The following is a 72089-nucleotide window of genomic DNA, read 5'->3' as shown; positions in this document are numbered from 1 at the left end:
GAAGAGACCCCATGGTTCCCAGAAGACCCGATCACTCCCCAGGAGACCCGATGGCTCCCCAGGAGACCCAATAACCTCCCAGGACACCCGATCACTCCCGCAGGAGAACGGATGGCTCCCCCAAGAGACCCGATGGCTCCCCAAGGAGACCCGATCACTCCCTAGGAGACCCGATGGCACACCAGGAGACCCGATGGCTCCCCACGGAGACCAGATCACTCCCCTAGGAGACCCGATCACTCCGCCAGGAGACCTGATATCTCCCCCAGGAGACCTGATCACTCACCAAGGAGACCCGATCACTCCCCCAGGAGACCAGATCACTCCCCAGAAGACTGATCGCTCCCCCAGGAGATACGATCAGTCCCCCAGGAGACACGATTTCTCCCCCAAGAGACCAGATGGAGACCCGATCATTCACGCAGGAGAGCCGATCACTCCCTGAGGAGACCCGATGTCTCCCCGAGGAGACCCGATCACTCCCCTGGAGACCCGATCACTCCCCCAGGAGACTGATCGCTCCCTCAGGAGCAATGATCACTCCAACAGGAGACCTGATCACTCCCTGAGGAGACCCGATGGCTCCCCAAGAAGACTGATCAATCCCCCAAGACTTCCGATGTCTCCCCCAGGAGACCGATCACTCCCGCAGGAGACCTAATCACTCCCCCAGGAGACCCGATGGCTCCCCCAGGACCTCTTATGGCTTCCCAAGGAGACCTGATCACTCCCGGAGGAGACCTGATGGCTCCCACAGTAGACGTGATGGCTCCCCTAGTAGAAGCTATGGCTCCCCCAGGAGACCAGATCACTCCCCGAGGAGACCTGATGGCTCCCCCAGGAGAGCTGATCACTCCCTGATGAGACCTGATGGCTTCCCCAGGAAACCTGATGGCTCCCCCAGGAACCCGATCCCTCCCCCAGGAGACCCGATCACTCCCCCAGGAGACCTGATCATTCGCCCAGGAGACTGATCACTCCCCCAGGAGACCTGATCATTCGCCCAGGAGACTGATCACTCCCCCAGGAGACCTGATGGCTGCCCCAGAAGACCTGATCACTCGCCCAGGAGACCCGATCACTCCCCTAGGAGACCCGACACTCCCCCAGAGGATCTGATGCCTCCCCCAGGAGATGTGATCACTCCCCAAGGAGACCTGATCACTCCCAGAGGAGACCTGATGCCTCCCCTGGAGACCTAATGGCTCACCCAGGAGAGCCATGGCTCCCCCAGGAGACTGTCACACCCCCAGGAGATCCGATGACTCTCCAGGACCTTCGATGGCTTCCCCAGCAAACCCAATCACTCCCTAAGAAGACGTGATGTCTCCCCCAGGACCTCCGATGGCTCACCCAGGAGACCTGATCACTCCCCAGGAGACCCGATGGCTCCCCAGGAGACCCGATCACTCTCCCAGGAGAACAGATCACTCCCCCAGGAGACCTGATGGCTCCTCCAGGAGACCCGATCACTCTCCCAGGAGACCAGATCACTCCCCCAGGAGACCAGATGGCTCCCCAAGTTCCTCTGATGGCTCCCCCAGGAGACCCGATCACTCCCCCAAGAGACCCGATGGCTTTCCAGGACTTACGATGGCTTCCCTAGCAGACCCGATCACTCCCTGCGATATCTGATGGCTCCCCCAGGACCTCCGATGGCTCACCGAGGAGACCCGATCACTGCCCGAGGAGACCTGATGGCTTCCCCAGGAGACCCGATGGATCGCCCAGGAGACCCGATCGCTCCCCCAGGAGAGCCAATGGCTCCCCAAGACCTCCAATGGCTTCCCCAGCAGACACGATCACTCCCTGAGGAGACCTGATGGCTCCCCCAGGACCTCCGATGGCTCCCCCAGGAGACTGATCACTCCCTCAGGAGACACAATCGCTTCCTCAGGAGACCCGATGACTCCCCCAGTACCTCTGATGGCTCCCCCAGGAGACCTGATCACTCTCTCAGGAGACCCAATGGCCTCCCCAGAGACCCAATGGCTCCCCGAGGAGACCCAATCACTCCCTGAGGAGATCTGATGGCTCCCCCGGACCTCCGATGCCTCACCCAGGAGAGTCGATCACTCCCCAGGAGACCCGATCACTCCCGAGGTGACATGATGGCTCCCCAAGAGACCCGATAACTCCCCAGGAGACCTGATCACTCTCCCAGGAGACAAGATAACTCCCCTAGGACACCTGATGGCTACCCAGGAGACCCGATGGCTCCCCCAGGAGACCCAATCACTCCCCCAAGAGACCCAATCACTCCCCTAGGAGACCTGATCACTCCTTGAGGAGACCTGATGGCTCCCTGAGGAGACCCAATGGCTCACCAGAGGACCCAATCACTCCCCAGGAGACCCGAGCACTCCCGCAGGACCTGATCACTCTCTGAGGAGAACCGATGGCTCCACAGGAGACCCGAACACTCCCCGAGAAAACCTGATGGCTCCCCAGAAGACCTGATCACTCCCCAGGAGACCCAATGGCTCCCCCAGGAGACACAATCACTCCCCAGGAGACCCAATGGCTCCCCAGGACCTCTGATGGCTCCCCCAGGAGACACGATCACTCTCTCAGGAGACCCAGTGGCTCCCCCAGGATACCCGATTGCTCCCCGAGGAGACCCGATCACTACCAGAGTAGACCCGATGGCTCCCCATGGATCTCCGATGGCTCCTTAGGGGACACGATCACTCCCCCAGAAGACCTGATCACTCCCCGAGGAGACCTGATCACTCCCTGTGGAGTCCCGATGGCTGGCCAGGAGACCCAATCACTCCCCCAGGAGACCCGATCACTCCCGCAGGAGACCGATAAACCACCTAGGAGACCCGATCACTCCCCCAGGAGACCTGATGGCTCCCCCAGGTGACACGATCACTCCCCCAGGAGACCCAATCACTCCCTGAGGAGACCTGATGGCTCCCCCAGGACCTCCGATGGTTCCCCCATGAGACCGATCACTCCACAGGAGACCCGAACACTCCGCAAGGAGATCTGATGGCTCCCACAGGTGACACAATCACTCCCCCTGGAAACCTGATCACCCCCTGAGGAGACCTGACAGCTCCCCCAGGACCTTTGTTGGCTCCCCCAGGACACCAATCACTCCCCTACGAGACCTAATCACTACTCCAGGAGACCCGATGGCTCCCCCAGGAGACCTGATCACTCCCCCAGGAGACCCAAACACTCCCTGAGGAGACCTAATTGCTCACCGAGGACCTCTGATGGCTCCCCCAGGAGACCTGATGACTCCCTGAGGAGACATGATGGCTCACCCAGGAGACCCGATGGCTCCCCAAGGAGACCTAATCACTCCCCCAGGAGACCCGATCACTCCCCAAGGAGACCCGATGGCTCCTCCAGGAGACCAATCACTCCCCCAGGAGACCTGATCACTCCCCGAGGAGACCCGAAGGCTCCACCAGGACCTCTGATGGCTGACCCCAGGAGACCCGATCACTCCCCAGGAGACCCAATGACTCCCCCAGGAGAACCGATGGCTCCCCAAGGAGACCCAAACACTACATGAGGAGAGCCGATGGCTCCCCCTGGAACTCCGATGGCTCCCCCAAGAGACCCGATCACTGCCCCAGGAGACCAGATCACTCCCTAGGAGACCCGATGGCATCCCAAGAGACCCGATGGCTCCCCAAGGAATCCCGATCACTCCCCTAGGAGACCCGATCACTCCCCCAGGAGACCAGATCACTCCCCCAGGAGACTGATCACTCCCCCAGGAGATACGAACACTCCCCCAGCAGACACGATGGCTCCCCCAGGAGTCCCGATCACTCCCCCAGGTGACCCGTTGGCTCCCTAGGTGACACGATCACTCCCTGTGGAGACCCATGGCTCCCTAGGAGACACAATGGCTCCCCAGGAGAGCCCATCACTCCCCCAGGAGACCAGATGGCTCCCCAGGAGACCCGATCACTTCCCCAGGACACCCGATCACTCCCCCAGGACACAATCACTCCCCCAGGAGACCGATGGCTCCCCAGGAGACCCAATCTCTCCCCCAGGAGACCCAATGGCTCCCCCACGAGGCCCGATCACTCCCGAGGAGACCCAATCACTCCCCTGGAAACGCGATGTCTTCCCCAGGAGACCCGATAACTTCCCAGGACACCCAATCACTCCAGTAGAAAAGATGGCTCCCCCAGGAGACCTGATCACTCCCCCAGGAGACCAGATCACACCCCTAGGAGACCCGATGGCTCCCCAATAAGGCCAATCAATCCCCCAGGAGACCCGATCATTCCCCGAGGAGACAAGATCACTCCCCCAGGGGACCCGATGGCTCCCCCAGGAGACCGATCACTCCCCCCCCCAGGAGACATGATCACTCCCCAAGGAGAAGCGATGGCTCCCCCTAGAGACCTGATGGCTCCCCAGGAGATCTGATCACACCCTGAGGAGAACTGATGGCTCCCCCAGGAGACCGATCACTCCACCAGGGACACGATCACTCCACCAGGGACACGATCACTCCCCGAGGAGACCCGATGGCCCCCCCAGGAGACCTGATTGCTCCCCCAGGAGACCTGGTCACTCTCTGAGGAGACCTGATGTCTCCCCCAGGAGACCCGATTGCTACCCCAGGAGACACGATTACGCCCCAGGAGAAGCGATTGCTCCCACAGGGGACCTGATCACTCTCCAGGAGACCCGATGGCTCCCACAGGAGACCCGATCACTCCCCGAGGAGACCTCATGGTTCCCCCAGGAGACCCGATCACTCCCCCAGGAGACCCAATCACTCCCCAGGAGACCCGATCAATACCACAGGAGACCTGATCACTCCCCAAGGAGAAGCAATGGCTCCCCAGGAGACTCGATCACTCCCCCAGGAGACCTGATGGCTCCCAGGAGATCCGATAACTCCCCAGGAGACCCGATCACTCCCCCAGGATACAGGATGGCACCCCCAGGATACCCGATCACTCTCCCAGGAGACCAGATCACTACCCCATGAGACCTGATGGCTCCCCCAGGAGACCAGACAGCTCCCCCAGGAGACCCAATCACTCCCCCAGGAGACCTGATCACTCCCCTGGGAGACCTGAACACTCCATGAGGAGACCTGATGGCTCCCCCAGGAGATCCGATGGCTCACCCAGGAGATCGATCACTCCCCCAGGAGACCCGATCTCTGTCCGAGGAGACCCGATGGATCACCCAGAACCTCTTATGGGTCCTCCAGGAGACCAGATGGCTCCCCCAGGAGACCCGATCACTCTCCAAGGAGAACCAATCACTCTGTCACGAGATCCAATGGATAACCAGGAGGCCCGATTACTCCCCAAGAGACCCAATGGCTCCCCATTAGACCCGATAACACCCCAGGAGTCCCGATCACTCCCGCAGGAGACCAGATGTCTCACCCAGGAGACCCGATCACTCCCAGGACCCAATCACTCCCCAAGGAGACCCGATGGCACCCCAGGAGACCTGATGGCTCCCGAGGAGACCCGATGGGTCCCCCAGGAGAACTGATCACTCCCCAGGAGACCCGATGGCTCCCCGGGAGACCCGATAACGCCCCAGGAGTCCCGATCACTCCCAGAGGAGACCAGATGGCTCACACAGGAGACCCGATCACTCCCCTAGGAACCCGATCACGCCCCAGGAGACCCGATAACTCCCGCAGGAGACCTGATAACTAACCTAGGAAACCACTTCACTACCCCAGGAGACACGATCACTTCTCCATGAGACCCGATCACTCCCTGAGGAGACCCGATGGCTTCCCCAGGAGACCAGATCATACCCTGAGAAGACCTGATGGCTCCCCTAGGAACCCTAATGTCTGCCCAAGGAGACCGATCACTTCCCCAGGAGACCCGATGGCTCCCTAGGACCTCCGATGGCTTCCCCAGCAGACCCGATCACTCCCTGAGAAGACCTGATTGCTCCCCCAGGACCTCTGATGGCTCCCCCAGGAGACCTGATCACTCCCTGAGGAGACCTGATGGCTCCCCCAGGAGACCCGATGGCTCCCACAGGAGACCCGATTGCTCCCCCAGGTGACCTGATGGCTCCCGAAGGACCTCTGATAGCTCCCCCAGGAGACCCGAAAACTCCCCCAGGAGAAATGATCACTCCCCCAGAAGAAACGATGGCTCCCCCAGGACCTCTGATGTCTCCCCCAGGAGAGCTTATCACTCCCTGATGAGACTTGATGGCTCGTCCAGGAGACCCGATGGCTCCCCAGGAGACCCGATCACTAACCCAGGAGACCCCATGGCTCCCCCAGGAGACCGATTACTCCCCGAGGAGACCTGATGGCTCCCCGAAGAAAATGATGGCTCACCCAGTAGACCTGATCACTCCCTGAGGAGACCCGAGGCTCCCCCAGGAGACCCGATCACTCCCCCAGGAGACCCGATGGCTCCCCAGGAGACCAGATGGAGACCCGATCATTCCCCCAGGAGACCTGATCACTCTCCAAGGAGACCCGATGGCTCCCCGAGAAACCCGATCACTCCCCCAGGAGACTGATCACTCCCCAGGAGACATAATCACTCCCCGAGGAGACATGATGGCTTCCCAAGGGGACCCGATGGCTCCCCTGGACCTCCGATCACTCAGCAAGTAGACACGATGGCTCCCCAGGACCACCAATGGCTCCCCCAGGAGACCCAGTCACTCCCCCAGGACCCGATCACTCCACGAGGAGACCCCATGGCTCCCCAGGAGACCCGATAACCTCCCATGACACCCGATCACTCCCGCAGGAGAACGGATGGCTGCCCCAAGAGACCTGATCACTCCCCCAGGAGACCAGATTTCTCCCTAGGAGACCCGATGGCACCCCAGGAGACCCGATGGCTCCCCAAGGAGACCCGATCACTCCGCCAGGAGACCTGATAGCTCCCCCAGGAGACCCTATCACTCCCCCAGGAGACCAGATCACTCCCCCAGGAGACTGATCGCTCCCCCAGGACATCCGATAGCTCCCCCAGGAGACCAGATGGAGACCCGATCATTCCCTAGGAGAGCTGATCACTCCCCAAGGAGACCCGATGGCTCCCCGAGGCGACCCGATCACTACCCTGGAGACCCGATCACTCCCCCAGGAGACTGATCACTCCCTCAGGAGACACGATCACTCCCCCAGGAGCCATGATCACTCCCTGAGGTGACCCGATGGCTCTCCAAGAAGACCTATCAATCCCCCAGGACTTCTGATGGCTCCCCAAGGAGAACGATCACTCCTGCAGGAGACCTAATCACTCACCCAGGAGACCTGATGGCTCACCCAGGACCTCTGATGGCTTCTCCAGGAGACCTGATCACTCCCGGAGGAGACCTGATGGCTCCCACAGGAGACCTGATGGCTCCCCAGGAGACCCAATCACTTCCCCCAGGAGACCAGATCACTCCCAGAGGAGACCCGATGGTTCCCCCAGGAGAGCTGAACACTCCCTGATGAGACATGATGGCTCCCCCAGGAGACCCGATGGCCCCCCAGGAGACCTAATCGCTCCCCCAGGAGAACCGATCACTCCCCCAGGAGAAATGATGGCTCCCCCAGGAGATCTGATGGAGACCCGATCACTCCCCCAGGAGACCCAATCACTCGCCCAGGAGACTGATGACTCCCCCAGGAGACCCGATCACTCCCCAGGAGACACGATGGCTCCCCCAGGAGAGCTGATCACTCCCTGATGAGACATGATGGCTCCCCCAGGAGACCTGATGGCTCCCCCAGGAGACCCGATCGCTCCCCCAGGAGACTCAATCACTCCCCCAGGAGAACCGATGGCTCCCCCAGTAGACCTGATGGAGACCCGATCACTCTCCCAGGAGACCCGATCACTCCCAGTGGAGACCCGATCACTTCCCCAGGAGACCCGTTCACTCGCCCAGGAGACTGATCGCTCCCCCAGGAGACCCAATCACTCCCCAGGAGACACAATGGCTCCCCCAGGAGACCCGATGGCTCCCCTGGACCTTCGATCACTCCCCCAGGAGACCCAATGGTTCGACCTGGACCTCTGATAACTCCCCCAGAAGACCCGATGGCTCCCCCTGGACCTCTGATGGCTCCCCCAGGAGACACAATGGCTCCCCCAGAACCTCCAATGGCTCCCCCAGGAGACCAGATCACTCTCCCATGAGACACGATCACTCCCCCAAGACAACCGATGGCTCCCCAGACCCTCCGATGGCTTCCCCAAGAGACCCGATCACTCCCTGAGGAGAACTGATGGCTCCTCCAGGACCTATGATGGCTCCCCCAGGAGAACTGACAACTCTCCCAGGAGACCCGATGGCTCCACCAGGACACCCAATCACTCCCCCAGGAAACCCAATTACTCTGCAGAAGACCAGATTACTACCACAGGAGACCCGATCACTCCCCAAGGAGAACTGATGGCTCCCCAGGAGACTCGATCACTCCCCCAGGAGACCCGATGGCTCCCCCGGAGACCCGATCACTCCCCACGGAGACCCGATGGCTGCCCAGGAGACAGGATAACTCCCCAGGAGACCCGATAACTTCCCCAGGAGACCGGATGGCACCACCAGGATAACTGACCACTCTCCCAGGAGACCAGATCACTACCCCAGAAGACCCGATGGCTCCCCAAAGAGACCCGACAGCTACACCAGGAGACCCAATCACTCCACCAGGAGACCCGATCACTCCCCGAGGAGACCGGATCACTCCATGAGGAGACCTGATGGCTCATCCAGGACCTCCCATGGCACCCTGAGGAGACCTGATGGCTCCCCCAGGTGACAGATCACTCCCCCAGGAGACCTGATCACAATCCGAGAAGACCCAATGGATCACCAAGGACCTCTGATGGCTCCCCCAGGAGACCTGATGGCTCCCACAGGAGATCCGATCGCTCCCCCAGGAGACCCGATGGCTCCCCCAGGAGACCCAATTACTCCCCACGAGACCTGATGGCTCCCCAGGAGACCCGATAACTTCCCAGGAGACCCGATCACTCCCGCAGGAGAGCGGATGGCTCACCCTGGAGACCCGATCACTCCCCCAGGAGACCCGATCACTCCCGAGTACCAGATCACTCTCCGAGGAGATGCGATGGCACCCCAGGAGACCTGATGACTACCCGAGGAGACCTGATCACTCCCCCAGGAGACCCAATCACTCCCCAGGAGACCCGATGGCTCCCCAGGAGACCTGATCACTCCCCAGGAGACCCTATGTCTTCCCCAGGAGACACAATCACTCCCTGAGGAGACCTGATGGCTCCACCAGGACCCCCGATGGCTCCCCCAGGAGACCCGATGGCTCCCCAAGGAGACCCATTCACTTTCCCAGGTGTCCTGATGGCTCCCCCAGGAGACCGATCACTCCCCCAGAAGACCCGATCACTCCCCGAGGAGACCAAATGGCTCCCCCAGGAGACCCGATCACTCTGCAGGAGACCCGATCACTACCACAGGAGACCTGATCACTCCACAAGGAGAACCAATGGCTCCCCAGGAGACCCTATCAGTCCCCCAGGAGACCCAATGGCTCCCCCAGGACACCCGATGGCTCCCCAGGAGACATGATCACTCACCTGGAGACCCGATGCCTCGTCAGGACCTCCAATGGCTTCCCACACAGACCCGATCACTCCCTGAGAAGACCTGATGGCTCCCCCAGGACCACTGATGGCTCTCCCAAGAGACCCGATCACTCTCAGGAGACCCAATGGCTCCCCCAGGAGACTCGATGTCTCCCAGAGGAGACAGGATCACTTCCTGAAAAGACCCGATGGGTACCACTGGACCTCCGATGGCTCAGCAAGGAGACCTGATCACTCCCTGAGGAGACCCGATCACTCCCCCAGGAGACCCAATCACTCCCGCAGGAGACCGGATGGCTCCCCCAGGAGACCCGATCACTCTCCCAGGAGAACAGATCACTCCCCGAGGAGACCTGATGGCTCCCCCAGGAGACACAATCACTCTCCCAGGAGACCAGATCACTCACCCAGGAGACCTGATGGCTCCCCCAGGAGACTGAATCACTCCACCAGTAGACCCGATCACTCCCACAGGAGACCAATCACTCCCCAAGGAGAACCAATGTCTCCGCAGGACCTCTGATGGCTTCCCCAGCAGACCCGATCACTCCCTGAGATACCTGATGGCTCCCCCAGGACCTCTGATGGCTCACCATGGAGACCCGATCACTGTCTGAGGAGACCTGATGGTTTCCCCAGGAGACCCGATGGCTCCCCCAGGAGACACGATCACTCCCCCAGGAGACCTGATGGCTCCCCAGGACCTCCGAAGACTTCCCCAGCAGACACGATCTCTCCCTGAGAAGACCTGATGGCTCCCCCAGGACCTCTGATGGCTCCACCAGGAGACCCAATCACTCCCCCAGGGGACACGATCGCTTCCTCAGGAGACCCGATGGCTCCCCCAGGACCTCCGATGGCTCACCCAGGATACTCGATCACTCCCCAGGAGACCCGATCACTCTGAGGTGACCTGATGGCTCCCAGGAGCCCCGATCACTCCTCAGGAGACCAGATGTCACCCCAAGAGACCCGATAACTCCCCAGGAGACCTGATCACTCTCCCAGGAGACAAGATAACTCCCCTAGGACACCTGATGGCTCCCCCAGGAGACCCAATCACTCCCCCAAGAGACCCGATCACTCCCCCAGGAGACCTGATCACTCCCTGAGGAGACCTGATGGCTCCCCCAGGAGACCCAGTGGCTCCCCAGGAGACCTGATTACTTCCCAGGAGACCCGATAACTCCCCTATTAGACCCGATTACTCCCCCAGGAGACCCAATGGCTCACCAGAGGACCCAATCACTCCCCAGGAGACCCGATCACTCCCTCAGGACCTGATCACTCCCTGAGGACACCCGATGGCTCCCCCAGGAGACCCGATGGCTCCCCCAGGACAGATCACTACCCCAGGAGACCTGATCACAGCCCAAGGCGATCCGATGGATCACCAAGGACCTCGGATGCATCCCCAAGAGACCTGATGGCTCCCCCAGGAGATCCGATCGCTCCCCCGGATACCCAATGGCTCCCCCAGGAGACCAGATGGCTCCCCTTGGAGACCCGATGCCCCCCCAGGATAATCAATTACTCCCCACGAGACCTGATGGCTCCCCAAGACCCGATAACTTCCCAGGAGACCCGATCACTCCCGCAGGAGAGCGGATGGCTCACCCTGGAGACCCGATCACTCCCCCAGGAGACACGATCACTCCCCAGGACCAGATCACTCCCCGAAGAGACCCGATGGCACCCAAGGAGACCCGATGACTCCCCGAGGAGACCCGATCACTCCCCCAGGATACCCAATCACTCCCCAGGGACCCGATGGCTCCCCAGGAGACCTGATCACTCCCCCAGGAGACCCAATCACTCCCCAGGAGACCCGATCACTCCCTGAGGAGACCTGATGTCTCCACCTGGACCACCGATGGCTCCCCCAGGAGACACAAAGGCTCCCTCAGGAGACCCGATCACTCCCCAAGGAGACCCGATGGCTCCCTCAGGAGACCCGATCACTCTCCCAGGAGACCCAATGGCTCTGCCATGAGACCCGATGGCTGCCTGAGGAGACCCGATCACTCCCATAGAAGACCCGATGGCTCCCCATAGACCTCTGAAAGCTCCCCCAGGAGACCTGATCACTCCCTGAGGAGAAATGATCACTCCCCTAGGAGACCCGATCACTCCCCCAGAGACCTGACCACTCCAGTAGGAGACCGGATGGCTCCCCCAGGAGACCCAATCACTCTCCCAGGAGAACAGATCACTCCCCCAGGAGATATGATGGCTCCCCCAGCAGACCTGATCACTCTCCCAGGAGACCAGATCACTCCCCCAGGAGACTTGATGGCTCCCCCAGAAGACCTGATCACTCACCCAGGAGACCCGATCACTCCCCTAGGAGACACATTCACTCCCCCAGAGGATCTGATGCCTCCCCCAGGACCTCCGATGGCTACCTAGGAGACCTGATCACTCCCCCTGGAGACCCGATGGCTCCCCCAGGAGACACGATCACTCCCCCAGGAGACCCGATCACTCCCCTAGGAGACACATTCACTCCCCCAGAGGATCTGATGCCTCCCCAGGACCTCCAATGGCTTCCCCAGCAGACCTAATCACTCCCTGAGAAGACCTGATGGCTCCCCCAGGACCTCTGATGGCTCCCCCAGGAGACCCGATCACTCTCAGGATACCCAATGGCTCCCCCAGGAGACTCAATGTCTCCCCGAGGAGACAGGATCACTCCCTGAGAAGACCTGATGGTTACCAGGAGACCCGATGGCTCCCCCAGGAGACTGATCACTTCCCCAGAAGACCCGATCACACCCCAAGGAGACCCAATGGCTCCCCCAGGAATCCCGATCACTTACCCAGGAGACCAGATCACTCTGTAGGAGACCTGATCACTACCACAGGAGACCCGATCACTCCACAAGGAGAACCAGTGGCTCCCCAGGTGACCCAATCACTCCCTGAGGAGACCCAATGGCTCACCGAGAGGACCCAATCACTCCCCTGGAGACCCAATCACTTCCCCAGGAGACTGATCGCTTCCTCAGGAGACACGATCACTCCCCCAGGAGCCCTGATCACTCCCTGAGGAGACCCGATGGCTCCTGAAGAAGACCAATCAATCCCCCAGGACCTCCGATGGCTCCCCCAGGAGACCGATCACTCCCACAGGAGACCTAATCACTCCCCCAGGAGACCCGATGGCTCACCCAGGACCTCTTATGGCTTCCCCAGGAGACCTGATCACTCCCGGAGGAGACCTGATGGCTCCCACAGGAGACCTGATGGCTCCCCAAGAGACTCGATCACTCCCCCAGGAGACCAGATCACTCCCCTTGGAGACCCGATGGCTCCTCCAGGAGAGCTGATCACTCCCTGATGAGACATGATGGCTCCCCCAGGAGACCTGATGGCTCCTCCAAGAGACCCGATCGCTCCCCTAGGAGACCCGATCACTACCCCAAGAAAACAGATGGCTCCCACAGGAGACCTGATGGAGACCTGATCTCTCCCCCAGGAGACCCGATCACTCCCCGAGGAGACCCGATCACTCGCCCAGGAGACTGATCGCTCCCCCAGGAGACCAGATCACTCCCCAGGACCAGATCACTCCCTGAGGAGACCCGATGGCACACCAGGAGACCCAATGATCCACGAGGAGACCCAATCACTCCCCAGGAGACCCGATGGCTCCCCAGGAGACCCGATCACTCCCCAGGAGACCTGTTCACTCCCGCAAGAGACCTGATGGCTCCCCCAGGAGACCCGATCACTCTCCTAGGAGACCAGATCACTCCCCCAGGAGACCTGATGGCTGCCCCAGAAGACCTGATCACTCACCCAGGAGACCCAATCACTCCACTAGGAGACCCGATCACTCCCCCAGAGGATCTGATGCTTCCCCCAGGAGACCTGATCACTCCCCAAGGAGACCTGATCATTCCCAGAGGAGACCTGATGCCTCCCCCAGGACCTCTGATGGTTCCCCTAGGAGACCTGATCACTCCCCCTGGAGACCTGATGGCTCACAAAGGAGACCCATGGCTCCCCCAGGAGACCGATCACTCCCCCAGGAGATCCGATGACTCTCCAGGACCTCAGATGGGTTCCCCAGCAGACCCGATCCCTCCCTAAGAAGACGTGATGTCTCCCTCAGGACCTCCGATGGCTCCCCCAGGAGACCCAATCACTCCCCAGGAGACACAATGGCTCCCCAGGAGACCCGATCACTCCACAGGAGACCTGATCACTCCTGCAGGAGACCGGATAGATCCCCCAGGAGACCCAATCATGTCCCAGAACAGATCACTCCCCCAGGAGAACTGATGGCTACCCCAGGAGACCCGATCACTCTCCCAAGAGACCAGATCACTCCAGCAGGAGTCCTGATGGCTCCCCCAGGACCTCTGATAGCTCCCCAGGAGACCTGATCACTCCCCCAGGAGACCTGATGGCTTTCTTAGACTTCTGATGTCTTCCCCAGCAGACCCGATCACTCCCTGAGATACCTGATGGCTCCCCCAGGACCTCCGATGGCTCACCGCAGAGACCTTATCACTGCCCCAGGAGACCTGATGGCTTTCTTAGACTTCTGATGTATTCCCCAGCAGACACGATCACTCCCTGACACCTGATGGCTCCCCCAGGACCTCCGATGGCTCACCGCAGAGACCCGATCACTGCCCGAGAAGACCTGATGGCTTCCCCAGGAGACCCAATCACTCCCCCAGGAGACCCAATCACTCCCCCAAGAGACACGATCACTCCCCTAGGAGACCTGATCACTCCCTGAGGAGACCTGATGGCTCCCCCAGGAGACCCAATGGCTCACAAGAGGACCCAATCACTCCCCAGGAGACCCGATCACTCCCGAGGAGACCCAATGGCTCCCCTAGGAGACACATTACTCCCCAGGAGACCCAATGGCTCCCCAGGACCTCTGATGGCTCCCCCAGGAGACACGATCACTCTCTCAAGAGACCCAATGGCTCCCCCAGGAGACCCAATGGCTCCCCAGGACCCGATCACTCCCTGAGGAGACCTGATGATTCCCCCAGGAGACCTGATAGCTCCCCAGGATACCCAATCACTCCCTGAGGAGACCCGATGGCTCCGCAGGAGAACCGATGGCTCCCCGAGGAGACCTGATGGCTCCGCAGGAAATCTGATACTCTCCAGGAGACCCAATAGCTCCTCAGGAGACCCGATCACTCCCCAGGAGACCCGATCACTCCCCAAGGAGACCCAATGGCTCACCTAGGAGACACAATCACTCCCCAGGAGACCCAATGGCTCCCCAGGACCTCTGATGGCTCCCCCAGGAGACACTATCACTCTCTCAGGAGACCCAATGGCTCCCCCAGGAGACCCGATGGCTCCCCGAGACCCGATCACTCCCTGAGGAGACCCGATGATTCCCCCAAGAGATCTGATGGCTCCCCCAGGAGACCGGTTCACTCCCCCAGGAGACCTGATGGCTCCCCAAGACCTCCAATGGCTTCCCCAGCAGACCTGATCACTCCCTGAGAAGACCTAATGGCTCCCCCAAGACCTCCGATGGCTCCCCCAGGAGACCCAGTCACTCCCTCAATTGACACGATCGCTTCCTCAGGAGACCCGATGGCTCCCCCAGTACCTCTGATGGCTCCCCAAGGAGACCCGATCACTCTCTCAGGAGACCCAATGGCCTCCCCAGAGACCCGATGGCTCCCTGAGGAGACCCAATCACTCCCTGAGGAGATCCGATGGCTCCCCCTGGACCTCCAATAGCTCACCCAGGAGACTCAATCACTCCCCAGGAGACCCGATGTCTCCCCAGGAGACCCGATCACTCCCGAGGTGACCTGATGGCTCCCCAGGAGCCCGATCACTCCACAGGAGAAAAGATAACTCCCCTAGGACACCTGATGGCTCCCCCAGGAGACCCAATCACTCACCCAGGAGACCCAATCATTCCCCCAAGAGACACGATCACTCCCCTAGGAGACCTGATCACTCCCTGAGGAGACCTGATGGCTCCCCCAGGAGACCCAATGGCTCACAAGAGGACCCAATCACTCCCCAGGAGACCCGATCACTCCTGAGGAGACCCAATGGCTCCCCTAGGAGACACAATTACTCCCCAGGAGACCCAATGGCTCCCCAGGACCTCTGATGGCTCCCCCAGGAGACACGATCACTCCCCAGGAGACCCAAAAGCTCCGCAGGAGAACCGATGGCTCCCCAAGGAGACCTGATCACTATGCAGGAGACCGGATGGCTCACCCAGGAGACCCGATAACTCCCCAGGACCCGATCACTCCCCGAGGAGACCCCATGGCTCCCCAGGAGACCGGATCACCCCCCAGGAGACTGGATGGCTCACCCAGGAGATCCAATCACTCCCCCAGTGAACCGATCCCTCCCCCAGGACCCGATCACTCCCCGAGGAGACCGATGGCTCCACTGGAGACCCGATCACTCCCCGAGGAGACCCGATGGGTCCCCAGGAGACCCGATCACTCTTCAGGAGAACCAATGGCTCCTCAGGAGACCCAATAACTCCCCAGGATACCCGATGGCTCCCCCTGGATCTCCGATGGCTCCATAGGACCTCCAATGGCTCCCCAGGAGACCCAATGTCTCCCCCTGGACCTACGATGGCTCCCGCAGGACCTCCGATGGCTCCCCCAGGAGACCAAATCTCTTCCTGAGGAGACCTGATGGCTCCCCCAGGACCTCCGTTGGCTCCCCCAGGAGACCCGATCACTCCCCGAGGAGACCAATGGCTCCCCCAGGAGACCCGCTCACTCCCCAAGGACACCCAATGGCTCCCCAGAACCTCCGATGGCTTCCAGGAGACCCGATCACTCCCCGAGGAGACCAATGGCTCCCCAGGAGACCAATCACTCACCCAGGACACCCAATGGCTCCCCAGGACCTCCGATGGCTTCCAAGAGACCCGAGCAGTCCCCGAGGAGACCAGTGGCTCCCCCAGGAGTCCCGATCACTCCCCCAGGAGACCCGATCACTCCCCCAGGAGAACTGATCACTCCATGAGGAGACCTGATGTCTCCCCCAGGAGATCCAATGGCTCACCCAGGAGATCGATCACTCCCCCAGGAGACCCAATCTCTGTCCAAGGAGACCCGATGGATCACCCAGAATCTCTCATGGGTCCTCCAGGAGACCAGATGGCTCCCCCAGGAGACCCGATCGCTCTCCAAGGAGACACAATCACACTCCCACGAGATCCAATGGATAACCAGGAGACCCGATTACTCCCCAAGAGACGCAATGGCTCCGCATGAGACCCGATAACACCCCAGGAGACCCGATCAATCCTGCAGGAGACCAGATGGCTCACCCTGGAGATCCGATCACTCCCCCAGGAGACCCGATCACTCCCAGGACCTGATCACTCCCCAAGGAGACCCGATGGCACCCCAGGAGACCCGATGGCTCCCCGAGGAGACCCGATGGGTCCCCAGGAGAACTGATCACTCCCCAGGAGACCCGATGGCTCCCCAGGAGACCCGATAACTTCCCAGGAGTCCCGATCACTCCTGGAGGAGACCAGATGGCTCACACAGGAGACCCGATCACTCCCCCAGGAGACACAATCACGCCTCAGGAGACCCGATCACTCCCGCAGGAGACCTGATAACTAACCTAGGAAACCACTTCACTCCCCCAGGAGACATGATCACTTCTCCAGGAGACCCGAATACTCCCTGAGGAGACCTGATGGCTTCCCCAGGAGACCAGATCATACCCTGAGGAGATCTGATGGCTCCCCCAGGACCCCTGATGTCTCCCCGAGGAGACCGATCACTTCCCAGGAGATCCGATGGCTCCCCAGGACCTCCGATGGCTTCCCCAGCAGACCCGATCACTCCCTGAGAAGACCTGATGGCTCCCCCAGGACCTCCGATGGCTCCCCCAGGAGAACCAAAAACTCCCCCAGGAGAAAAGATCGCTCCCCCAGGAGACACGATGGTTCCCCCAGGACCTCTGATGGCTCCCCCAGGAGACCTGATCACTCCCTGAGGAGACCTGATGGCTCACACAGGAGACCTGATGGCTCGCCCTGGAGACCCAATGGCTCCCCAGGAGACCCGATCACTAACCCAGGAGACCCCATGGCTCCCCCAGGAGACCAATCACACCCACAGGAGACCCGATCACTCCCCCAGGAGACCGATCACCCCGAGGAGACCAGATGGCTCCCCGAGGAGACCAGATGGCTCCCCAAGGAAAATGATGGCTCACCCAGGAGACCTGATCACTCCCTGAGGAGACCTGATGGCTCGCCCAGGAGACCTGATCGCTCCCCCAGGAGACCCGATGGCTCCCCCAGGAGACCAGATGGAGACCCGATCATTCCCCCAGGAGACACGATCACTCCCCGAGGAGACCCGATAGCTCCCCGAGACCCGATCACTCCCCCAGGAGACTGATCGCTCCCCCAGGAGACACGATCACTCCCCGAGGAGACATGATGGCTCCCCCAGGAGACCCGATGGCTCTGCTGGACCTCCGATCACTCAGCAAGTAGACCCAATGGCTCCCCAGGACCTCCAATGGTTCCCCCAGGAGACCCAGTCACTCACCCAGGAGACCCGATCATGCCCCCAGGGCCCAATCACTCCCGCAGGAGAACGGATGGCTCCCCCAAGAGACCTGAATACTCCCCCAGGAGACCAGATCACTCCCTAGGAGACCCGATGGCACCCCAGGATACCCGATGGCTCCCCAAGGAGACCCTATCACTCCCCCAGGAGACCAGATTGCTCCCCCAGGAGATACGATCACTCCCCCAGGAGACATGATGGCTCCCCCAGGAGACCCAATGGCTCCCCCTGGAGACCAGATGGAGACCCGATCATTCCCCCAGGAGAGCCGATCACTCCCCGAGGAGAGACGATGGCTCCCCGAGGAGACCCGCTCACTCTCCTGGAGACCCGATCACTCCCCCAGGAGACTGATCGCTCCCTCAGGAGACACGATCACTCCCCCAGGAGCCCTGATCACTCCCTGAGGAGAACTGATGGCTCCCCAAGAAGACCGATCAATTCCCCAGGACCTCCGATGTCTCCCCAGGAGACCGATCGCTCCTGCAGGAGACCTAATCACTCCCCCAGGAGACCCGATGGCTCACCCAGGACCTCTGATGGCTCCCCCAGGAGACCTGATCACTCCTGGAGGAGACCATATGGCTCCCACAGGAGACCTGATGGCTCCCCCAGGAGACTGATCACTCCCCCAGGAGACCCAAACACTCCCCGATGAGACCTGATGGCTCCCACAGGTGACACAATCACTCCCCCAGGAGACCTGATCACCCCCTGAGGAGACCTGACAGCTCACCCAGGACCTTTGTTGGCTCCCCTAGGATACCTAATCACTACTCCAGAAGACCCGATGACTCCCCCAGGAGAACCGATCACTCCCCAAGGTGACCCGTTGGCTCCCCAGGTGACACGATCACTCCCTGTGGAGACCCATGACTCCCCAGGAGACCCGATGGCTCCCCAGGAGACCCAGTCACTCCCCCAGGAGATCCGATGGCTCCACCAGGAGACCCAATCACTCCCCAGGAGACCCGATCACTCCCCAGGAGACCCGATCACTCCCCTGGAAACCCAATGTCTTCCCCAGGCGACCCGATAACTTTCCGGGACACCCAATCACTGCCGCAGGAGAAGAGATGGCTCACCCAGGAGACCTGATCATTGATCTAGGAGACCCGATCACTACGCCAGGAGTCCCGATGGCCCCCCAGGAGACCTGATTGCTCCCCCAGGAGACCTGATCACTCTCTGAGGAGACCTGATGGCTCCCCCAGGAGACCCGATTACTCCCCTAGGAGAAGCGATGGCTCCCCCAGGAGAAGCGATGGCTCCCCAAGGAGACCTGATGGAGACCTGATCACTCCACAGGAGACCCGATGACTCCCCCAGGAGACCCAATCACTCCCTTAGGAGACCCGATGGCTCCCCAGGAGACCTGATGGCTCCCCCAGGAGACCCTATCACTCCCACAGGAGACCCTATCACTCCCCAGGAGACCCAATCACTACCACAGGAGACCTGATCACTCCCCAAGGAGAAGTGATGGCTCCCCAGGAGACCCGATCACTCCCCCAGGTGACCTCATGGCTCCCCAGGAGACCCAATCACTGCCCAGGAGACCCGATGGCTCCCCAGGAGTTCCGATTACTCCCCAGGAGACCCGATCACACCCCGAGGAGACAGGATGGCACCCCCAGGATACCCGATCACTCCCCCAGGAGACCAGACCACTGGACCTCCAATGGCTCACCCTGGAGACATGATCACTCCCCCAGGAGACCCAATGGCTCACCAGAGGACCCAATCACTCCCCAGGAGACCCGGTCACTCCCCCAGGACCCAATCACTCCCCGAGGAGACCTGATGGCTCCCCAGGAGACCCTATAACTCCCCGAGAAGACCCGATGGCTCCCCAGAAGACCCGATCACTTCCCGAGGAGACCCGATGGCTCCCCCAGGAGACACAATCACTCCCCAGGAGACTCAATGGCTCCACAGGACCTCTGATGGCTCCCCCAGGAGACACGATCACTCTCTCAGTAGACCCATTGGCTCCCCCAGGAGACCCAATGGTTCCCCGAGACCCGATCACTCCCTGAGGAGACCTGATGATTCCCCCAGGAGACCCAATGGCACCCCAGGATACCCAATCACTCCCTGAGGAGACCCGATGGCTCCGCAGGAGAACCGATGGCTCCCTGAGACCTGATGGCTCCGCAGGAAATCTGATACTCTCCAGGAGACCCAATAGCTCCCCAGGAGACCTGAACTCTCCCCAGGAGACCCGATCACGCCTGCAGGAAACTGGATGGGTAACCCAGGAGACCCAATAACTCCACCAGGAGACCCAATCACTCCCCAGGACCCGATCACTCCCTGAGGAGACCCCATGGCACCCCAGGAGACCAGATCACTCCCCAGGAGAACTGATGGCTCCTCAGGAGACCCGGTAACTCCCCAAGAGATCCGATGGCTCCCCCTGTATACCCAATCACTCCCCCAGGACACCTGATCACTCCCCCAGGAGAACTGATCACTCCATGAGGAGACCTGATGGCTTCCCAAGGACCTCCGATGGCTACCACAGGAGACCCAATGGCTCCCCGAGGAGGCACAATCACTCCCTCCGGAGACCCGATGGCTCCCCAGGACCTCTGATGGCTCCCATAGGAGACCCGATCACTCTTCCAGGAGACCCAATTGCTCCTCCAGGAGACCTGAAGGCTACCTGAGGTGACACGATCACTACCAGAGGAGACCCGATGACTCCCCCTGGATCTCCGATGGCCCCCTAGGAGACCCGAACACTCCCCCAGAAGACTCGATCACTCCCCGAGGAGACCTGATCACTCCCTGTGGAGTCCCGATGGCTGGCCAGGAGACCCAATCACTCCCCCAGGAGACCCGATCACTCCCGCAGGAGACCGATCACTCCCCTAGAGGACCCGATCACTCCCCCAGGAGACCTGATGACTCCCCCAGGAGACACGATCACTCCCCCAGGAGACCTGATCACCCCCTGAAGAGACCTGATTGCTCCCCCAGGACCTCTGATGGCTCCCTGAGGAGACCAGATCACTCCCCCAGGAGACCAAATGGCTCCCCCAGGAGACACGATCACTCCCCCAGGGCAACCGATGGCTCCCCAGAACCTCTGATGGCTTCCCCAGGAGACCCAATCACTCCCTGAGAAGACTTGATGGCTCCCCCAGGACCTCTGATGGCTCCCCCAGGACCTCCGATGGCCCCCCAGGAGACCCAATCACTCCCCTAGGAGACCCGATCACTCCCCAGGAGACCTGATCACTAACACAGGAGACCTGATCACTCCCCAAGGTGAAGCGATGGTTCCCCAGGAGACCTGATCACTCCCCCAGGAGACCTCATGGCTCCCTGGAGACCCGATCAATCCCCAGGAGAACCGATGGCTCCCAGGAGATCCGATAACTCCCCAGGAGACCCGATCACTCCCCCAGGAGACAGGATGGCACCCCCAGGATACCCAATCACTCTCCCAGGAGACCAGATCATTCCCCCAGGAGACCTGATGGCTCCCCCAGGAGACCAGATCGCTCTCCAAGGAGACCCAATCACACTCCCACGAGATCCAATGGATAACCAGGAGACCTGATTACTCTCCAAGAGACCTGATGGCTCACTATGAGACCAGATAACACCCCAGGAGACCCGATCACTCCCGCAGGAGACCAGATGGCTCACACAGGAGACCCGATCACTCCCCCAGGAGACCCGATCATGCCCCAGGAGACCCGATCACTCCTGCAGGTGACCTGATAACTATCCTAGGAAACCAATTCACTCCCCCAGGAGACACGATCACTTCTCCATGAGACCCGATCACTCCCTGAGGAGACCCGATGGCTTCCCCAGGAGACCAGATCATTCCCTGAGAAGACCTGATGGCTCCCCGAGGACCCCTGATGTCTCCCCAAGGAGACCGATCACTTCCCCAGGAGACCTGATGGCTCCCCAGGACCTCCGATGGCTTCCCCAGCAGACCCGATCACTCCCTGAGAAGTCCTGATGGCTCCCCGAGGACCTCCGATGGCTCCCCCAGGAGACCTGATCACTCCCTGAGGAGACCTGATGGCTCCCCCAGGAGACCCGATGGCTCCTCCAGGAGACTCGATCGCTCATCCAAAAGGCCCATCGCTCCCCAAGAGACCCGATTACTCCCCCAGGTGACCCGATGGCTCCCCAGGACCTCCAATGGTTTCCCCAACAGACCCGATCACTCTCTGAGAAGACCTGATGGCTCCCCCAGGAGACCCAAGGCTCCCCCAAGAGACCTGATCACTCCCCCAGGAGACACGATGACTCCCCAGGACCTCCAAAGGCTTCCCCAGCAGACACAATCACACCTTGAGAAGACCTGATGGCTCCCCCAGGACCTCCGATGGCTCACCGAGGAGACCCAATCACTGCCCGAGGAGACCGGATGGCTCCCCCAGGAGACCCAATCACTTCCCCAGGAGACCCGATGGCTCCCCCAGGAGACCGATCACTCCCCCAGAAGACCTGATCATTCCCGAGGAGACCCAATGGCTCCCCCAGGAGACCCGATCACTCTGCAGGTGACCCGATCACTACCACAGGAGACCCAATCACTCCACAAGGAGAACCCATGGCTCCCCAGGAGAACTGATGGCTCCTCAGGAGACCCGATAACTCCCCAGGAGACCCGATGGCTCCCACTGGATCTCCGATGGCTTCTCAAGGACCTCCGATGGCTCCCCCAGGAGACCCAATCACTTCCTGAGGAGACCTGATGGCTCCCGCAGGACCTCGGATGGCTCCCCCAGGAGACCCGATCACTCCCCGAGTCGACCAATGGCTCCCCCAGGAGACCCAATCACTCGCCCAGGACACATAATGGCTCCCCAGGACCTCCAATGGCTTCTAGGAGACCCGATCACTCCCTGAGGAGACCAGTGGCTTCCCCAGGAGTCCCGATCACTTCCCCAGGTGACCCGTTGGCTCCCCAGGTGACACGATCAACCTGTGGAGACCCATGGCTCCCCAGGAGACCCGATGGCTCCCAGGAGATCCGATAACTCCCCAGGAGACCCGATCACTCCCCCAGGAGACAGGATGGCACCCCCAGGATACCCGATCACTCTCCCAGGAGACCAGATCATTCCCCCAGGAGACCTGATGGCTCCCCCAGGAGACCCGATCGCTCTCCAAGGAGACCCAATCACACTCCCACGAGATCCAATGGATAACCAGGAGACCCGATTACTCCCCAAGAGACCCGATGGCTCGCTATGAGACCAGATAACACCCCAGGAGACCCGATCACTCCCGCAGGAGACCGGATGGCTCACCCTGGAGACCCGATCACTCCCCTAGGAGACCCGATCACTCCCAGGACCGATCACTCCCCGAGGAGACCCAATGGCACCACAGGAGTCCCAATGGCTCCCCCAGGACCTCCGATGGCTCACCGAGGAGACCCAATCACTGCCCGAGGAGACCTGATGGCTCCCCAAGGAGACACGATGGCTCCCCCAGGAGACCCAATCACTTCCCCAGGAGACCCGATGGCTCCCCCAGGAGACCCAATCACTTCTGCAGGAGACACGATGACTCCCCAGGACCTCCAAAGGCTTCCCCAGCATACACGATCACTCCCTGAGAAGACCTGATGGCTCCCCCAGGACCTCTGATGGCTCCCCCAGGAGACCTGATCACCCCCCCCAGAAGACCCGATCACTCCCCAAGGAGACCTAATGGCTCCCCCAGGAGACCCGATCACTCACCCAGGAGACCCAATCATTCTGCAGGTGACCGAACACTACCACAGGAGACCCGATCACTCCACAAGGAAAACCAGTGGCTCCCCAGGAGAACTGATGGCTCCTCAGAAGACCCGATAACTCCCCAGGAGACCCGATGGCTCCCACTGGATCTCCGATGGCTTCTCTAGGACCTCCGATGGCTCCCCCAGGAGACCCAATGTCTCCCCCTGGACCTACAATGGCTCCCGCAGGACCTCCAATGGCTCCCCCAGGAGACCTGATCACTCCCCGAGGAGACCAATGGCTTCCCCAGAAGACACGATCACTCCCCCAAGACAACCAGTGGCTCCACAGAACCTCCGATGGCTCCCCAGGGAGACTTGATCACTTTCCTAGGACACCTGATCACTCCCCCAGGACACCCAATGGCTGCCCAGGACCTCCAATGGCTTCTTGGAGACCCGATCATCTCTGAGAGGACCAGTGGCTCCCCCAGGAGTCCTGATCATTCCCCCAGGTGACCCGTTGGATCCCCAGGTGACACCATCACCCTGTGGAGACCCATGGCTCCCCAGGAGACCCGATGTCTCCCAGGAGAGCCGATCACTCCCCCAGGAGACCGGATGGCTCCCCAGGACACCCAATCACTCCCCCAGGACACGATCACTCCCCGAGGAGACCCGATAACTCCCCAGGAGACCTGATCACTCCCCGAGGAGACCCGATGGCTCCCCCAGGAGACCCGATCATTCCTAGGAGACCCGATCACACTCGCAGGAGAAGAGATGGCTTCCCCAGGAGACCTGATCACTCCCCTAGGAGACCCGATCACTCCGCCAGGAGACCTGATCATTCCCCCAGGAGACCTGATCACTCTCCCAGGAGACCAGATTACTCCCCTAGGAGACACGATGGCGCCCCAAGAAGACCAATCACACCCCCAGGAGACCCGATCATTCCCCGAGGAGACAAGATCACTCCCCCAGGGACCCGATGACACCCCCAGGAGACCGATCACTCCCCCAGGAGACATGATCACTCCCCGAGGAGATTCGAAGGCTCCCCCTAGAGACCTGATGGCTCCCCCAGGAGACCTGATCACACCCTGAGGAGAACTGATGGCTCCCCCAGGACCTCCGATGGCTCCCCCAGGAGACCCGATCACTCCCTGAGGAGACCAATGGCTCCCACAGGAGACCAATCACTCGGCCAGGACACCCAATGGCTCCCCAGGACCTCTGATGTCTACCAAGAGACCCGAGCACTCCCCGAGGAGACCTGATGGCTCCCCCAGGAGACCCGATCACTCACCCAGGTAACCCAATAACTCTGCAGGTGACCCGATCACTACCACAGGAGACCCGATCACTCCGCAAGGAGAACCCATGGCTCCCCTGTGACCTGATCACTCTCCCAGGAGACCACATCACTCCCCCAGGAGACCCGATGGCTCCCCCAAGAGACCCGATGGCTCCCCCTGGAGACCCAATCACTCCCCCAGGAGACCCGATCACTCCCCCAGGAGAACTGATCACTCCATGAGGAGACCTGATGGCTCCCCCAGGACCTCCGATGGCTCCCACAGGAGACCTGATGGCTCCCCTAGGAGACCTGATCACTCCCCCAGGAGACTCGATGTCTCCCCGAGGAGACAGGATCACTCCCTGAGAAGACCCGATGGCTACCACTGGACCTCTGATGGCTCCCCAGGAGACCTGATCATTCTCCAAGGAGAGCAGATCACTACCCCAGGAGACCTGATAGCTCACCCAGGAGATCCGATCACTCTCCCAAGAGACCAGATCACTCCCCCAGGAGACCTGATGGCTCCCCCAGGAGACCCGATCATTCCTAGGAGACCCGATCACTACCCGAGGAGACCCAATGGCTCCCCCAGGAGACCCGATCACTCACCCAGGAGACCCAATCACTCTGCAGGTGACCGGATCACTACCACAGGAGACCCGATCACTCCACAAGGAGAACCGATGTCTCCCCAGGAGAATTGATGGCTCCTCAGGAGACCCGATATCTCCCCAGGAGACCCGATGGCTCCCACTGGATCTCCAATGGCTTCTCTAGGACCTCCGATGGCTCCCCCAGGAGACCGATCACTCCTCCAGGAGACACGATCACTCCCCGAGGAGATTTGATGGCTCCCCCTAGAGACCTGATGGCTCCCCCAGGAGGCCTGATCACACCCTGAGGAGAACTGATGGCTCCCCCAGGACCTCCAATGGCTCCCCCAGGAGACCCGATCACACCCCGAGGAGACCAATGGCTCCCCCAGGAGACCAATCACTCTCCCAGGACACCCAATGGCTCCCCAGGACCTCTGATGTCTTCCAAGAGACCCGAGCACTCCCTAAGGAGACCTGATGTCTCCCCCAGGAGACCCAATCACTCACCCAGGTAACCCAATCACTCTGCAGGAGACCCGATCACTACCACAGGACACCCGATCACTCCCCAAGGAGAACCAATGGCTCCCCAGGAGACCTGATCACTCCCCCAGGAGACCCGATGGCTCCCCCAAGAGACCCGATGGCTCCCCAGGAGACTCAATCACTCCCCCAGGAGACCCGATCACTCCCGCAGGATACCTATCACTCCCCTAGGAGACCTGATCACTCACCCAAAGAACCTATGGCTCCCCCAGGTGACATGATCACTCCCCCAGGAGACCTGATCACCCCCTGAGGAGACCTGATGGCTCCCCCTGGACCTTTGTTGGCTCCCCCAGGAGACCGATCACTCCCCCAGGAGACCTAGTCACTACTACAGGAGACCCAATGGCTCCCCCAGGAGACCATTCACTCCCCCAGGAGACCTGAACACTCCCCGAGGAGACCCGATGGCTCACTGAGGACCTCTGATGGCTCCACCAGGAGACCTGATCACTCCCTGAGGAGACATGATGTCTCGCCCAGGAGACCCGATGGCTCCCCAAGGAGACCTGAAAGCTCCCCAGGAGACCCGATCACTCCCCCAGGAGACCCGATCACTCCCTGTGGAGTCCTGATGGCTCCACCAGGAGACCAATCACTCCCCCAGGAGACCTGATCACTCCCCGAGGAGACCCGAAGGCTCCCCCAGGACCTCTGATGGCTCCCCCAGGAGACCGGATCACTCTCCCAGGAGACCCAATGGCTCCCCCAGGAGAACCGATGGCTCCCCGAGGAGACCCGAACACTACATGAGGAGAGCCGATGGCTCCCCCTGGAACTCCGATGGCTCCCCCAAGAGACCTGATCACTCCCCCAGGAGTCCCGATCACTCCCCCAGGTGACCCGTTGGCTCCCCTAGTGACATGTTCACTCCCAGTGGAGACCCAAGGCTAACCAGGAGAACCGATTACTTCCCAGGAGACACGATGGCTCCCCAGGAGACCCGATCACTCCCCAAGGAGACCTGATCACTCCCCAGGAGACCCGATCACTACCACAGAAGACCTGATCACTCCCCAAGGAGAGGCGATGGCTCCCCAGGAAACCCGATCACTCCCCCAGGAGACCTTATGGCTCCCCAGGAGACCCGATCACTCCCCAGGAGACCCGATGGCTCCCAGGAGATCCAATAACTCCCCAGGAGACCCGATCACTCCCCCAGGAGACAGGATGACACCCCCAGGATACCCAATCACTCTCCCAGGAGACTAGATCACTCCCCCGGGAGACCTGAACACTCCATGAGGAGACCTGATGGCTCCCCCATGAGATCCGATGGCTCACCCAGGAGACCTGATGGCTCCCCAGGAGACCCGATCAATCCCGCAGGAGACCTGATAACTAACCTAGGAAACCACTTCACTCCCCCAGGAGACATGATCACTTCTCCAGGAGACCCGATCACTCCCTGAGGAGACCCGATGGCTTCCCCAGGAGACCAGATCATACCCTGAGGAGACCTGATGGCTCCCCTAGGACCCCTGATGTCTCCCCGAGGAGACTGATCACTTCCCCAGGAGACCCGATGGCTCCCCAGGACCTCCGATGGCTCCCCCAGGAGACCTGATCACTCCCTGAGGAGACCTGATGGCTCCCGCAGCAGACCTGATGGCTCCCCCAGGAGACCCGATCACTCCCCCAGGTGACCGGATAGCTCCCCAGGACCTCCGATGGCTTCCCCAGCAGACCTGATCACTCCCTGAGAAGACCTGAAGACTCCCCCAGGACCTCCGATGTCTCCCCCAGGAGACCCGATCACTCCCCCAGGAGAAACGATCGTTCCCTCAGGAGACCCGATGGCTCCCCAGGATCTGATGGCTCCCCCAGGAGACCTGATGGCTCCCCAAAGAGACCCGATTACTCCATGAGGAGACCCGATAGCTCACCCTGGATTCCAAAAGCTCGCCCAGGAGACCTGATCCTCCCCCAGGAGACCCAATCACTCCCACAGGAGACTCGATCACTCCCACTGGAGACCCGATCACTCCCCAAGGAAACCCTTTGGCTCACCCGAACGCACGATCACTCATCGAGGAGACCTGATGGCTCCCCTTGAGACACGATCACTCCCCAGGGGACCCGATGGCTCCCCTGGAGACACAATCACTCCCCCAGGAGACCGGATGGCTCTCCCAGGAGACATGATCACTCTCCCAGGAGACCATATCACTCCCCTGGAAACCTGATGGATCCTGAGGAGACCCAAAGGCTCCCCAGGAGACAAATCACTCCCCCAGGAGACCCGATCACTCCCCCAGGAGACCTGATCACTCCATGAGGTGACCTGATGGCTCCCCCAGGACCTCCAATGGCTCCCTCAGGAGACCAATCACTCCCCCAGGAGACCCAATCACTGCCCAAGGAGATCTGATGGATCACCCTGGTCCTCTGATGGCTCCCCCTGGAGACCTGATCAGTCCCTGAGGAGACCCGATTACTCTCCAGGAGACCTGATAACTCCCCTATGAGACCCGATCACTCCCCCAGGCGACCCAGTGGCTCACCAGGAGACCCAATCACTCCCCAGGAGACCCTATGGCTTGCCAGGAGACCTGATCACTCCCCAGGAGATCCGATCACTCCCGCAGGAGACCGGATGGCTCACCCAGGAGATCCATTCACTCCCCAGAAGAACCGATCCCTCCTCCAGGACCCGATCACTCCTCGAGGAGACCCGATGGCTCCCCTGGAGACCCGATCACTCCCCGAGGAGACCCAATGGCTCCCCAGGAGACTTGATCACTCCCAGGAGAACCGATGGCTCCTCAGGAGAATCGATAACTCTCCAGGAGACCCGATGTCTCCCCTTAGATCTCCGATGGCTACACTAGGACCTCCGATGGCTCCCCCAGGAGACACAATGGCTCCCCTGGACCTCTGATGGCTCCCCCCGCACCACCAATGGCTCCCCCAGGAGACCCGATCACTCCCCAGGAGAAACGATGTCTCCTCAGGAGACTCAAAAACTCCCCGGGAGACCAGATGGCTCCCCCTAGATCTCCGATTGCTACACTCGGACCTCCAATGGCTCCCCCAGGAGACCCAATGTCTCCCCCTGGACCTCCAATGGCTCCCCCCGGACCACTGATGGCTCCCCCAGGAGACCCGATCACTTCCTGAGGAGACCTGATGGCTCCCACAGCACCTCTGATGTCTCCGCCAGGAGACCCGATAACTCCCCGAGGAGATCAATGGCTCCCCTAGGAGACCCGATCACTCCCCCAGGACACCTGATTGCTCCCCAGGACCTCCAATGGCTTCCCAAAAGACCCGATCACTCAATGAGGAGACACGATCACTCCATGAGGAGACTTGATCACTAACACAGGAGTCCCAATCACTGTCCAAGGAGAACCGATGGCTCCCCAGGGGACCTGATCACTCCCCCAGGAGACCCGATCACTCCCCAGGAGACCCGATCACTACCACAGGAGACCTGATCACTCTCCCAGGAGAACAGATCACTTCCCCCGGAGAACCGATGGCTCCCCAGAAGACCTGATCACTCTCCCAGGAGACCGGATCACTCCCCCAGAGACCCGATGGCTCCCCCAGGAGACCCAATCACTCCCCCAGGAGTCCCGATCACTACCCCAGGAGACCTGATCACTCCTTGAGGAGACCTTATGGCTCCCCAGGACCTCCTATGGCTCCCAGGGGACCGATCACTCCCCGTGGAGACCCGATCACTGCCCGAGGAGACCCGATGGCTCCCCAGGAGACCAGATAATTCCCCAGGAGACCCAATCACTCTCCCAGGAGACCCAATGGCTCACCAGGAGACCCAATCACTCCCCCAGAGACCCGATGGCTCCCCAGGAGACCCGATAACTCCCCAGGAGACCCGATCACTGCCCGAAGAGACCTGATCACTCCATGAGGAGACCTGATGGCTCCCCCAGGACCTCCGATGGCTCCCCAGGAGACTGATCACTCCCCCAGGAGACACAATCACTGCCCGAGGAGACCTGAATGATCACCCAGGACCTCTGATGGCTCCCCCCGGAGACCTGATCACTCCCAGAGGAGACCTGATGGCTCACCCTGGAAACCCCATGGCTCCCCAGGAGACCCGATCAAACCCCTATGAGACCCGATCACTCTCCCAGGAGACCCAATGGCTCACCATGAGACCAAATCACTCCCCAAGGAGACCCGATGGCTCCCCAGGAGACCTGATAACTCCCCAGTAGACCCGATCACTCCCCCAGGAGACCTGATCACTCCCTGTGGAGACCCGATGGCTCCCCCAGGAGACCCATTCACTCCCCAGGAGAGCCGAAGGCTCCCCTGGAATTCTGATAACTCCCCAGGAGACCCGATCACTCTCGTAGGAGACCGGATCACTCCCTGAGGAGACATGATCACTCCCCTGGAGACCTGATGGCTCCCCAGGGGACCCGATCACTCCCTGAGGGGACATGATCACTCCCCTGGAGACCTGATGGCTCCCCAGGAGACCCAATAACTCCCCAGGGGACCGGATCACTCCCCCAGGAGACCTGATCACTCCATGAGGAGACATGATGGCTCCCAGAGGAACTCAGATGGCTCCCCTAGGAGACCCAATCACTCCCCCAGGAGACCTGATCACTCCCCCCTGGATACCCGCTGGCTCCCCAGGATACCTGATCACTCTCCCAGGAGACCAGATCACTCCCCCAGGAGACCCGATGGCTCTCTCAGTAGACCCAATCACTCCCTCAGGAGAACCGATCACTTCCCCAGGAGACCTGATCATGCCATGAGGAGACCTGATGGCTCCCCCAGGACCTCCTATGGCTCCCCAGGAGATTGATCACTCCCCAAGGAGACCCGATGGCTCCCCAGGACCTCTGATGGCTTCCCCAGCTGACCCGATCACTACCTGGGAGGAACTGATGGCTCCCCCAAGACCTCCATGGCTCCCCAAGGAGACCCGATCAATCCCCCGGGAGATACAATCGCTCCCCCAGGAGACCTGATGGCTCCGCAGGACCTCTGATGGCTCCACCAGGAGACCTGATCACTCTCTTGGAGACCCAATGGCTCCCCCAGAAGACTCGATGCTCTCGAGGAGACCTGATCACTCCCTGAGGAGACGCGATGGCTCCCCCTGGACCTCCGATGGCTCCACCAGGAGACCTGATCACTCCCTGAGGAGACACGATCACACCCCCAGGAGACCCGATCACTACCCAGGAGACTCGATTGCTCTCCAGGAGACCTGATAACTTCCCCGGAGACCCGAACACTCCCGCAGGAGGTGAGATCACTCCACAAGCAGACCTAATGGCTCCCCCAGGAGACCCGATCACTCCCCCAGGAGCCCAGATTACCCCCCCAGGACCTGATCACTCCCCAAGGAGACCTGATGGCTCACCAAGGAGAATGATCACTCCCCCAGGAGATCTGATGGCTCCCCAGGATCTCCGATGGCTTCCCCAGCAGACCCGATCACTCCCTGAGAAGACCTGAAGGCTCCCCCAGGACCTCCAATGGCTCTCCCAGGAGACCCGATCACTCCTCCAGGAGACCCGATCACTTCCACAGGAGACCTGATCACTCCATGAGGAGACCTGATGGCTCCCCCAGGACCTCCTATGGCTCTCCAGGAGACCGATCACTCCCCCAGGAGACATGATCACTGCCCAAGGGACCCGATGGCTCCCCAGGAGACCCGATCACTCCCCGAGGAGACCCGATGGCCTCCCAGGAGACCCGATAACTCCCCAGGAGACCCGATTACTCCCGCAAGAGACCAGATGGCTCCCCCAGGAGACCCAATTACTCCCCCAGGAGACCCGGTCACTCCAAGAGGAGACCTGATGGCTCCCCCAGCAACTTCTATGGCTCGCCCAGGAGACCAATCACTCCTCAAGGAGACCCGATCACTGCCCGAGGAGACCCGATGGATCACCCAGGACCTCTGATGGCTCCCCCAGAGACCTGATCACTCCTAGAGGAGACCTGATGTCTCCAAAGGAGACCATATGGCTCCCCAGGAGACCCGTTACTCCCCCAGGAGACCTGATCACTCCCTGAGGAGAACTGATGCCTCCCCCAGGACCTCCGTTGTTTCCCCTAGGAGACCCGATCACTCCCCCAGGAGACCTGATGGCTCACCAAGGAGACCGATCACTCCCCCAGGAGACCCGATGGCTCCCTAGGACCTCCGATGGCTTCCCCAGCAGACCCAATCACTCCCTGAGAAGACTTGATGGTTCCCCCAGGATCTCTGATGGCTGCCCCAGGACCTCCGATGGCTCCCCCAGGAGACCCGATCACTCCCTGAGGAGACCAGATGGCTCCCTCAGGAGACCCGATGGCTCCCACAAGAGTTCGATCACTCCCCGATGAGACCCGATGGCTCTCCCAGGACTTCTGATGGCTCCTCCAGGAGACCTGATCACTCCTTGAGGAGACCCGATGTCTCCCCCAGGAGACTCGATGGCTCCCCCAGGAGACCCGATGACTCTCCCACGAGACCCTATGGCTCACCAGGAGACCCGATTACTCCCCAGGAGACCCGATGGCTCCCCAGGAGACCAGATAACTCTCCCAGGAGACCCGATCACTCTCTGAGGAGACCCGATGGCTGCTCCAGGTGACCGATCACTCCCCCAGGAGACCCGATCACTCCCCGAGGAGACCCAAAGGCTCCACCAGGACCTCTGATGGCTCCCCCAGGAGACCTGATCACTCACTGAGGAAACCTGATGGCTCCCCAAGGAGACCCATTGGCTCTCCCAGGAGACCTGATGGCTCCCAAGAAGACCTGAGGGTTCCCCCAGGAGATCTGATGGCTCCCACAGGGACCTGATCACTCCCCCAGGAGACCTGATGGCTCCCCCAAGAGACCCGATGGCTCCCCAGGACCTCCAATGTCTTTCCCAGGAGACACGATCACTCCCTGAGGAGACCTGATGGCTCCCCAGGACCTCCGATGGCTCCCCCAGGAGCCCAATCACTCCCCCAGGAGACCTGAGCACTCCCTGAGGAGACACAATGGCTCTCCGAGGACCTCTGATGGCTCCCCCAGGAGAGCAGATCACTCCCTGAGGAGACCCGATGGCTCCTTTAGGAGACCCGATAACTCCCCAGGAGACCCGACACTCCTGAAGGAGACCGGATGGCTCACCCTGGAGACCCGATCACTCCCCCAGGAGACCCGATCACTCCCCAGGACCTGATCACACCCTGAGGAGAAACGATCGCTCCCCCAGGAGACCCGATCACTCCCTGAGGAGACCAGATGGCTCCCTCAGGAGACCCGATGGCTCCCACAAGAGTTCGATCACTCCCCGATGAGACCCGATGGCTCTCCCAGGACTTCTGATGGCTCCTCCAGGAGACCTGATCACTCCTTGAGGAGACCCGATGTCTCCCCCAGGAGACTCGATGGCTCCCCCAGGAGACCCGATCACTCTCCCACGAGACCCTATGGCTACCATGAGACCTGATTACTCCCCAGGTGACCTGATGGCTCCCCAGGAGACCCGATAACTCCCCAGGAGACCCAATGGCTCCTCTAGGAGACCCGATAACTCCCCAGGAGACCCGATCACTCCCCGAGGAGACCCGAAGGCTCCACCAGGACCTCTGATGGCTCCCCCAGGAGACCTGATCACTCACTGAGGAAACCTGATGGCTCCCCAAGGAGACCCATTGGCTCCCCCAGGAGACCTGATGGCTCCCAAGAAGACCTGAGGGTTCCCCCAGGAGATCTGATGGCTCCCACAGGGACCTGATCACTCCCCCAGGAGACCTGATGGCTCCCCCAGGAGACCTGATGGCTCCCCCAGGAGACCCAATGGCTCCCCAGGACCTCCAATGTCTTTCCCAGGAGACACGATCACTCCCTGAGGAGACCTGATGGCTCCCCCTGGACCTCCGATGGCTCCCCCAGGAGCCCAATCACTCCCCCAGGAGACCCGAGCACTCCCTGAGGAGACACAATGGCTCTCCGAGGACCTCTGATGGCTCCCCCAGGAGAGCAGATCACTCCCTGAGGAGACCCGATGGCTCCTTTAGGAGACCCGATAACTCCCCCAGGAGACCCGACACTCCTGAAGGAGACCGGATGGCTCACCCTGGAGACCCGATCACTCCCCCAGGAGACCCGATCACTCCCCAGGACCTGATCACACCCTGAGGAGAAACGATCGCTCCCCCAGGAGACCCGATCACTCCCTGAGGAGACCAGATGGCTCCCTCAGGAGACCCGATGGCTCCCACAAGAGTTTGATCACTCCCCGATGAGACCCGATGGCTCTCCCAGGACTTCTGATGGCTCCTCCAGGAGACCTGATCACTCCTTGAGGAGACCCGATGTCTCCCCCAGGAGACTCGATGGCTCCCCCAGGAGACCCGATCACTCTCCCACGAGACCCTATGGCTACCATGAGACCTGATTACTCCCCAGGCGACCTGATGGCTCCCCAGGAGACCCGATAACTCCCCAGGAGACCCAATGGCTCCTCTAGGAGACCCGATAACTCCCCAGGAGACCCGATCACTAACGCAGGAGACCGGATAGCTTACACTGGAGACCCGATCACTCCCCCAGGAGACCCAATCACTCCCCAGGACCCGATCACTCCCCAAGGAGACCCGATGGCACCCCAGGAGACCCGGTGGCTCCCCGAGGAGACCCGATGGCACCCCAGGAGACCCGATAACACCCCAGGAGACCCGATAACTCCCCAGGAGACCCGATCACTCCCCCAGGAGACCCGATGGCTCACCAAGGACCTCTGATGGCTCACCAGGAGAGCTGATCACTCCCTGAGGAGACATGATGGCTCCCCAGGAGACCAGATAACTCCTCAGGAGACACGATCAATTCCAGAAGAGACCGAATGCCTCAAACAGGAGACCCGATCACTCCCCCAGGAGACCTGATACTCCCCAGGAGACCCGATCACTCCCGCAGAGACCAGATAACTCCCCTAGGAGACCCGATCACTCCCCCAGGCACCCGATGGCTTCCCCAGGAGACCCGATCACTCCCCCAGGAGACCTGATGACTCCCCCAGGAGACACAATCACTCCCTCAGGAGATCTGATCCCTCCCTGAGGAGACCTGATGGCTCCCCCAGGACCTCCGATGGCTCCCCCATGAGACTGATCACTCCCTAGGAGACCTAATCACTACCCCAGGAGACCTGATGGCTCCCCCGGAGACTGATCACTCCCCCAGGAGACCCAAACACTCCCCAAGGAGATCTGATGGCTCACCGAGGTCCTCTGATGGCTCCCCCAGGAGACCTGATCACTCCCTGAGGAGACTTGATGGCTCACCCAGGAGACCTGATGGCTCCTCAAGGAGACCCGAAGGCTCCTCAGGAGATCCGATCACTCTCCCAGGAGACCTGATCACTTCCTGAAGAGACCCGATGGCTGCTCCAGGAGACCGATCACTCCCCCAGGAGACCCGATCACTCCCCGAGGAGACCCGAAGGCTCCACCAGGACCTCTGATGGCTCCCCCAGGAGACCTGATGGCTCCCAAGAAGACCTGAGGGCTCCCCCAGGAGATCCGATGGCTCCCACAGTGACCTGATCACTCCACCAGGAGACCTGATGGCTCCCCAGGACCTCCAATGGCTCCCCCAGGAGACCCAATCACTCCCTGAGGATACCTGATGGCTCCCCAGGACCTCCAATGGCTCCCCCAGGAGACCCAATCACTCCCTGAGGAGACCTGATGGCTCCCCCAGGACCTCTGATGGCTCCCCCATGAGACCGATCACTCCCCCAGGAGACCTAATCACTACCCCAGGAGACCCGATGGCTCCCCAGGAGACCCGATAACTCCCCAGGAGACCTGATCACTCCCGCAGAGGACCTGATGGCTCACCCAGGAAACCCATGGCTCCCCCAGGAGACCGATCACTCCCCCAGGAGACCTGATGGCTCTCCAGGACCTCCGATGGCTTCCCCAGCAGACCCGATCACTCCCTGAGAAGACCTGATGGCTCCCCCTGGATTTCTGATGGCTCCCCCAGGAGACCCAATCACTCCCCTAGGAGACCCGATCACTCCCTGAGGAGACCAGATGGCTCCCCCAGGAGACACGATCACTCCCCTAGGAGACCTGATCACTCCCTGAGGAGACATGATGGCTCCCCCAGGACTTCCGATGGCTCCCCCAGGAGACCGATCCCTCCCCCAGGAGACCTGATCACTACCCCAGGAGATCTGACGACTCCCCCAGGATACCGATCACTCCCCCAGGAGACCCGAACACTCCCCGAGGAGACCCAATGGCTCACCGAGGATCTCTGATGGCTCCCACAGGAGACCTGATCACTCCCTGAGGAGAACTGATGGCTTCCCCAGGAGACCCTATGGCTCCCCAGGCGACCTGATTACTCCCCAGGAGACCCGATCACTCCCCTATGAGACCCGATCACTCCCCCAGGACCCGATCACTCCACGAGGAGACCTGATGGCTCCCTCAGGAGACCCAATCACTCTCCCAGGAGACCCAATGGCTCCGTCAGGAGACCTGATGGCTCTAAGAGGAGATCCGATCACTCCCTGACAAGACCAGATGGCTCCCCCTGGAACTCTGATGGCCTCCCCAGGAGACCTGATCACTCCCTGAGGAGACCCAATAACTCCCCCAGGAGACCCAATCACTCCCCAGGAGACCCGATGGCTCCCCAGGAGACCCGATCACTCTCCCAGGAGACCAGATCACTCCCCCAGGAGACCTATTGGCTTCCCCAGGAGACCCGATCACTCCCCCAGGAGACCCGATCACTCCCCCAGACCTGATGGCTCCCCCAGGAGACCTGATCACTCCCCTAGGAGACCCAATCACGCCCCCAGAGGACCTGATGTCTCCCCCAGGAGAAACGATGGCTCCCCCAGGAGACTGATCACTCCCTGAGGAGACCTGATGGCTCTCCCCAGGAGACCCGATGTCTCCCCAGGAGACCCGATCACTCCCCCAGGAGACCTGATCACTCCCTGAGGAGAACTGATGCCTCCCCCAGGACCTCCGTTGTTTCCCCTAGGAGACCCGATCACTCCCCCAGGAGACCCGATGGCTCCCTAGGACCTCCGATGGCTTCCCCAGCAGACCCGATCACTCCCTGAGAAGACTTGATGGCTCCCCCAGGACCTCTGATGGCTCCCCCAGAACACCCGATGGCTCCCCCAGGAGACCTGATCACTCAGAGAGGAGACCTGATGGCTCCCCCAGGACCTCCGATGGCTCCCCCAGGAGATCCGATCACTCCCTGAGGAGACCAGATGGCTCCCTCCGGAGACCCGATGGCTCCCCCAAGAGTTCGATCACTCCCCGATGAGACCTGATGGCTCTCCTAGGACTTCTGATGGCTCCTCCAGGAGACCTGATCACTCCTTGAGGAGACCCGATGTCTCCCCCAGGAGACCCGATGGCTCCCTAGAAGACCCGATCACTCCCCAAGGAGACCCGATGGCTCCCCAGGAGACCCGATCACTCCCCAAGAGACCCAATGGCTCCCCAGGAGACCAGATAACTCCCCAGGAGACCCGTTCACTCCCCCAGGAGACCGGATGGCTCCCCCAGGAGACTTGATCACTCCCCCAGGAGACCTGATCACTACCCCAGGAGACCTGATGGCTCCCTAGGAATCTGATGGTTCTCCCAGGACTTCTGATGGCTCCCCCAGGAGACCCGATCACTCCCTGAGGAAGCCAGATGGCTCCCTCAGGAGACCCGATGGCTCCCCCAAGAGTTCGATCACTCCCTGATGAGACCCGATGGCTCTCCCAGGACTTCTGATGGCTCCTCCAGGAGACCTGATCACTCCTTGAGGAGACCCGATGTCTCCCCCAGGAGACTCGATGGCTCCCTAGAAGACCCGATCACTCCCCAAGGAGACTCAATGGCTCTCCAGAAGACCCGATCACTCCCCAAGGAGACCAGATAACTCCCCAGGAGACCCGATCACTCCCCCAGGAGACTGGATGGCTCCCCCAGGAGACTCGATCACTCCCCCAGGAGATCTGATCACTCCCCCAGGAGACCTGATGGCTTCTCAGGAATCCGATGATTCCCCCAGGACCTCTGATGGCTCCCACAGGGCACCTGATCACTCCCTGAGGAGACCTGATGGCTCCCCCAGGAGACCTGATGGCTCCCCGAGGAGAACCGATCATTCCCCCAGGAGACCCGATCACTCCCCCAGGAGACCCGGTGGCTCCCCCTGGACCTCCGATCACTCCCCCAGGAGACCCGATGGCTCCCAGGACTTCTGATGGCTCCCCCAGGACCTCCGATGGCTCCCCGAGGAGACCCAATCACTCCCCGAGGAGACCCGATGGCTCCCCCAGGAGATCCAATCATCCCCCAGGAGACCCGATGGCTCCCCCTGGACCTCCGATGGCTCCCCCAGGAGACCCAATGGCTCCCCCCAGGACCTCTGATGGCTCCCCCAGGTGACCCAATGGCTCCCCCAGGACCTCCGATGGCTCCCCCAGGAGACCCGATCACTCCTGAGGAGCCTGATGGCTCTCCCAGGACCTCTGATGGCTCCCCCAGTAGACCTTTTCAGTCTTCCCCTGGACCTCTGATGGCTCCCCAGGAGACACGATGGCTCCCCCAGGAGACTCGATCACTCCCCCAGGAGACCCGATGGCTCCCCCAGAAGACCCGTTCACTCCCCCAGGAGACCCGTCCAGGCTCCGGAGTGTGAGACATCCCCCACTCTCTTAAAGTCACAACTTCTCAACTTGAGCAAATGTATCCGAGCAGCCTCCATGCTTCTTCACAAACCTGCAAAGTTATAGCAGGTGCCTTCTAAGCTGAATTTCTGAGAATAATTAAGATCTACCCAACGGAATGGTGGGTTTGGAAACTGTGAATTCTTACCAGCTTTTCTGGTCAGACACGCGTCTCCGCTCTCTTGCTTCTCCCACCAGAGTCTCGGGATGCATTCGCTGTGAGGATGATCCTGGGTCGCTCTGCTCATTCATTCATTCCCTGGGCACTCATCCATTCATTCTCTGGGCACTCTGCTCATTCATTCATTCCCTGGGCACTCACTCATTCCCTGGGTCGCTCTGCTCATTCACTCATTCCCTGGGCACTCTGCTCATTCACTCATTCCCTGGGTCACTCTGCTCATTCACTCATTCCCTGGGCACTCACTCATTCATTCATTCATTCCCTGGGCACTCATCCATTCATTCCCTGGGCACTCTGCTCATTCATTCATTCCCTGGGCACTCACTCATTCATTCATTCCCTGGGTCACTCTGCTCATTCATTCATTCCCTGGGCACTCTGCTCATTCACTCATTCCCTGGGTCACTCTGCTCATTCACTCATTCCCTGGGCACTCACTCATTCATTCATTCCCTGGGCACTCACTCATTCATTCATTCATTCCCTGGGCACGCATCCATTCATTCCCTGGGTCGCTCTGCTCATTCACTTATTCCCTGGGCACTCTGCTCATTCACTCATTCCCTGGGCACTCACTCATTCACTCATTCCCTGGGTCGCTCTGCTCATTCACTCATTCCCTGGGCACTCACTCATTCATTCATTCATTCCCTGGGCACTCATCCATTCATTCCCTGGGCACTCTGCTCATTCATTCATTCCCTGGGCACTCACTCATTCATTCATTCCCTGGGTCACTCTGCTCATTCATTCATTCCCTGGGCACTCTGCTCATTCACTCATTCCCTGGGTCACTCTGCTCATTCACTCATTCCCTGGGCACTCACTCATTCATTCATTCCCTGGGCACTCACTCATTCATTCATTCATTCCCTGGGCACGCATCCATTCATTCCCTGGGTCGCTCTGCTCATTCACTTATTCCCTGGGCACTCTGCTCATTCACTCATTCCCTGGGCACTCACTCATTCACTCATTCCCTGGGTCGCTCTGCTCATTCACTCATTCCCTGGGCACTCACTCATTCATTCATTCATTCCCTGGACACTCATTCATTCATTCCCTGGGTCACTCTGCTCATTCATTCATTCCCTGGGTCGCTCTGCTCATTCATCCCGTGCCAGGGGCTGACGCTGGGAAGGTGATAGGTGACATTGCAGCCCAATTTACCAAGCATACCTAGTGGCGACACCATGTTGAACCTTTGTCCTATTAATCCCGAAGACTCCCTGTGGGTAGACACCAGTATTAACTTATTCACCGCTCACACAGTGCAGCGTCAGCAACTAGGCCGCGTCACACGGCAGGAAGTGAAGCGTGCACTCGACCTACGCCGGCGGCCGCCATGCGGCACAGCCCTGTGGGAAGGCAAGCTCAGGGCAGCGGCGGTGCCAGGGCTTCTGCAAATGTGCAGGTGACATTTCTGGGAGGGGAGTTTGGGTTTCGTTTTCCACTTAGGAAATGTTTTGTAGGAACTTTAGAACTAAACTCCGCCCTTCTTTCAGATCCTTTATATTAACATTGGCTGTTAATTGCAACCAAAAACAGGAACCAGAGGTTCTGGTCGGCAGCTTCCTAAGGGACCTGTCCCAGGTGCTTGCTGGGGAGAGGGACTGGTGGACTGGGGTCTCCATGGCTACCCCAGGACCCCACGGTTCACCAGGCAGACTCAGGAACCAGCGCACAGGTGCACCTACGGCTCAGCGTTCTTGAAGGAGACAGAATTTAGAGCACAACCAGCAAAGGGGAAGGCGTGTGGGGTGACGCCGAGAGAGACGGGGCAGGGGCTCCCGACACGGACGCGCCGCCTCCCCGGCAGAGGGAGACCAGGTACGGGCTCCCCGACACGGACGTGCCGCCTCCCCGGCAGAGGGAGACCAGGTACGGGCTCCCGACACTGACGCGTCACCTCCCCGGCAGAGGGAGGCCAGGTACGGGCTCCCGACACGGATGGGCTGCCTCCCCGGCAGAGGGAGACCAGGTACGGGCTCCCCGACACTGACGCGCCGCCTCCCCGGCAGAGGGAGACCAGGTACGGGCTCCCCGACATGGATGCGCCGCCTCCCCGGCAAGGAGGGTAAAATCTGCTGGAGCCCCAGTGCCCTGGGTTTCACCGGGGAACGACACCTCCTCCCCATTCGGCGGAGCTGCTCTCCGGCTGCCCACCACGAAGCTCAAAGAAACCCTTGGGGCATCAGAAGCACTGATTTTCGGGGTGTCAGCATCCGCCGTCTCTGGCGTTGTGAGCATGCGTGAGTGTTGGGGACGGAGCGGCGCGTTTGCTAAGTCAGCAGCTGCAGAGCATGTTTCATATAAGCCAGGGCTCGACAGAACCCGCCGCGTGTGAACTTCCACACGTCCTGCTGCCTTGATCCCGAACTGCCTGCTTTGTGGATGACCCAGCTGCAACCGGCAAGCGAAGGCCTCTCAGCCCTGGGTCTGTCTCCTCGCAGGTTCGTGTGCAGATGCCCTGAGACACTGATCCGTACCTTGCTTTTTATACAATGTGTGTTGATTTATTTTCATTTTATTTGAAAGGCACAGGAACCAGGAGAGAGAAACAGAAAGGAGAGCGCACTTTCGTCTGCTGGTTCATCCCGAGTGCCCACAGCTGGCCAAGTCCAGGAACCTGGGACTCCAGGCGGGTCCCCTACATGGGTGCCAGGGGCCCAAATACTTGCGCCATCACGGCCGCCTCCCGGAATGTGTATTAGCAGGAAGCGCAGTGGAAGTGGAGAGGGACTCAAAGCAGGTGCTCGGATTTGGGCTCTGGCATCCGAAGCAGCAGCCTGACCACTGGGCCACAACCCCCGACCCATGCATTTCTTTTTTTTAAGAATTATTTATTTATTTGAAAGTCAGAGTTGCACAGAGAGAGAAGGAGAGGCAGAGAGAGAGAGAGAGAGAGAGAGAGAGAGAGAGAGAGAGAGAAAGAGGAAGAAGAAGAGGGAGAGAGGTCTTCCATCCTCTGGTTCACTCTCCAGATGGCTGCAACGGCTGGAGCTGTGCCAATCTGAAGCCAGGAGCCAGGAGCTTTTTCCAGGTCTCCCATGCAGGTGCAGAGGCCCAAGCACTTGGGCCATCTTCTACTGCCTTCCCAGGCCACAGAAGAGAGCTGGATCGGACGTGGAGCAGCCAGGACTTGAACCTGCACCCATATGGGATGCAGGCACTGCAGGCGGCAGCTTTACCCGCTATGCCACAGCACAGGCCCCCTCATTCTTTTCTAAAGTGAGTGCCAATTAGAGCGTCTGCGGCCACTGTGCACCTGCAGGCATGCAGGTCAGGAGCGTCTCGTAGGGGAAGGGTCAGAGGACTCTGAGGCCCGGGGCGGTCACTAGGCCTGGTGGCTCAGACCCTGGTGAGGACGTCTGCACCTCACACTGGAGAACCTGGGTTTGAGCCCCAGCTCTGACGCTGAACTCCAGTTTCCTGCTAGTGTGGACCTGGAGGGCAGCGGCAGTGTCTCAAGAAAACGAGTCCCTGCCATCCATGTGGGACCCCCGGCTTCAGCCTGGCTCATCCCCGGCCACTGGGACAGGAATCAGCACACGGAGGCCCCTTCTCACTGTGCCCCGGACACCTGCATGCATACTTGGCGACTTTCAAAGATGAGGCCTGGGGGGCCCGTCCCGTGGGAACGAGCCTGCTGCCGTGTGTGTGCCCCGGGGCGGGGGGCGGGGGACCGAGCACCGACTCGTTCTCCTCTCCCTCCGCTTGCGTGTGCGCTGCGTGTGTCTCAGCTGCCACGGAGAGACTGTTGGTCTCCATGGGGCGTTTCCATCGCTGTGAGCCATCATTGCACAGCGTCCACCGCCAACTTCACAGCGCTTCCTCCCCGGGCTCCCGGGAGGGGCTGGCTCGGGAGCTTGAGAGACTTGCGCCCGGCCGGTGACCGCAGGGTTAGTGAGAACCCCCAACCTGGGGGTCTCCAGCGCAGATTTCTCCCACCTAAGCTCTTCCTGCAAGACTGACGCCCTCATTATATATATATATACACACACACACACACACACACACACATATATATATATATATTTTTTTTTTTTCCCAGTACAGAGCAGAAAGTTAAGGAACAGAGTTAGCACGAAGACCCGGGCGTTCCAGTCAGAGGTGACTTGTGTTCCCCACCACCCGCCTCCTCAGCGGCACCGCTTTGAAGACGAGGATGTTTCTATCGGCTGATAACAAGGAAGGAGACTTTTCTGGAAGCACCAGCGTTCGTGCGGCCTGATTTTGCTGCCACGGATGTGATTCACGGGCTGCATGTTAGCGCAGAGCTCATTTTAACGAAATGCTGTGCAAGTCGCCGTGGAAGACACGTGACCAGCATTGCTGTTCCACAAATGGTTATGAATTTACTAAGCCATGATTACATTTATAGATAAGTAACTGCATGAATGAAAAGGAATAAATACAATTAGTATTTAGACGGGCACGAGTGGCTGAATAAAAAGTTCATCTTTTATTAATTGCATACATTTTGCATGAGGAGATTATGTTTCCTGGTGTGGGCTAGCACCGCAGAATTAGCATACACACTTGCGGGAGCACTTGGCCCGTGACGATGTAATGCTATTTTGCAAAACCCTCATTTTGCAAGCTGCTGGTATTAACCAACCTCCTCCAGCAGTGTCCATCACGGATCCGTCCTGAAGGCCAGCGACACGGGCGAGAGTCCACAGCACCCGCCCCAGACAGCAGCCTGGCTCAGGTCTCCACGGCGCCCCCACCACCGGCGACTCTCCAGGTAATTCTGCTCATTCGGCCATCACCCCCACTTTGCTGGCGCTTGCTGGGCACAAGCTCCCGATGGACACCTTAAGGTGGCACAGAGTGCACAGCACTTTCCGAAGCCTGTTCTGCGATGGGTGTCTTTTATCAGACTGGTCTCCTAAAAGGTGTGCAGCCAGACCGAGTCAAGATGCCGTAAGTACGAAAACCCAGCGCCAGCTCCCCACCCCAGGCCCTGCCGCCGCCGAGACAGTCCCTGGAACTTGCCACGGGTCCCGGGCGTCTGTCAGTCACTCCACGTTGGACAGCACTTTGGGGCAGACCTAGCAGCCCAAGGACCCTGTTGCCTTTCAGGCATTGCTTGAGTAAAACCACTTCCTAGATCCCGAGAGGAGGTGCCTCGACACTGCTGAGGCTGTAAACGCGTGTGTGCTGTTAAATTAATACACATTAACTGGCAACAACGAGAAACTGGACATTTCACTCACAGTCAAAAAGTGCTTAAAAATTCTCATTAGGGAAGTGTTTAACCTGGTTAGTAACTTTCCAAAATGGGTTCCATGGAATCTTTATATTTAATCTGAAAACCCAAGTGTGTATATTCAAATCATGTAGCAAATACTGCACGAAGCAAAGGCAAATCTGTTTCAAAACACACGTGATTTTTACAAAATACTTATTTATTTATTTGAAAGGGAGAGAGCGAGAGCGAGAGCGAGCGAGCGAGCTCATCAACTGGGTCACTTCCCAGTGGCCACAACAGCTGGGGCTGGGCCAGGCAGGAGCGGAGAGCTGAGAGCTCATCCGGGCCTCCCACGTGGGTGGCAGGGACCCACCTGCTGCCTCCCAGGGTGCGCGTTCCCAGGAAGCTGGAATCAGGAGCAGAGCACATCCAGGACTTGCGCCCAGGCACACAGACACAGCACAGGGGTACCCCACGTGGCCGAGAAATGCTCTCCTCAAAACACACTTTCTTTTACAACAGTTAAAGGCATCCAGGAAAACAGAGAGAGAGCCCAGAGTCTCTGCATGTCACCTCCTGCCCGGCCCGTTGTTGACATCGAGGGCACTGCCATGCACCTGCTGGCATCCACAAACCTCACTGACTGCGCCCACAGCTCACTCGGCTTCCCTCAGTGTCCTGCTGGATCCGACCCGGGACACCACACGATTCTCCGTCCCCGTGTCTCTGTAGGCTGACAATTTCCCAGCCCTGGCTGTGAGTCCTGTTGTTGTGGTCTTGGTGGTTTCCCAGGATGCCCTGCTCCTGGGGGCTTTCCTCCTGCTAAGACTCGAGCTCTGGGTTCCCAGGACGAAGCGGAGAGACCGGATCCATCAGGGCCGCACAGCTCCCGCACGGCCTGTCCCTGCGATGCTGACCCTGGATACCTGCGGAAGGCTGTGGCTCCTGTTTCCCGAACGCCAAGGAATCCCGTCCCCGCTCTGTGCCATGGTCAACTGCCTGGGGTGCACTCCTGGCTCTGCTACCAGCCCCAGCTTCCTGCTGATGTGCGCCCGGGAGGCAGCGGTAAAGTCTCCAGTACCTCTGTCCCTGCCACCTGCGTGGGAGACCCAGATTGAGTTTCTGGCTCCTGGCTTTGGTCCTGATGAGTGCTGCTGTTGTGGCACTGGGGGACCTAAACCAGTGGGTGGGATCTCTCTCTCTCTCTCTCTCCCTCTGGTGCTCGGCCTCTTAAACAAATAGGATAAAATTTTTAAAGTGAAAAGCACATCCCAGGACTCATACCTGGTCTCACTGGCTCCGTGTCGAAGCACAGGGGGTCCAGGGCGACAGCGATTTCAGCAGCAGGATAGGGATGTGGGGCTCCATGGGCCGCAGGAGCCCGGCGTTCCCCTGACTCGGGCTCACTCAGGCCAGGGAGGACGTGGCACCTGTGCAGCTCGGGGTCACTCTGCAGTGCACGGAGTGCAAGGTCGCAGCTGCCACCAGCACCTCTGTCGGGAAACTGGCCCCGTGGGGTTTAGGAATATCTCCAGGAAGCAGCCTGGGGATAAGCGGCCGGTGAGGCGAGGATCAGCTCCAGACCTGGTCAGAGACAGGGAAGTAACAGACTTCCTTCCACTCCCCTGCTGCTGTCTCCTCCCCAGCAGGGAGGCAGGCTCAGGGGCGCCCAGACAGCTGAAACTGGAGGAGGCTGCAGAGTCCACACCAGGCCAAGGCAAGCACCTGGGGACAAAGTTTAAGGAGGCACTGATTCTTAGGCTCCTGCCAGTGTAGGGGACAGCACCTGAGGTAAGCGCCTCCTTAAATTTTCATCCCTGGGTGGCTCACGTGACCCAGCCCTGAGCATAGTTTAGATCTGGAATATTCAAAAAAATAAGTGGGATCTCATCGCAGATGTAAGTGTGATGTCATTGTGACGTCACCCCAGAGGTGAGTGCGGCATCACCCTGGATATGGAGTGTGACGTCATCCGGATATGAGTCTCTCCAGCTAAGCCTGTCTGAATGGCATCCTCTTCTCTTTCTTTTTTTTTTTTGACAGACAGAGTGGACAGTGAGAGAGAGAGAGAGACAGAGAGAAAGGCCTTCCTTTGCCGTTGGTTCACCCTCCAATGGCCGCTGCGGCCGGTGCACCGCGCTGATCCGAAGCCAGGAGCCAAGTGCTTTTCCTGGTCTCCCATGGGGTGCAGGGCCCAAGCACTTGGGCCATCCTCCACTGCACTCCCGGGCCACAGCAGAGAGCTGGCCTGGAAGAGGGGCAACCGGGACAGAATCCGGCGCCCCGACTGGGACTAGAACCCGGTGTACCGGTGCCGCAAGGCGGAGGATTAGCCTACTGAGCCACGGCGCTGGCATCCTCTTCTCTTTCTAAGCTGCCTACCATCAGCCGGCTGTGAGTCGGTTCTTCACTACCTTGGCCTAGTTAGTTGGGGGGCACAGGGCCGGTGGCAGTGGCTGCTGAGCCCCGACATCCAGGGGCTCCATGACACGTGACTGTCGTAAAGAGAGGGGCTCTAACAGCTGAGAACGAGACCAAATGCAGGAGGCACCACCATCCGGAAGGTGACCACAGCCGTCAGGTGTAATGCAAGCCCCCGCTGGTCTCTGGGGTGCTTCCCGGACCCGGCCAAGGCCGCCTCGGGCCTCACGCCTCCCCTGGCCCTCGTCTGCTCAGCTGCCCCTCCGTGTGGCCACAGCCCCTTGGACTCTGTGCCCCCTGTGGCCAGCCCACCACGTTCCCCAAGACCCTCATGGGTCCAGCTTCTCAGAATGCGTCTCCACACCCGCACACGGCTCACTCTCGGAGCCTCCTTCTGAGGACACGCGTGGGGCTCCCCGCTCGGTCCCGGGAGCACCCAGCCATCTCTGAGACGGCCTCACGGCCTCCCCGTTTTTTTCTCCTCCACTCTAACGGAAAGGGCTCCAGGACAGGAGGCCCGGTGCTGGGGGAGCCCGCACAGAGCTCCTGGCTCCTGGCTTTGGCCTGCCCCGTTGTGACTACTGCTGGCATTTGGGGAGCAGCCTAGCCGATGGAAGACGGCTCGCGCTCTCTCTCTCTCTCTCTCGTGTGTGTGTATGCGTGTGTATCTCCCTCTCTGTCACTCTGCCTTTCAAATCAATAAACCTTCGAAAAAATACCGGTAGTACTGAGTGTTGGTGAGGATGTGGGGCACATGGCAGTTGCCGGCACGGCTGGTAGCACCTGCTTGGGTCATACGTCACATATTTCTTTTTCTTTCTTTCTTTTTTTTTTTTTTTTTTTTGGACAGGCAGAGTGGACAGTGAGAGAGAGAGAGAGAGAGAGAGAAAGGTCTTCCTTTTGCCGTTGGTTCACCCCCCCAATGGCTGCTGTGGCCGGCGCACTGCGCTGATCCGATGGCAGGAGCCAGGTGCTTCTCCTGGTCTCCCACGGGGTGCAGGGCCCAAGCACTTGGGCCATCCTCCACTGCACTCTCTGGCCACAGCAGAGGGCTGGCCTGGAAGAGGGGCAACCGGGACAGAATCCGGCGCCCTGACCGGGACTAGAACCTGGTGTGCCGGCGCCGCAGGCGGAGGATTAGCCTAGTGAGCCGCGGCGCCGGCCTCTCACATATTTCTTAGAAAGGAAGACAGTCCCGTCCACGTGACCTGGAAGCTCCATCTTCAGGCGTTTACTCCAGGAGCTTCTGAAGGCTGTGTCCTTGCAAAGGTTTGTGCACAGTGCTCGTGGCAGTTTGGCTTTTAGCAGACAAAATTCTGGAAACAGGCAGAAACAAGCTACTTATAAAGACCACGTGGATGACGTCAAAACATTTTGCTTGACAAAAGAATCCAGACACAGAAGCACCAATACCGTAGGGTTCTTTATGTGAAGTTCCGGAACCACAAATCAGGCTGTTGGTGAGGGGACATGGGTGGGGTGCACAGCAGGGGGCCCGGGACCCCTTCTGGGCAACGGAAGCAGCGCATCTTTGATTGGGGTGGTTACTGCACGTGGAGCAAAGCTCCCCCAGCTGCAGCCCCAGGAGGTGAGCTTTCGTAAAGGTAAATGGCACCTCCATAACGTTCAAGTGACGCAAGCAGCTCTCAGCTCACGTCACAGCCTCCCTCGCTCCAGACCGCGCCCTTGCTGTAGGCCCAGGGCTCCGCAGTGTTGGCTCCGCCCGCCCCTTGTCCCTGGTGGCCCTGCTGAGCAGCTCTGTCTTGCCCGTTCTGTGCTCCCGCCCATTTCACCTGCCCACTGAGAGCTGCTACTGACCCAGGTGGCGTCCACGGCCGACTGAGTCCCAGGCACTAGCAACCCTGGGCTGGAGGAGCATGGGCACTCAGGCGCACAGGTGGTGAAGCCGAGAGATGCGCCTGTAGCCCCCAGGGCCCCTGGGCAGGCGGTGAGGCCAGCCTCCGGCTTGGGCAGGGTTTGCCAGAGCCTCACGGGGCCCTGCTGTGCTGAGAGATGAAGCCAGACGGGGATGACAGTGATGACGGCAGGAGCGCTGCCCGGGCCCAGGCCCAGCCCTCTCTGGGCATGACCGCCTGTGATGCTTGCCGCTCCCCTCTAGCAGGGGGTTGGCGCACCTGCTCTGCACGGTGCAGGGGCGGCTCAGCTGAGGAGTCAGCGGCCCACGTCCAGATCCGGCCTCGCCACTCAGACCAGGTCCTCTCACAGCTGATGGCGCCTCAGCTCTTCTCTCTGTAAAATGGGCCAAGTGGTCCCTATGTCCTTGGGTGGTGGGGAAGCTGCGTTCCCTTTGGTGAGGGCGGGGGGCGGGGAGCGCTGGGTGGAGAGTCCGTCCTTTCTGAGAACAAGCTGGGGTTACCGTCTGTGACCGTGAGCAGAGACCCTGTCCACACCGGGAGTCCTGGCTTCACAACCAGCCCTGGGCTCCAGGCTCACCCAGTCGCTCCTGAGGAGGAAGTGGGTGTGGCCTTCAGCCTTCCGCCATTCCTCTTCTGTGTGGCATTGCAGATCCCAGGGAGCTCCATTTCCCGGGCCGCTCCGTGCCTGCTGCGCCCACACAAAGCCGGGGCTCCCCTTTGTCCACCGGTGTTCACAGCAGCTCCTCTGCAGAGGGGTCTGCTCTGCACGGCCGCAGGAGCTCGGCTCTAGGGACCCTCAGACAGCTCACGGAACCTGAAAATTTCAGTTTGTGTTGGTGCCATGGCTTTTTGGAAATTATGTATACAAAGGTTTTCAAAAAGTTCATGGAAATGCACATTGTAAATATATGTGCATGGATTTCAAAAATTTGGGGCACCAAGATAAACCAAATACTAAGTTTCAAATTCTGTTTTCCTATGAACATTTTGAAGTATTTTGCAAATATTATTCAAGCATTTCAGTTTAGACACCTCAAGTGTGCCTGTGACGCTACGGGACCCAGCTAACTGATAACAATTTAACTGATTTGAAGAATTTGTTTGAGAGCTGGCTTGGCTTTTTGCTAGCTAGTTATGTAACATTTCTGTTTACACAGTCTGGAAACATATCAAATCAAACACTTTTTTCCTATCGGGCAATCAAATACAGTTTTAGCAAGAGAGATACTTTATACGCAAGGAGAAGCCTGCTCCAAAGAAACAGATCATATATTTAATTTAAAATTAGGCTCCTATAGTAAAGTTTCAGGAAGGTTTTGCACCAAAAAATGAACAGTGAATATTGTTCATGGCAGAATTGTGAGAAAAGGGAAGATTTCACATTTGCATAAAGGATGTTCTGATGGGAAGAGCTTTCTAAAATACAATGTTTATGGACAGTTTATAACACTTACCCACTAGTTTATGAAATATTAAATAGAAAAGGACACACAATTTGCAGCAGAGGCAAGTGGAAAAATCCTATAATTATGTCAATAGAGGCTGAAAAAGCACCTGACAAAACTCCACATCTTCTATGATATAAAAATAGCTATTACAACCATAACTAGAAGGGGAGTACATTAGCTTGCTACAGAAAACCCACAAAAGCAATCTACAGAGAGTTTCATGCCTAATAGCAAACAATGAAAGCTCTATCTTTCTGTATCTGAAGGTGAGGCGGCCATGTCCAACATCATCACTTCTTACATGTTGTCCTGAAGTCTTAGCCATTCTAATACAGGAACTAAAAGACACGGTAGAAAGAAATAAAACCGTCATTGTTATAGACCCATTGTTACGTAAGAAGAAAATAAAAGAATATACAGATAAATCCTAAATCAATGGGTAAGTTTAGTGGGAAACAGATACAAAATTAATGCACAAAAATCAATTGTGTTTTGGCCTCAAAGTGACTGACACTTATAAAATGAAATGAAAGAATGTTGCCATTTGTCACGGATGAGAAGGTGAGACAGCAAAGGCGTTAGGAAACGCGGCCGAGACTTCTGCAGCAGCACACGCTATGAAGCAGCATTCGAGTGAACTGAAGAAGCTGCCCGCGGCTGGAGACCCCAGTGCGTGGGTCGGGCAGACACGTCGATATGGTGCCCAGTGCGTAGGTTGGGCAGACATCTGTATGGTGCCCAGTGTGTGGATTGGGTAGACATGTCAATAGGGTGCCCAGTGCGTGGGTTGGGCAGACACATCAGTATGGTGCCCAGTGCGTGGGTTGGGTGGACACGTCAATATGGTGCCAGTAGGACTTCATCATGCTAATGAGGTGTCTATGTGGTGACTCCACTCAAAGTCAGAGATCCTTGACGAGCTGATTCCAAAATTCATGTGAAGACCCCACGGGATCAGGAGGAGCCATGAGGAGATCAGGGAACAGTTACTCTACGGCTGTGGTAGACGCTGTGACCAGGGAACAGTTACTCTACGGCTGTGAGAGATGCTGTGATCAGGTAACAGTTACTCTACGGCTGTGGTAGACGCTGTGACCAGGGAACAGTTACTCTACGGCTGTGAGAGATGCTGTGATCAGGTAACAGTTACTCTATGGCTGTGGTAGACGCTGTGATCAGGGAACAGTTACTCTACAGCTGTGAGAGACGCTGTGATCAGGGAACAGTTACTCTACGGCTGTGGTAGATGCCGTGATCAGGGAACAGTTACTCTACGGCTGTGAGAGACGCTGTGATCAGAGAACAGTTACACTACGCCTGTGGTAGACACTGTGATCAGGGAACAGTTACTCTACGGCTGTGAGAGACGTTGTGATCAGAGAACAGTTACACTACGGCTGTGGTAGACGCTGTGATCAGGTAACAGTTACTCTACGGCTGTGGTAGACGCTGTGACCAGGGAACAGTTACTCTACGGCTGTGGTAGACACTGTGATCAGGGAACAGTTACTCTACGGCTGTGAGAGACGCCGTGATCAGGGAACAGTTACTCTACGGCTGTGGTAGACGCCGTGATCACTCCAGCAGGGTGGACGGGAAGATCCCTTGAGCGGCACAGAACACCAGAGACAGTCTGCCCATCTGTGGACACCTGTGTCCACCAAGGGTGGCCTTGCACACCAGATATATACAGAGAAAGGTCAGTCACCATCACCACCTCACCACACGCACAGACATCAGTTCCCTGTTATTTTAGAGCTGTGTTCCGAAGCTAGGCAGGGCTGCTAGGAGAAAGCGTCTTTGAACAAGCAAAGATTTCTGAGTTAAGACACAAGAAGCAAGGGAGATCCAGCCATTGCTGGATTAGACTGTGTTCAATCTGGGAACTTGTATTCATCAAAATATCGCCTTGAGAACATGAAAAGGCAAACACGGAGAAAACCAACAGAGTGATATTCAGGACATAAAAAGAATTCTACAAAGTCACAGCACAGGACATTCAAATCTAGAACTGTAGAACGATGGTGAAGTTCTTGAAAAGGCATGTGGGGCCAGCGCTGTGGCTCAGCGGGTTAACGCCCTGGCCTGAAGCGCCAGCATCCCATGTGGGTGCCAGTTCTAGTCCCGGCTGCTCCTCTTGCTCCTCTTCAGATCCAGCTCTCTGCTGTGGCCTGGGAAGGCAGTAGAAGATGGCCCAAGTCCTTGGGCCCCTGCGCCCACGTGGGAGACCCGGAAGAGGCTCCTGGCTCCTGGCTTTGGATCTGCGCAGCTCCGGCCATCACGGCCATCTGGGGAGTGAACCATCCGATGGAAGACCTCTCTCTCTCTCTCTCTGCCTCTCCTCTCTCTGTGTAACTCTGACTTTCAAATAAATAAATAAAAATCTTTAAAAAAAAAAAAAGAAAAGGCGTTGTTACAATTAGAGAGTGAGCAGTTAAGAACCGGAGAATCAACAAATGCCTCCAGATGCTTTCAACCTCATCCGTCACAGAAGTGCAAATTGGAGCCACAGTGACATTATTTGCGTGTGTATCTGGAATCCTTACACACTGCTGGTTGGACTCAAAACTGGGCTAACCACGGTGGAGAGGTATGTGGCATTATTTACAGAAGCAGAACAGAGTCAAGCCTCTGAGCCAGCGATTTTATATGTGCACCAAAGTGCATGTGCAGAAAGACTTTGGCAGCAATAGGCAAGGTGCCCCAAATCAGACACAGCCTAAACACTCCTCATCCGTAGGAGAGGTCAACAGACACCTTTTGTTGTATTCACACCAAATGTCTTGTGTAATGAAGATGAATGAGCCCCTGAAACACGGAAGCGATGAATCTTTGCAAATGAACATGCGATCCGCAAAGCTGAGCACCGGACGACAACTACACGGCAGCGATTCTCCCACATGCAGCTCACACAGGCAGAGCCCATGTGCCGGGTCAGGGACTGGGGACTGGGGGCTGCTGAGTCGGGGCAGCGGTCATGGCGGCGCACCATGGAGGATCTGTGGGCAGCCCTGGTGCTTTGTCTCTTGATTTAAGGAACAGGTGCAGGGGCCGGTGCTGTGGTGTAGCAGGCTAAGCCTCTGCTTGCAGCACCCCCATCCTATTTGAGCTCCGGTTTGTGACCCAGCGGCTCCTCTTCCAATACAGCTCTGCTAACGGCCTGGGAGAGCAGTCTAGGGTTGCCCAAGTGCTTGGGCCCCTGCACCCAAGCAGGAGATTTGGAAGAAGCGTCAGCCTGGCCCAGCCTGGCTGTTGTGGCCATCTGGGGAGTGAAGCAGCAGATGGAAGATCTCTCTCTCTGTCTTTCCCTCTGTCTCTGTAACTCTGCCTTTCAAATACATAAATACATCTTAAACAAAGAAGCAGGTGCAGGATGTATGAATGCACAGTCTTGCTTTGCTTAGCATCGCGGTTGACTTCTGAGAAACGCATCCGGAGGCGACTTCACCGCGGGGCTCACAGGACGCGGCGTGTGAGGTCAGCCTGGAGGGCGCCGGTCAGCCGCTTCATTGACCAGGGATTCTGTGCGGTCAGAGGCCATGATGAAGGCCAGCACAGGAGCTGTCCGAGGCCGCTGCCGGCATCACATGGCCTGTCTCACCTCCTGTTGGCGGGAGTGGATGAAGTGGAGTAAGCATGGGACCCGGTGTGAGTCACACGTTGGCTAACGGCAGCACCACAGACGCGTGAGCCATGTGCCGTGCTGGGCAAGGGGAGGGCTTCGGCGCCGCTGAGCAGCAGGGATGTGGCACCACCTTGGAAGTCCTGGGAGCAGCCTCGTCAGTGCTGTCTGTCGCTGACGGAGCCTGTGACGCGCTGATCGGTTGTCCAGCTGCACACCTCTGATTGTGTGCTTTGCTGAAGTCCTGATATAGTTCAATAACAAAGCTTTCACAGACGTGTGCAGGTGCCACCCTCCCTTTTGAAGGGGAGAACAGTGGACAAAATCCTGCCCGTGCCCATTGTGCAAACACAGAGCACTGGCATTGCTGTGAACAGCGCTGCTGTGAGGATTATTTTCTCAGAAGGCACAGGAGGGAGATGAAGCCTCAGATCCTGAGCCACAGCCCCTCGGGAGCTGCGGGGACGCGGGACTGGCGTCTGTGGCTGCCTTGTGCCCTCCAGAGCTGCGGGGACACGGGACTGGTGTCTGTGGCTGCCTTGTGTCTCTGGGATGCAGGACTGGCATCCGTGGCTGCCTTGTGCCCTCTGGAGCTGTGGGGACGTGGGACTGGCATCCGTGGCTGCCTTGTGTCTCTGGGACGCGGGACTGGCATCTGCGGCTGCCTTGTGCCCTCTGGAGCTGTGGGGACGTGGGACTGGCATCCGTGGCTGCCTTGTGTCTCTGGGACGCGGGACTGGCATCTGCGGCTGCCTTGTGCCCTCTGGAGCTGTGGGGACGTGGGACTGGCATCCGTGGCTGCCTTGTGTCTCTGGGACGCGGGACTGGCGTCCGCGGCTGCCTTGTGTCTCTGGGACGCGGGACTGGCGTCCGCGGCTGCCTTGTGTCTCCAGGCCTGTGGGTGGGGGAGCAGCACCGCCTCCAGCAAGCCGCAAGCCCTGGCACTGGCAGCTGTGCTGAGTTACCACTTAGCTCATTTTCCCTGAGGAAATTCAGATCCACGAGGACGAGCTGCTTAAACCCGGACAGATGGGGGTTCCTCCTGTTGCCACTGATCCTGAGAGACGCAGAGATGTGGGTAGGATGATGAGCTGGATGTCTTGGATGGACCAGAGGTGTCTCCTTTGTTCAGGTCCCCTGCACGTCTCGTCTCATGGACTGTGGGGGAGACGGGGTTTCCAAGGCAGGACTCCAGGCTCTTGCCATTCATTCTGCAGCAATAGACACCCTCTGGGCCGGTGCTGGGGCAAGCAGGTGTGGCTGCCCCCGGCAACCCCAGCATCCCACGCCCGCACCAGTTCAAGTCCCAGCTGCTCCACTTTTTTCACTTTTTTAAAAATTTTTTTAAAAAAATTTATTTGACAGGTGGAGTTACAGTGAGAGAGAGAGAGAGAGAGACAGAGAAAGGTCTTCCTTCTGTTGGAAATGGCCGCTACGGCCGGTGCTGTGCCGATCTGAAGCCAGGAGCCAGGTGCTTCTCCTGGTCTCCCATGGGGTGCAGGGCCCAAGCACTTGGGCCATCTTCCACTGCCTTCCCGGGCCACAGCAGAGAGCTGGCCTGGAAGAGGAGCAACCGGGACTAGAACTGGTGCTGCAGGTGGAGGATTAACCAAGTGAGCCATGGTGCCGGCCCCTGCTCCACTTCTAATCCAGCTCCCTGCTAATGTTCCTGGGAAAGCAGTGGAAGGTGGCCCAAATCTTTGGGCCCCAGCACCCACGTGGGAGACTCAGATAGAATTCTAGGCTCCTGGCTTAGGCCTGGCCCTGCCCTGGTTGTTGCCACCACTTGGGTAGTGAACGAGCAGATAGATTTCTCTCTCTCTCCCCTCCCCCTCTTTGAAATAATGAATAAATAAATGTCTTAAAATAAATAAATAATAAATACACATCTCCTGCTATCCTGGAGCTGAAAGAAGCAGCCTGTGTGTGTGTGGTAGGAGGAGCACTATAGAGAAGACTGAGCAGCACGCAGATAAAATATTTGTGTAACAGTCTGAGGTTTCTCTTGAGGAGAAAGTACGTCCCATTAGCCAAGCAAGTGCTCACACTATTAGATTATCTCAAAGCCACTCAGATGCAGCTGCTGGAGTCGGCTTCCGCTGGAGGTGAGCAGGACTGTGACTAGCAAACATGATCTATGCAAATAATTTTCCATTATAGATATTTTCTCTTTCCATAAACCTTAACAATCACAATAAAAATGATTAACGGAGCTGGGAGAAGGAAGTGGCAATTGGGAGCGGGGTGGGGGGGCTTGGGTTCATCAGATTATGCCCCTTTTTCTTCTAAGTTAATGGTTTTGTAGGTGGAAGCCTTGCACATTTTAATTTACCTCCTCAGACTGCAAACAGTTTCCTTGCGCCGAACCAGCTTCTTAAGGCCTAGAATTCCATTCTGTCACTTGGTTTCTTCTGCAGATACGTTAGTGTGGATGCGACTTCAGGTCTGAAAAGATGAGAACCCTGCCCGGCCTCCCCTACAGACCCGGACTATCCCTGCCCAGCCTCCCCCTGCAGATCCTGCCTCTCCCATCCACCCCGCCCAGCCTCCCCCTGCAGACCCTGCCTCTCCCACCCACCCCGCCCAGCCTCCCCCTGCAGACCCTGCCTCTCCCATCCACCCCGCCCAGCCTCCCCCTGCAGACCCTGCCTCTCCCACCCACCCCGCCCAGCCTCCCCCTGCAGACCCTGCCTCTCCCATCCACCCCGCCCAGCCTCCCCCTGCAGACCCTGCCTCTCCCGCCCGCCCCGCCCAGCCTCCCCCTGCAGACCCTGCCTCTCCCGCCCGCCCCGCCCAGCCTCCCCCTGCAGACCCTGCCTCTCCCGCCCGCCCCGCCCAGCCTCCCCCTGCAGACCCTGCCTCTCCCGCCCGCCCCGCCCAGCCTCCCCCTGCAGACCCTGCCTCTCCCGCCCGCCCCGCCCAGCCTCCCCCTGCAGACCCTGCCTCTCCCGCCCGCCCCGCCCAGCCTCCCCCTGCAGACCCTGACTCTCCCATCTGTCTTGCAGTGGAAGGTGCCTGCCATGCCTGCCCACCCCAGGGCTACTGCACTCATTTCCATTGGAATAAGCAGTCCATTGTCACTGCAGCTCAAGCCCACGTGTTTCGGGTCCCTAATTTAAGCAAAGCTACAGGAAGACCCGTGGCAGGCACCTACACCCCTGTGGGCCCACACGTGGGGGTGGTCACTTGGTTTGCAAGATGAGGTCCAGATTGTGTCTCAACAAGTAATCTATCCCTCCCTCTCTGGGGAAGCCCCTGGACAAAGCTACTGCTGAGAGGAGGGCAAACAGCACGGAAGAGAAAGACGTGGGGGAGAGGGGATGAGGGACCCCACAAAGAGGGGTGCAGGGCTGTCCGCCCACTGGGGGAGGGGGAGCCACAGGGCAGTTGGCAGAGGCGGGGGCAGGTGGGTGGCGGCCAGTCCCCTCCTCTCACGATGACTGTGCCCTGCTGCTCCCACGGGCGCTGTGCGCAGGGGGCGTGTTGCTACAACTGTTGGTCTTGCCCCTCCCTCCATGCCCCCCAAGAAGGAGTTGCATTTTATACTTCAGTTACAGTAAGCTCTCCTCCAAAAGCAGAAAAATGGGACATCGCCCGTCCACCAGCAGCTGCGCTAACGAAGCAGACGCAGCTTCCAAGCGCTCTCATTCCGCGAGGACGCGCGGCGGAACCGCTGGGGCCGAATCCTGGCGCTCGCAGGAATCGTCTCCGTCGCTTTCAGCGGCCTCCGTCTGGGTTAACCTCTGCGCAGAGTGTGCACAGGGGAGGGTGCGCTAAAACAGCAGGCTGCTCCCGACTCTTTATTAAAAGGTGGAGGCAGACACACACATTATCCCATCTCAAAGGAAGCCTCGGAAACAGCGTTCCTAGAGCTTCAGATGATGTAAAATTGATCTCCTGCAGCTTGGCCCACTTTTGTATTTTTAGCCGCAGATTAAACAGCTGCTCTGGAACGTAAGGCAAAGGCAGAAAGTCCAGTCGCGTCGCTGCCCTCAGGGCTCACGCCTGTGTGATCTCCCTGTAATCCTGGCGATGAGAGAAGTGGCGCACGGCTTTCATTAGCGCTCCGGTCCGGGCCATCAGCGCTCACCGTCCTCGTGATCACGCACATGTCTGTGAGTGGGTGCAGCGGCTGCGCAGAGGGGGCGGGCAGGTGCACGGAGGTCTGTGTGTGTGTGTGTGTGTGTGGCCTTTTTTTTTAGTGCACGAAGGACAACAGGGTTTTAAAGAATATTTTTAGAGCACTTTCAGGTTCCCAGCAAAGCTGTGAGGAGGGTGCAGGGAGTTCCAGTGCACCCCTGCTTCCCACCCGCACAGCCTCCCCTCACCCACACGCCCGAGCGAGCGGTGCCTGCTACAGCTCCACGCCCGAGCGAGTGGTGCCTGCTACAGCTCCACACCCCAGCCGAGCGGTGCCCATTACAACTCCACGCCCGAGCGAGTGGTGCCTGTTACAACTCCACGCCCAAGCGAGTGGTGCCTGTTACAACTCCACGCTTCAGCTGAGTGGTGCCCGTTACAACTCCACACCCCAGCCAAGTGGTGCCCGTTACAATTCCATGCCCGAGCCGAATGGTGCCTGTTACAGCTCCACGCCTGAGCCGAGTGGTACCCATTACAACTCCACGCCCCAGCCAAGCGGTGCCCGTTACAAGTCCACACCCCAGCCGAGTGGTGCCTGTTACAAGTCCACACCCCAGCTGAGTGGTTCCCATTACAACTCTACGCCCGAGCCGAGTGGTGCCCATTACAGCTCTACGCCCAAGCCGAGTGGTGCCCGTTACAACTCCACACCCCAGCTGAGTGGTGCCCGTTACAACTCTACAGCGAGTGGTGCCTGTTATAACTCCATGCCTGAGCCGAGCGGTGCCCATTACAACTCTATGCCCGAGCCAAGTGGTGCCCGTTACAGCTCCATGCCTGAGCCGAGTGGTGCCCGTTACAACTCCACACCCCAGCCGAGCGGTGCCTGTTACAAGTCCATACCCCAGCCTAGTGGTTCCCGTTACAAGTCCACACCCCAGCCGAGTGGTGCCTGTTACCACTCTTGAGTCACCCGCAGTCCACGGCTCAGGAGAACACAGGGATCGTGCTGAGAGCCAAGTCCAGTCCCCGAGCCACACCTGCTGGCTCTTATATTTTCTTTAAAGATTCATTTATTTACCCAACAGGCAGAGCTACAGACAGAGAAAGGTGGGGTGGGGGTCTTCCATCCACTGGTTCACTCCGCAAATGGCTGCAATAGCCGGAGCTGGGCCAATCCAAGCCAGTAGCCAAGAGCTTCTTCTGGGTCTCCCATGTACGTACAGGGGGCCTGAATACCTGGGCCATCTTCTGCTGCTTTCCCGGGCCATCAGCAGGGAGCTGGAGCAGAAGTGGAGCAGCCAGGACTCCAACCAGCACCCTTTGACACGGACCATGCATCATTGGCTTCCCTTGTCCCCTCGTCTGCCGTCGGACAATGCACCCAGCATTTGGCTTGCTTCCAGGGGGTTCACACAGATCCTAGCAAAACCCTGCTCCCAGACAACCCTGTGGCCATTATAGTCTTCCAATGATATGATTTTTCAAAGGTTTTATTGCCAATTTAAGTACAGAGCACTTGGAAATAGAGATACACTACCCAGACAGCCATCGCCATACTTCCTGTGCATCCACACCCGTATTTACAGGCAGTGAGTGCTCTTCATTCACAGCGTTGACATCGACGTCCTCCCTTTTCCGCAGGGCACGGCTGGCTTTCCCCTCTGAGTCAGCAGAGAGGCAGCAGCCCGGGCGCCCAGCGGCTGAGGGTGTGGTGAGGCATGGCACCCACTGGCGTTCCGCTGGGCAGGGCTGCTGCTCCTCTGAGCCTGCAGGTGGTGGCCATGGCACAGCGGTCTGTGGTTCTCGGTCTCTCTCTGGGTTAGGAACGAAGGGGCTGCAGCTCTGTCAGGGGCTGCTGCACTTGTGGGATCACAGAAAATTCTCAAGGCTGCACATGGAGGGGTCAAACCTCCCAGGGCAAAACAAAGTCTGATTTAATGAGTTTCTTTTTCCCCGTTTTCTTGGCTCTGACTGCAGAAGGATCAGAGCTTGGTTTAGGCTGAAGTGTCACTGTGATGGTGCCCACGGTATCAGGGACTTTCTCAGGGAGACGGAGGAACACACAGGCGTGCCGGACGCCAACACTCGCATCTCTTTGTTTCCCATCCGGTAGAGTTGGCGGAAGTAAACCGATTTTCCTTTCGATATTTGCATGCTGGGATTGGGTCGCATGAACCTTAGATAATCTGGTCGCTGGCAGATTTGCCTCTCGTGTCAGGGAAGGCCGCTGGCTCGCAGGTGCCATCTGGTCTTGCAGGGGCTTGGGCGGCACACCTGATCCTCCGTGACAAGTGCTGTGTTGCCAGAAGGTGCCCGGATGCTTCTGGCTTACGCACAGTTCTGGGGAATCTGAGCTTCCTGGGGACACGTGGCGCCCTCTGACTCATCCGGTTTCTCCCTGAGACGCATGGATGCCCGTCTGTCTAACTCTCTCGTGTCTGTGGGAGATGACTGCGTCTTACCAGAATTCTGATTTCTCTCCTCCTCTCTCACCCCCAGTAACTGGAAACTTGTCATGCCTAAGACAGTAATGATGTGATGTTTCGTGACACAGACGACAAAGATACAGAAGTTCCCTTCGACAAACTTAAAAAATCAAATTTATCAGAGAGAGCGAGAGCGAGAGAGAGAGTGAGCGAGAGAGAGCACTCCCATCTACTGGTTCAGTCTCCCAGTACTCACAAGAGCCAAGGTTGAGTCCAGGAGCCAGAATTCAACCGAGGTTGCCCATGTGAGTGGCGAGGAGGATCCAGTCACCAGAGTAGCCGCTGTTACCTCCCAGTGTCTTCTCAGCAGGATGCTGGAGCCCGAAGCTGAAGCCAAATCCTAGGATTAAACTCTGACCCTCTCCTATGGGATTGCAGCCATTTTTTTTTTTTTTTTTGACAGGCAGAGTGGACAGTGAGAGAGAGAGAGACAGAGAGAAAGGTCTTCCTTTGCCGTTGGTTCACCCTCCAATCGCTGCGGCCGGTGCACCGTGCTGATCCGATGGCAGGAGCCAGGTACTACTCCTGGTCTCCCATGCGGGTGCAGGGCCCAAGCACTTGGGCCATCCTCCACTGCACTCCCTGGCCACAGCAGAGAGCTGGCCTGGAAGAGGGGCAACCGGGACAGAATCCGGCGCCCCGACCGGGACTAGAACCCGGTGTGCCGGCGCCACAAGGCGGAGGATTAGCCTAGAGAGCCGTGGCGCCTGCCACAGCCATCTTAATTGCTAGGCTGTTTCTGTTCTGTTTTGGATAAATTTGGGTGCAAGATTTGTGCTTAAATGATTTGGCGAAGTGGAGCCCCGCCTACTTCAAATTTACTTTCCTGTCTTCCCATCTCCTAGTTCATGGATCACATAACATCAGATGCCGAAGTTGCAAAACAGGATGCCTGGTGACTGCACAGCTCTCGGCTCCCACGTCCGCTTCCGAGAGGTTCCTTCCTGTGCACGGATCTCCAGAGCTCGCTCCCTGCCAAAGCCGCTCGGAGCCCAGCCAGCCAGAGGGTTCTCTGGTGTCAGCTTTAAATGAAGAAATCCAGCCCAGGCACCGCGGGAGAGGGTCCCAGGGTGAAGCCTAATGAGGAAGCCAAGTTTCCTCTCGCACAGACGAAAGTGACATCTTCTTAAGATGCCTAATTCGTTCTGAAGGGAGAAATAATTACCTCCTCCGGCCGTCACGTCGAAACGTCCCCAGAGAGGAAAATGGACTTCACCCTCATTAACTCCGCGGGTCGGAGCCAAGAGTAGCATTAGCCGGAAGGGTCCCTTCAAGGGCATGGCTCCCCTGGATCAAAGCATTATGGAGAGAAGAGGGCATGGAGTTTCGTGGGCGACTCCAGCTGGACTCGGCTGGGGACGTGTATTCTAATGGATGTCTGTACAAAGGCAGAGATGTGGTGTGTGAGGGATTCTCCAAGTCCTCATTGATCTCAGCCTGTGGCTGTGGCTGGCAGCTCTTCTCAGGATCGATTCTGGATGCCGGTCATGCCACCGGGTCCTCCAGCACAGGACAACTTCATCTCCTCTCTGGCCAGAGCGCACGGACTTGGATTCCTTCTATCCGCCTGTGCCCACAGGTGAGCGCTAACCCAGCTTCCAGATCCAAATCCCCGCTGATCACACACAACGTGCAGTGCCCCGCATGCACAGAGACTTGCCCAGCCCAGGTGCAGCCGCCCTTAGCATTATCGTTCCACTCACCTCCCCATCGCTGGGGGAGGTGTTGTGCGCCCACATTCACTCTCCTTGAAAAGCACTCTGCGCTCTGCACTTGGGGGGCAGTTTGAGCCCGCGCCGCGGGGCTGGGGGGTGGGGGTGTTATTTCATTTTTCCTGGTGCTAGGAGGCAAGCAGCCCCTTTGATTGTATGTGTGATGGACAGTCATTAGGCTCACAGGGAAAGCACGCGGAGCAAGAACTCTAGATGGACTTGGCATCGATCTCAGGAAGGTTTCTTGTAGCCTCTGGAGTGCTTTATTCTCTGTGTGTCAAATTGGAAAATGGGGACGTGCTTGAAGCCTGTTCAAACGGCCGCGGAGGTGTCCTCCTGTGGAGAAGCCCGGGGAGGGCGCCTTGCTCCTGTGCCCCCCCCCCCACAGCAATGAACGGTGCGCAGGCGTCAAGACGTGCAAGCAAGGCAGAGGGAACGAGGGAAGCACGGGGCGTGTGGGGAACGGCTCCCGGGAGACCGCAGGGCCCAGTGGTTCTCCTCCTGGTTTTCTGGTTAACACACGCTGACCTCGGCCAGCAACATGTGACCCCCGAGTTCAGTTAAATTCCTATGGAATTAAGGCTTCACCATGCGGCCTGGAAGGCTTTGGACTCCTGCGTGGGTCTCTGGGCACAGAAAGGCATCGTGGGGGTGGGGGACCATGTTTCCGTGCTTAGGATTTTGAGCCGATCCCATTCAGGCAACCTTGTGCTACCCCCGCTTTGCTTTTTACCAAGTTAAGGATCACTGGGATACAGGTGGCTTCTTCTTCTTATTGATCAATTAATAAAACACCAATTACAAATTGAGTCTAAATAATTTTTTTTGACAGGCAGAGTGGACAGTGAGAGAGACAGAGAGAAAGGTCTTCCTTTGCCGTTGGTTCATCCTCCAATGGCCACCACGGCCGGCGCACCGCGCTGATCCAATGGCAGGAGCCAGGTGCTTCTCCTGGTCTCCCATGGGGTGCAGGGCCCAAGCACTTGGGCCATCCTCCACTGCACTCCCGGGCCACAGCAGAGAGCTGGCCTGGAAGAGGGGCAACCGGGACAGAATCTGGCGCCCCGACCGGGACTAGAACCCGGTGTGCCAGCGCCGCAAGGTGGAGGATTAGCCTAGTGAGCTGCGGTGCTGGCCGAGTCTAAATAATTGACCAGAGGAAAGTTGGCCCAGGGCTCCAGGGTGTCAGAAGGTTTCCTTTTGCGATGTCCTGGTGAGAACAGACCTCAGCTTTATTGAGAGCGTGGATTGGCAAAGTGAGATGCACCCACCTATGCGTTCGTACGTCAGCACTGCCTGAGTATCCGCTGTACACAATGGGACCATGAGAAAAAAAATCCCTCGGTTTGTGGCCCATGTAGGACAGACTTTCGTGGGCAGCCCTCAGAGGAGGCGCGAGGAGTTTCGGAGTTTCGGTTTGAGCAAGGAAATAAAAAACGGAGGCCCAGCAGGTGGCAGCACACGCAGGCAGCGCGCAGCAGCCGCAATGGGCAGACTGGCAGGCCACAGAGCCCCTCCCTGAGTGACACCTTTCGCAGGCTGGTGAGGGAGGGGCCACTGCCCAGGAGGGGAGGGGGCAGGGACTCACAGGGGGTGGGGCTGTGTGTCAGGAGCTGGTGCTCAGCGGCGTGGTGGAGAGCCCCAAGGGCAGCACTTGCTTGCCGTCACTGTAGCCGCAAGGTGGATTTTATCTACCGCCAGCAGACAAAGTGGGCACACTCTGCGGGGTACGGATGACACGCAGGACTAAAGGATGGGAACTCTGCTTATTGTTGCTGTTTAAAACAACTGGAGGGTTCATGTTTGCGTTTGGTACCAGCAGGTTTTTGAGCTAACATCTCATCCAACTGTGAAGAAATGACTGCCACACAGGCCAAGGCCCAGGGCCCAGGAAACATCTCCCACTCGCCGTACTGCACGTGCTGAGTGAGCGCCTCCTGCAGGGGAGGCGGAGGGACCCAGAACTCAGTCTCAGGAGTAGCGCCCTGCAGGGGACCACGCTCTACTGAATGTGACAAATCCAGATTCTGGCCGCGTACGGGAGGAATGCGGTCTCACGCCAGCTGGAAGAGCGGGAGGAGCGAGGAGAACGGCAGATTTTCTGAGGGGAGTGGCTGCCACCTTCATTCTTGAGGGATGAGCCGGAGGTGGCCTGTGGCTGCACTGCAGGTTGATTTTACAGACCGAGGACTGCGCATGTGGCGAGCCTGGGGCTGAGAGGACACTGCGTGAGCTTGGTGGGGGGAGGGGAGGGGGCTGCGGGAGGGACAGGAAGAGGGGGCAGTGAGACTGCACATGGAGGCAGGGGCTGGACGCAGCAAGACCTGCAGGCCACGCTTAGAAAGTGAGCTGTGCAGGTTTGAAATCCTGGCTGTGTAGACAGTCCCCCACGACTGCGTAGATGGGAAGGGTGAAAGCCGGGATACCAGACAGGGAGCAGGTGCTGGAATCCAGGTGCCACACAGCGACGGTGGTAGCGCCGGGACCACAGAGGGAAGAGCTCAGCCTGGCAACCGGTGGGGAGAAGGGGCTGGAGCCCTGCTGGGGAGGCGCACGTCGGGGCCGGCATCCCAGAGCTCCCGTGCACTCAGGCAGAAGCATCACGCAGGCGGCGGCCGACAGATGGGGGAAGCTGTTTGGTGACAGCTAGTGCACTAGGTTTGCACGACGGCTCCCCAAAAGATATCTCCAAGTTCCAGCTCCCCCGTCTGTGCACTGAACTTCTCTGGGATAAGGGTCTTCGGATATGTAGTTAAGATCTTGGGCTGAGAGCATCCTGCATTCAGAGTGGGCTCTGAATCCAACCGCGGGGGACCCGGAGAAGAGAGGACAAGCAGATGCAGAGGAAGCTATGGGAAGACAAAGGTGGAGGTTCCAGGGATGCGAATGAATGCAGGGTTTCGGGCAACACCAGAAGCTGCAGAGTCAAGGACAGACCCTTCCTGCGCGCCTCCAGGAAGAATCAGCACCGGGCATGCAAGCAGTCAGTCTGCCGGCTCCATCCATGCCCTTCCCCGGCCTGGCTTGCAGCAAGAGCACACTGGGCCTTTGCCTGTGTGGAACAAACAGCTGCTGCATCCTGCTCTGGGCTGGACACCAGAAGTGGACCCTATCAAGGGCTTTGTTTCCTTAGAGAATCTACGATGTGGGCAGGGACGTGGCCCAGGACTTTCATAAACAGTGGACCGTTCCACTACATCTACAGGAAAGACCCCACACATCGGAAACGTGCTGCTTGGGCTGCCTTCCGAAGGGCCTCCGTTGGCACCCAGTGTCCTCTGCAGACTCTTGTCCAAGACTGGCCCTCGGACGTTGGACGATGACTGATGTGTGGTCGTAAGGCCGTGCATTGGACAGGCTGTAGTTTAAGGAGTGCCTTAGCAATGCTGCTGGAGAGGTCTTGGGAGTTCTCCGGGAGAGAATGGACGCACACAGTGGAAGCCACGCTCAGCTCATCCTGGAGCAGCCGTGCTCCACGCCGGCTGCCCCTCCGGCACCCACCCCGCCCTCCTCCCGCCAGCTCCGCACAGTGACCCGGCAGCCTGACAGACTGTGTCTCCCCCGCCACTCACGCCCCTCTCTGGGCTTCCCTCTGCCTTCAGAACCCTTGCACTTAAGCGAGACCCAGCATCTCTGGGGAGGGCCCGGGGGCCGAGAGCCGCATCCCACATCGTTCCCCCTTCATCTTTCCCAGGGTGGATGCAGGCTGTGTGAGGTCTGAGCACCTGCACCTGTTAGGACCCTGTTGAGAAAAATGAGAGCAAGACGGCAGGGGCGGGGCTCCGAGCAGGCAGCCCAGGGCGCAGGCTCCGCCCAGTCCTTGCCCCCACCTGAGCAGGCAGCCCAGAGCGCAGGCTCCACCCAGTCCTTGCCCCCACCTGAGCAGGCAGCCCAGGGCGCAGGCTCCACCCAGTCCTTGCCCCCACCTGCTCGCTTGCTTTCTAACATTTAGTTTCTTCCTTAGCTATTACTAAGCTTCAAAAACTGGAATATTTCACATAAAAATCTAGATTGTCAGAGTCTCTTAGCTGGAAGATGTGTTCCCATGTGAAAGCCACCTCCCTACCAGGACTGAGAGAATCTGTGCTGAGCTCTGTGCACGCGAAGTGGAGACCAGTACAAGGAGATGAGAGACGCCTCCTGTGGGCCTCTGGTCCCTTGGATTCTCCAGGCCCTGGGGCTGCTCCGCCCCGGCTAATGACCTGTGCGTCGCCACACCCAGAATCTGGCAGGGGAAGCAGTGGCCACGCGCCCTCCTCTTGCGAGTCTGACTTTATCCGTGCCGTGTGCTTCTGTTGTCAGTGATACCGGGCACATCACTGCTCCTTGGAGAAAAATTCTGGCTAGATTTTTATCCCTTTCCTTAATAACTGGCTCCCTTTGGTCCTTCTTGGGTAAACCCAATACAATTCCCAGAACCTCTGTCGAGTTAATTCGTCTCTGTCACCTTGTATTTTGAACCAAACCAAAAAACTATACTAATCTTTAATTTATTACAAACCAGTGGTGTAGGAATTTCATTAACTCGCAGATGCAGACTTGTTTTTACCCCAAGAGGTGTTTGGTGAAACCCATTTAATATCTCATTTATTTGGTGAGCTGAGTGAAATGAGCTGGTCTGTTTGCTGTGGGGGTTACAAACCCACTTTTCAACCGTTATGTCAGGTGATTTCTGGAACTGGATTAAAGCATCTTTTATTACTAAGCAATCACACACAATTTGCATACTGTTATGGCCCTGCCTGCACAAGTGAGTGAAGGCAGAGTAACGGGAATTGGAATTATCACTGTGAAATGCCAGGTCTCGTAGGAAGAAAACCTCACTGCCCTAGGGTGATTTGCTAGACGCCCGCGTTGCCCTGCTTCTAGAGAGCTGGTCTGGGGGGAGCCGCGGCAGGTGGGCGTCTGCGTGGTTGGTCAGTGGCTTTCTCCAGAGGGAGGGTGAACTCCAGACCGAGCATCCTCTGTGTGGCAAACGTCCCCCCCGGTGCCTGCACCTGCTCTTCCAGGGACGTAGCTGCAGTTGCTGGCTCTCTGTCACTGGCAGCACTGGGACGTGGCAGAAGGTGACCGGCACGGCAATTCGGGTGTTTCTGAAGCCCGGATGAGACGCTCAGGTGACCCTGGGTGCGCTAAGCTCCGTTTCTGACAAAAATGCAAGAATTCCTGGCATCCCTGACCTGGCTCAGGCTGACATTTCAGTCCAAGCGTCCTGTGGTCAGGACTGTCTGATGAAATGTAGGGCAAACCATGCACTGTGGGGTATACTTCTACAAACAAACAAACAAAAAGTAGACGCCAGCTAAGATACAGGGATGGCTGCAATTTGGGATCTAGTTACACTAGATGTGTTGAAATTTAAATATGACTGGAATTTTGTGTTTTTATCTACAAAGTCCCACCACCCTTGGAAGGTCATTCAGTACCCCCTGTGCCTCAGCCACTCTGGGGTGGGGCAAGAGGAGGGAGAAGACTCCATTCTAACAGTGATAAAAGAGAGAGCAAATCCATATTCCACACAAATGCAGGCTCCAATGGGCTTTCACTATTTCTAGATTCAGTTTCTGTGTGTGTGCATGTGTGTGTTCAGAGGTGGGAGGGAGAGGATAATAAACATGGTTCTAGAACATTCTATGGCCCTAAAATCTCACATGTGTGGATTGAGGCACGGCAATTCTAAATTTTGATCTTTGGAGAAAATTATGACTTAATTCTTATTATACAGAATTAATAGTCTTTAAGAATATAGATGATATATGTGTCTACACGTGTGTTGAGTACATATATATATGTGTACAAGAGCCTGTGTGTATTTTTCTATGAATGTAATGCCTATGTGTGTATATATATGGGCATGTCTGTGTAAGTATGCACGCAGTCTATGTATGTGTGTGCATACCGACTCACGTGGGTACATTAGTGCATAGTGCACGTGACCATGTGAGGATATGCTTGTCTATGATTTTGTGTAGTGTGTGTGTTGGTGTCAGTGTGTGCGTTCTCCTCTGAGTGTGTAAGCACATGTTTGAGTGTGCATGTGTGCACGCATGGGCTAGCAGGGTGGTTTGGACGCCCAGTCTGCCCTGGGTAAAGTCTCAGTCTGCCCTTCCCTTCTGTAGGATCCACGGCAGCCACGCCACATGTTTATGCGCAGGCTGCCTCATGTTTTGAAGGAGTGTAGTAATAGATCATACCAAAGAACACTGAAATATTTAGTAAGTTAATTGCTCTAATATTTAAAACTCACATGGAACACTGCCTGTTACACAGTAAATCCTCAGGAAATGTCGGTTATTATTATTGCTGATGTTGTTGCTGTTGTAATTACTCTAATTACAATCAATGTCAAGTTCAGAGGAGCCCTTCTCCTCAGTCCACTCGGGCCTTGTTTCTCATCTGACCATGGTGGATCATGATGGCACCAGCCTCACCGGGAAGACGGGCTAGGAAGACTGGGGAAATCAATCCACGTGGAGTGCGGTGGTCTGGCTGAGGCGGAGGGGACGTGGAGCCGCAGGCCGCAGCCTGACCTCCACTTGGCCCCTGCTGGCGTCTCAGCCTCCGGAGCCACGTGGGAGGCCTGCGCTGGACCAAGGCCAGCCTGCATTTCAGGATATCGCTACTGTGCTCCTGCCTGGGCCTGGATCCTTCTGGTTGGTTCTGCCACCCGCTAGGGTGAGAAGAACAAAGCACGCAAGGCCTTATCCAAGGGCTCCACCTATCTTCTCCTTCAACACTGTATCTGGGGCCTCTGACGACAATGAATCAGTGAATCTGTGGTCACGTGAGCACAGGCGACTGATCTGTTTAAAAGAAGCATTCTCTGTTCACTGCTGTCTGTGACGTGACTGCTATTTAATGTTGTAGCAAAAGGTTAATTGTAAATGTCCACAGCCGCTGTCGCTTTGAAAATTAGTTTTGATCATCACTGATACACTCCGCCCAGGCCTGGGTGGGCACTCGCGGAGGGTCTCGCCTCATTAATAGGAAATAATTAGTCACGGGCTGAGCTTTGCTCCAGTCCTACCTCGCTCTGAAAAACAAGACAAGATGGGATTGTGTCCAAGTAACTGAACTGCATCTCAGAACACAGCTCAGGAAGACGGCGACGAGGAGACACCAAGAAAGAGCACGCACACTGTTTGTTGCCCCGTCAGAAACCGTCAGGAAAACACAACCCACGTGAGAAAAAACCCAACCAATGAAGACCAACCTAGAACGGACACAAATGCTAGCGCTGGCGGGAAAAGCCGGAGATAAGCAGTTGCTGTCACTGCCATCCCATGTTCAGGAAATTAGGTCGACGTACGGAAGATCTAAAACAGACTCCATGGAACTTCTAGAAAGAATTGTACTGTGTGAAATGGAAAGTACTCTATGCGGACGCAGCAGCGTTTTAGCCATCACAGAAGAAAAAATGGTGACCTTGAAGACACAGCCACTGAGAGCACCCACAGAGAAATCACAGGTGAACCAGCACCTTAAGTCACCCGCCCGCGTCGCCTGGGGCTGTGACGGGCCCTCTTGGGTTCCCGGCTCAGAGCCCCTGAGCACGGGGGGGGGGGGGGGGGGGGCACTGCAGCAGAGGCCCAGCAGGGCTACAGAGCCCGTCCTGCAGGGAGGGGACAGGGAGGGGACAGGGAGGGCGGGGGCCGGGTGGGTCGCTACTGAAGCCGAGCCCGGTGAGGCGGATTCCCCATGGTGAAGCGGATTCCCCCACCCCCCTCTGTGAGGTGGGTTCCTCCTGTGAGCTCCATGTGAGGTAGATTCCTCCCCAGGAGGTAGATTTCCCACGGTGAGGTAGATTCCTCCCGTGACGTGGACTCCTCCCCGAGGTGGATTCCTCCCGTGACGTGGACGCCTCCCGGAGGCGGCGCAGGAAGCACCGGGAGACCGTGGCCGCCGCCCGCTGTGCCCCAGGGAAGCGTCTGTGGGGGCGTCACGGGTGCGGGCCGGTCTCAGACTGACCCACGCGGACACGCGTCCTCATCCGCGGGCCCGGCGGAAGGCAAAGGCGAGGAACACGCAGTCGTGAAGCCAGGTCCGCAGTGGGTTTCCCGCCAGAACCCAGCTCCCCCGAGGCCCGCGGTGTCCCCTTCCCTGGCCCAGCGCGGCTGCCCAGCGAGGACACCGCGCTCCGGGCTCCTCGCTCCAGTGGTCACGGCCTGCCACGACGAACCGCCCCGGACGGCGGTGGCCTTCGCCACGCAGGGGTGCGGCGCCCTCGCCTTAGAGCCCACAGCCAGGGGCCCACAAGGCAAGGCTGTTACAGTCACCCCGGAGTCCTGCAGAGGACGCCACTGTCCTCACCACCATGGCTGCAAGGGATGCTGGGAAATGTAGCGAGTCCTGTGGCTTCCCGGAGAATTTACACATTCGGCAAATACGGCCGCCCTGAGTGTCCCTGGGGATGGGCTGCCCCTGATGTCCCTGGGGGATGGGTGGTCCCTGATGTCCCTGGGGCTCAGCTGTCCCTGATGTCCCTGGGGGATGGGAGGTCCCCGATGTCCCTGGGGCATCAGCTGTCCCTGATGTCCCTGGGGGATGGGCGGTCCCTGATGTCCCTGGGGATCAGACGTCCCTGGGGGATCGGCCGTCCCTGATGTCCCTGGGGGGATGGGTGGTCCCTGAGTGTCCCTGGGGGATCAGCCGTCCCTGGGGGATGGGCGGTCCCTGAGTGTCCCTGGGGGATTGGCTGTCCCTGAGTGTCCCTGGGGAATCGCTTCTTCGATGTCCTGTTGATGTTGAAATCTGCCCTGGCTCAAGTCCCATAGAAAAAATGGTGTCGAGTTTGCATCTGGACACAGAGTTCATGGACGTGTCCATGGTAGGTTTATTTTGGTGCGAAGGTCTTTGCAGTCCATGCGCCACTTTTTATATGTGTTTTCCATGAACTTTGGGAAGACCCCTTGTATGCGGCATTTCAGTGCATGTTTTTCTTTTCGTATGCAAATGCTCGTGCCGTTAGTTAGTTCCATTTTTCATGCATGTTTGAAGTGCTCTCCTGTGTTGTTTGTGGGGCTTGTTTAGCCCACGTCAGTGACCTGGATGTGACCTTGGAGAAGAGCTGGCTTTGTTGCCTGGTGCAGGGGCTGTAAGGAGGCCTGGTTTTCACACGTGTCCTGCCTTTAGAGGCGCCGACAGCGACGATGGGGGCCTCAGGGCTGCTTCCATCCTGTGCCGCCCTCGGCCCCTCCCGTCTCCTCCTGTTGATGCAGCCCGAGGGTCTCCCTGTGTTGTTTATCCTTCATGTTCCAGAAGAGTGTTTTTGTTTTCAAAACTGAAGGCCGACGAGGGAAATGCTGTCTGAAGGCGGCACTGCTGGTGGAAGTTGGGGCCTCTGGAGAGGAGACCGCTCCGCTCTGTGTAGCAGGTGGCAGACTTGAGCTGGGAGCTGAGGCTGCCTGGCTGGCAGGGGCCTGTCCCGCGAGCCAGCCCTAGCAGATGCACTGGCTGGTCCCGCGAGCTGGCCCTAGCAGATGCACTGGCCAGTCCCACGAGCCGGCCCTAGTGGATGCACTGGCCGGTCCCGCGAGCCGGCCCTAGTGGATGCACTGGCCGGTCCTGCGAGCTGGCCCTAGCAGGTGCACTGGCCGGTCCCACGAGCCGGCCCTAGCAGGTACACTGGCCGGTCCCGAGAGCTGGCCCTAGCAGGTGCACTGGCTGGTCCTGTGAGCCGGCCCTAGCGGATGCACTGGCCTGTCCCGTGAGCCGGCCCTAGGCTGCATGGATTGAGGTGGCACTTGGGTTCCCCTGCTGTTTCTCCCACTCCCGCTCTCCTGGAAGAGCTGCATTTCCCTGCTAAGCTTCCTCAAGCTGTGAGGCTGCTCGCTCTCACTCTCCCGGGGAATGCTCTTAGCTCTTGGACAGAACCGCGACTTTGTGTGCTGGAGAATTCACGGGGCTGTACACGCGTGAGGAATAGGCTTGTTCGGGGCAGCGGCTCACTAGGCTAATCCTCCGCCTTGCGGCGCCGGCACACCGGGTTCTAGTCCCGGTCAGGGCGCCGGATTCTGTCCTGGTTGCCCCTCTTCCAGGCCAGCTCTCTGCTGTGGCCAGGGAGTGCAGTGGAGGAT

This window comes from Oryctolagus cuniculus, chromosome 21, assembly GCF_964237555.1.
Source record: "Oryctolagus cuniculus chromosome 21, mOryCun1.1, whole genome shotgun sequence".
Lineage (NCBI taxonomy): Eukaryota > Metazoa > Chordata > Mammalia > Lagomorpha > Leporidae > Oryctolagus > Oryctolagus cuniculus.
This window is presented reverse-complemented; position numbering follows the sequence as displayed.